Genomic DNA, 72089 nt, shown 5'->3' with positions numbered 1-72089 from the left:
TTCAGGAGTTTGAAATGAGTTGGAGCAAGTCCGACCATTTCGTGGCAGTAAATTGAAAATATTAGTGCAATAACTTAGAATCTGTTGAACAAACTTGTCCACTTGTTAGGCATTTCCAACAATTTACATGAATTGTTGTAACAAGCTTGCTACTTGCTAAGATCTTTCAAATAAGTAATCTGACTTGTTGCAACAATTACTGTATTACTTATTGGGACGTTTAGAACAGTTTGGGGACCTAGTGTAATAACTTGTTGCAACAGATTCTTTACCAAACATAGAATATATTGAACACAGATCCACTAAATATAGCAAATATAGACATAATAGAAATATAAATTGTTTAACAAAAACATAAACATAAACATAAATTGTTCAAATGTTTCATCAACCCAACTTAGGGCGCTCCAATTCTTTATCATCTGCGTGCTTCTTTGGAGTATTAGTTGTCTTCTCTTTGACATGCCCAACTGCCCTTCGAAATTTGTTGTGCTTTCCTCTTTATAAAGCTAGGAATGAAAGGAGATGATATCTACGAAGATAGCCAGATACCTCTTTTAGATATGAACTTTTTAATCAAGGCCTCTTAGCTTTCTGATGCCTTCACCAAAGAGAGAAAACACTTTTGGTCAAAGGGTCAATTTTCTCTGTCAACTTCTTCATATTCTCTTTGCACTTGTGACATTCACAAGAACAAGATGGCACCTTGGAAGTACCACCCCAATAGATGAACACCCAGCCAACTGGAAAGGAGTTTCTGCTGCGTGTCCACCAACTCCAAATGGAGTATCTCCACTGAAATCACTACCATCACCACCATAACTTCTTACAACATTGTGTTCATCGTTATTTTTCGTTTAACCAGCAACAACACTTGCCACAATATCATCAATTGCTTTATAAACATTATCACCATCGTTCCTCCTAGCATCACTCTCAAGAGCCCTAGACCAATTCCTATTGATGTTTTGTGGCTCCAGTCAAATCACTTTTTTAATTCAATAAGTTCGTCGTTTCAAGATTCCAAGGGCACAAAATTGATAATATTTTCCATCTTGAACACTTTTTTTTTTTAGGAACTAAAACAGGGTGCACAATCTACATGCCAAAAATAAATATATTAAAATGACGCTGACTCATCAAAATCAACAATTTATTAGAACAGTTATTGCAACAAATTCAGAAACTGTTGTTCAATATATTACATAGTTGTTGCAACTTCATGAATTTATGGGGTATTCTCAACATGTTTAGAATTTATTAACAACTTTATTGGATTTTCAAACTAATTCAACAACATAAGTCTAAAGAAGCATGCAAGGGACTAAACTGTAACACAAGCCATCACTACAACAAATTTAGAGGTTATGGCAGCAGTTCACCATATATTATTTGTCATAATAGATTGCAACACATAGAGGAATGATTGCAACAACTACAATAGTTGTTAGGATAATTTTAACAAATAACTTGATTTATTGCAACAACTTAGTAATATGTTGGATAATGTCCAACGAGTATAATAGTTATAACAAAAGATTAAAAGTTTGTTCCAAAATATTCAAAGGGGTAGAAATTAAGTTACTTTATGCACATGTGTTGTAAGGCTTACCGCGTCCTAGGGGGTTGAAACAGATCAACATCAGGATTGTTGGATCTCGCGGCCAGCCATCTAAGGATCCGTGGACAAGACACGTCCTCTGAGAAGTCCTTAACTTGATGGCGGAGGTGAAGAATGGCTTCAAATGCTCAAGCACAGATAAAATGATGTCAGAGACGATCATAATAATAATTGAACTCAAAATCAATAAAAACAAAAAACATTGAAAAAAGTTTACCATGAAAGACCATGGAAAACCATAGAGGTTGATGGTCTTTATTACCCTTGGCTTCATCTCTCTCGGGAGATACTCAATAGTGAGCTTAAAGCTTTCTCTACCCCATGGAAATGCATTGAAATGCCTCTTTGTTGGCTGACAGTATAACCCAATCCTTTTCAACATTCTTGTTAACATCTCTTGCACAAAGAATATTGTGCACAAACCAAACTAAGCAGAGTGACTTCTTGTAATCTCTTGAGATGAGACTGATTCAGAAGTCAATAAGGTTAGCAAACTTTTTACTTAAAGCTCTTCCCCACAAAGTCTACCAACTCTTTACCCTCATTTTTTAGACTTCTCCAACTCTAATAGTGACAGGAAGAGGATGACATCTCAATCCAGTTACCAAGACAAACTCCTTCATGCCAAAACAAACCAGCATGCCACAATAGTTTACCCAGACCTCCTCTTTTTTCTTACAAATCACCCTGCGAAGCAGAAGATTACTCACCACAGTCATTTGAAATCGTGCAACAATATTATCAGGCAGGTTTAGAAAGTGACCCGAACAACTTGACCGAAAGAATTTCTCCAACTTTTGTTCCCTAAGTATCTTCCTAAACTCATTCCATGACTTCCCCATACCTGATTTCACAATAACCTCAACACACAGATTTTTGTGTTCATCCAACGGCATCTTCACGTCGTACTTCTTAATACTAATGCTTCTAACGACAGTATTGATGCAAGGTCTATTGGGATCACTGTCAGTACCAGACGATTCGGCAGTAGAAGACTCCGCATCCTGATCATGTGCATGTTTGTTTCTTTGTTCAAAGGCAGTCGTTGACTTTTCAACTGATGTGGTGTTATCATTATGATGTTGATACGCATCAATGGTTCCTTCTCGGGTAGATTTGTTTTTAGAATATGTATCATGATCATGATCTCTATCTTCGGTTCTTTCTTGGGTTTCTCATTAGAATACATATCATTTCCATCTTGACCATATCCAAATCTTGTTTCTACTATTTTTTCTACCTGATATGCTTGAGCCCTCGTTCCTGTCATTAGACTCTGTTTCCTGCTGACTTTGAGTTGCAGATTCATTTTCGACTCATATTCTCCCTTGTTCAGCAGGTCATCTAGGGAAGTCTTGGATTGTTATTTTGCTAGGTGTTAGTGTCCTAGCTCTTTTGATTTTACTAGCATCAGCGGGAGTTGATCTCCGATTTCTTCTTTTTTGTGGGAGTCAATTTATCTACACAGATAAACAGAAACCATCAATTACTTGATGAAATATTTTGTGCATCATTCAAAATAAACAGAAACAAAAAAATACAGCAGCTTATCAAACAAGTACAACAACTGTTGAATTGAGTTTAACAGTCTTTTCTCTCCTCTCATCTATAATTTTTCACAAAGTGAACAAGAAATGTCATCCTCTTGGTAAGGCTGCATGATTAGGTACCAAGAACAGCCCATGTTACATCAGTATTCAAGTTACTCCAAGGTTTCCTGGTTTGTGTATAAGTAATCCCTCTGTTACAATGTATTTGGGATATCTGACTGAGAAAGAAGTTCAAGAAAGAATGAATGACTTATCGGACTTGTGATCTTCAACGTGCCATGAGATTTCTGTATTACTAAAGGCAATGTCATTAAAGGTGAAATACAAATTTTATAAGTTAAATTGTTTCCAAAAATAGAAAAATTACTAGTAAGGAAATAGTGCCACATACAATGAAATAGAAGGAGTAAGATTAACGACATTGCACAAATCAAAAGTCAAACTTTAATACATTTGATTATCTATACAACTAACATATTATTTACACAATGACGCAAGTTCAAACTTAGGTATATTGGTTCGGAAGATGACTACAAGATTGACTCGGTTATCATACGAGAAATCTCAAACATGTGCTTAGCAGGTAAATAATCAATATCAAAATGCTTGCTAGTTAGTGTTATGCTCTTATGGCCCTTCCTATTGGAAGATGACTTCAAGATTGACTTGGTTATATCTCAAACACGTTTTAAACAGGTCAATAATCATTATCAAATAGCTTGTTAGTTAGCTTTGTATACTTTTAGAGTCCTTGTTTTCTAATTATGGCTATGACCTCCTCAAATCACTAAAATGCATAGAGTTAGTTAACGCCTATGATATAACCTGGGAGGTCTACATCAGAGTGTAGATAAGACTTGAGGATCTGAAAAAGCTTATTTCAAGTTGTCTCTGAAGGTTTTTTCTTCCAAGCTCAAAAAAAGTTTCAAGAGAATTATAAGAACAGTGTGTTCTTCCTTAAGTACAAAAGGGAAGTTAAAGTACTAGCTACAGTTTGACTAGAGATATTTGAGAAACAGCATCAGGAAAACAAAGGAACTCCAGTATCAGTAGTTCATGTGGATTTAGAGTAAACAATCAACTAGGTAAGAAAATCTTTGTAAAACATGTTGGGATTGCGTGTAACTCCGCACTAGTATGATATTGTCCGCTTTGGGCCAAGCCCTCACGGATTTGTTTTTGGACACCTCCCAAAAGGCCTCATATTAGTAGAGTTGGGTGACACTTTAAATATTGGACATGTTCCCTCTATTTTTCAGATGTGGGATTGTGTTTGCTTCTTAACAAAACATAGTCAGCTAAGTAAACTCACCTCCGGCTGAAGGAACCAACTTTCCATCTTTTTCAAAAAAGTAATGTATTGACACATGACCCTAGAGATAGAAGGCTAGTGCCAGTTTGGGTCGTTGGGGTACGGCATTACTTGGTAGGTGTATTATTATTGTTAGGCTAACTTGTTGCAGGCTTTATTACGAATTTCTTTAATATTCCCTGTTTATTTTTCCTTGGGGGTGGCGTATTTATATCTTGTCATCTTGTCCCATGCTTTATTACGGATTTGTTTATTATTCCTTGTCTTGAGCTGGGGGTCTATCGGAAACAGTCTTTCTACTTCTCCGGAGGTAGTGGTATGGACTGCGTACATCTTACCCTCCCCAAACCCCACTGCGTGAGAATACACTGGGTTTGTTGTTGTTGTTGTTGTTGTCATGTATTGACACAAAGGGCTTCCCTTGAATGTCAACAGTCCCCACACTACTCTTGTCTGACAGCTACACAATAGCAATGAGCAAACTTAGGGACAAAATAGAACATATACATGTCTATTAAGTTCTAAAACATTTTAAATCCTTTCTGTTATAGGGAAAAGGAAGTCACTCGTCTGGGGTCAGTCATACAAGCTACAGTTAGGTCAGGAAATAACACAAAAATGCAAAATGGCAAAGCAGAATGCACATATTGTATCTGTGTTTAAGAACTATCGGGATATGTCACAACTATTTCAACCACATACAATACATCTAGCATATTGTTTGCTCGTTCTTTATTCTTTTTCATTTGTTGTCCCTTTATTTGACCAGATATGTATCTTTTCACATGCAAACAGATAATAAGGTAGCTAAAGGTGAGAACGTGTATGCAATGATCATGACTTGCCACATGAATTGCTGCAACTACAACCAGCAAATGATACAGGGTTCTGCATTTTTATTCGGGCTTCATAGTCCACTTGTGGAATGCGATGGCAACAAGCAAAGACGTAATATATGCTTTAGATAATGGTTATCAGAAAGTGTTATGCATATGCTTTATATAATGTGCTCGAAATAACCTCCATTAATTTGTTTCCAGTGGCGTGGATTAGTAGTAAATGAAGTAGGAGGTGTTAGGTTGTGGAGCCTGATTAATATGTGACGTACTGTTATTTATTAATGTTCACGCGGTTCAACCCAAATTTTAGGCTGTACCTTTTATTCTTATTCTCTGAGTAATTGTACATACTCCAAGTCATTAATATAAATAGCCTGTCCGCCGTGGAGGTTACCCACGGGTGTTACCACGAAATTACCTCTCTCTCTCCTCAAGAACTCTCTCTAGTTTTCTTCATCCTCTACATAGATTTAGTGTGTGTGAACTGCTAATCGATCCTAACAGGAGGAGAACCACGAGGTCTCAGATTTCAAGTATCCGACAAAAAAAGGTAATTTCTTCCTATCCGTCTTGTTGAGATTAGGCTTTACAGATGATGGTCAGTTAGTTAGTCTATGTGATCAATTACAGGTAGAATGTACAGCTGACAAGGAATGTACAGCTGTCAAGGTAGTTAGTTATGGTCTACAGCTGGAAAGAAGTTAGTAGAGTTAGTATTTAGTGTGTGTATATAATGTTGTGTACAGAAACAGAGAATTCATTCTTCCTTTCATCAAATAACAAAATATCTTCTCCAATATTTCTCTCTCTAGATTGATCTCCATTGATGAACTTATGGAAACATTCATGAAGCTCTTCGCCTAGATTTCTACACGTCTAACCCTTGGTGAGTAGAGGGGCCCGATACTTATGCCGGTTGAGGTAATCGGTGAAATAATCAAGGTGTGAGCAAGTTGACCCGAACACCACCGTCTTAAAGAAAAATAATCACGCTAAGTTTCTTCTTGGGTGGACAACAATCTCAGCTTTCTCATTGCATTTTTTAAGAAGAAAAACAGAACTTCTCTTGCTAGAGAAATCCCATACGCATATTAATACCCTTTTCTCTTCCAATAATTTTTTATATCATTCAATAAATCAACTAGCTCTAAATCCTAATACGGGTTGGGTAAATCTAATCTCTATATCGATTTCATTCTATTCGAGCCAATTAGGGATTCTCTTCTTTTATTCCAATAGATTTTTTCCATTAGGATCAATTGACAACTGTATTGCAGGTGGCCTTGTTGCACTAAAGCTCTTGCGGCGGAAGGGCCTTGCCATATATTTATGAGAGGCTGTTTACACGACTTGAACCCGCACAGCAACTTTACAAGTTAGTCAAGGCTGCAATGGCCTAGACATCATAGTCATGAAATTTTTTATTTTTTTTAAAAAGAGTAATTTTTACTAACCTCACAAATAACTGGACCATTATTCTCATTGGAATCAACAAAACTCCCATCTGCAGTTTGAAGTATATCTAAGAATGCTTGGCGGATTTTTCAGCGGTTGGGTTCTGAAAGCTGTAGGTCCATAACCATTGTTGTGTACAAATAATGTGCACAGTGTGAAGTGAAGGAAGTAAAACTGGATTAATAAAATGATTAGGGATTAGGATTAATGGCGGATGCCGGATGGAACTAGACTAATGAGCTGATTAGGATTACTCCCTCATTAACAGAAACCAAAAAAAGGATCCACCGAGGTTTGAACTCGGGTTACTGGATTCAGAGTCCAATGTCCTGACCACTAGCATAAATATTATACTAAACGTGATTTATGATTTGGCTTAATTTTAACATGTTTAGATGTGGTTTGATGAGGGGTGTCAAATCGGTGGGTTAGATTAAAATTGGAGATATTAAGGGCTGTTTGGCCATAATTTTTTTTTTCTTTTTTTTTTTGAATTTTTTTTCCATTTTTTTTCACTTTTCTGAAAATTGTGGTGTTTGGCCATGAAAATTCAAAAAATTATTTCGGAGTGGATTTCAAAAAGTGAAAACAACTTTTTGTTGTTTTCACAATTTTTCACTTTCATTTTCAACTTTCATTATTATTACATATAACTCCAATCTTTAAATTTTTACACAAACCCCTCTTATAACTACAACCAACCACCAAAAAAAAAAAAATTATTATTTGTTTTCTATGGTACAACATCATTTTTAATTGTTACAGATATTCTAATTTTTTTTTCTTTTAACTAAAATTTACTAACGTGAAATAAAAAATAATAAATGACAATCTATGGCGGAAATATATCAAATTTTATTTTGAATGAACTATATTATAGAAATATAAGGCCTAGTACATTATGTTATTTAAAAATAAGAAATTTAATATTTTTTTCTTGTCATTCTAATTTTTTGTATATGTCATATAATGGATATAATGATTTTAATAAATTATTAAAAAGTTGTCAATAAAATCGCATATCAAACATAATGTAACGATCCATATTGACAATTAACTTATTTTGGTTTTATGGATTTTCAACAGATATGAGTGTGGTAATTAGCTTAACAAAAGTTTGTTCTCTTTACCAAAAAAAAAAATATATATTCAAGGAAAATCAATATCATCAATAAAGAAAAAGAAAAAAATTAGCACTAATCTATTCAGAAATAATATATCCGTAATTTTTTTTAAAAAGATCAAATTCAATAAAATAATTAATTCAAGTGAAAGTAATTAAGAATTTTCATCAACAAATTTAAGAATATATAAAATATATTTATATCCATCAATCATATCCATCAAAATATATTTTCTCTATTCAATCGATTATGGTTAGATAAACTTATTTAACTCGTGCGTGTGATATTTTTATTCAAATTTTAGAAGAATAACAATCATAATAATTAGTTTGTCGTTAATTATTTTATCAATTGAAGACATAAATTATTTTCTCAACATTTGGTTGTATGTTAGTAGGTAAATTAGTAGTTGAGTGATTTTGATCATTTTTAAAAGTTGAGGGCATAAAATCATATTTAAAAAAGATTTTTCAGAAGTCTTAGAAAAAATTTCAAAAAGACATGGTCAAACACAACTCCAACTTCAACTTCATCTTCAACTCCTACTCCAATTTAAAAAAAAAGTAGTTTTTATGGCCAAACGGCTACTAAAACTGGGGTAACTTACATAAATCCCTAAATCTTTAAGTGATATTACATAAAATCTCGACTATTTTGTTAATTATATTTTATCCTGATTTTTTGAAATGATAATACATATGTTCTATGGTGATACATATAAAAAATTGATACATTTTAATTATTCATTGTACTCTTTTATTTAAGGAAGGATATCTCTTTTTTTTTTTTAAGATTTAATTTTGGTTTTTTTATTTTTTTTTTTTTTTTTTTTTTTTTTGTCTTTAATTATGAAAGATATGTTTTTTTTTGGTCTTTTTCTTTTCTTTTTTTCGTCTTTAATTTTAGTCTATATTTTTAGATTTAATTTTAGTTATGTTTCAATTCTGCTTTTAGTCTTTTTATTTTAAATATTATTACTTTTGTTTCTTACATTGACTACACCATTATCTTTCATTAATAACATATGAATCACCAAATAATTGAAATAAATAATTGTATCTACCATATGAATCACCATAATACCATAGATATCACCCATTAATATCATATGAATCACCCAATAATTGAAATAAATAATTGTATCTACCATATGAATCACCATAATACCATATATATCACCCATTAATATCAGACGAATCACTCAATAATTGAAATAAATAATTATATCTATCATATGAATCACCATAATACAATATGTATCATCCATTAATATCATATGTATCACCCGTTAAAATCATACAAAATGTATCTATTGTATGAATCACCATAATACCCATATAATGATATCATATTTATCATTCATATGAATCACCATTAAAAGAATAAACATGTATGAATAACTAAATAAATTTATATATGTATCAATAGATTTTTTTTATAAAAAAATGGGAGAGATTTTAGTAGAGGAAAAAAAAAGTTGCATGCATTAATGGAAGAGAAAAAATCAGGAAAGAAGATGATTTAAGCATTAATGGAAGAGCAAAAACCAGGAAGGAAGTTGATTTAGTTGTTGATAATTAGGGAGATATTTTAGGGAAGAAAATCTTGAATGAGTTAATGGTGGAGTAAAAATAGGATGTGGGGTTTTCTTGATATGTATCAAGAGTAAAGTTGAAAAATGAGATTTTACGTAAATTTTTAAAAAGTAAGGGATATTAGGTAATATAGTATCTTAAGTATGAGATTTGTGTAATTTATCCTTAAATTAATTCAATTAAAAATTGCATCGGGTCATGATCAACCCAAATTTACTATGGGTTGGCTAAAAACTAGGTAGGGTCTTGACCGACCTAATTTGATCCATTTAATCTAAAAAATATTAACATATTGATATGAAGAAAAAATTAAAATATACATTCTTTGATTATATACTGCAAGTCATAGCAATACTTCTTAAATTATAACTAATAGCAGCTTTTAAAAATAAATAAATTAATTAATAACATATTTAAAACAAAAAAAAAAATAAGGAGAAATGTGTTTTTATATATTTGTTAAAAAAAATCTTCCATTTTAAAAGGAGTTAGTTATTATGTGGGCTAAAATTATGAAACTTATTAATGAGCATGTCTTTTTTGATATTTATTCAATTATATTTATATTTAGTTTTTTAAAAGGAAAACAAATATTCTCCTTCTCTCTTCATAATTCCCTCTTACTCAACCTGTTTATAATTATGGATTATAGTATAATATCTTTAATTTTTATTTCATTGATTTTGAATTTGTAATAATATTGATGGTAGAATTACCGTATGGAAATTGATGCCAATAATTATTACATGTTAATAATTTATTTTTAATCGATGAAAATTGTATACAATCTAGTATTCGTGTATTGTTTTGAACGATTAAGTTGAAATCAGATTATATATAACAAAGTCATATTTTAAATGATTTTCAATTTTTGGGGTTTCAATTTATGAAATTGGTATATAAGATTTTACATACAAATGATGTAATCTTATAACTGTTTTTAGCGTATGAAAATGGTACATAATATGATATCCATGAATTAGTATAATAAATTTCGTTGAAGTCAATTTATATACTCACTTCATACTTAAATAATTTATTTTATTGAGTTCTCAATGTATGAAATTGATATTAAAATTAGTATCGATGAAGTTTCGTGTACATCACATTTGTATGAAATAAGTTTTATGAATGTGACAATTAACAAGAAAAAAGGTGTTATATGTTACATAGCCTTTTTAGTGTATGTAATGAATATTGAATGAAAAATTATCACCATACATACTGAAAATAAACTAACTGATAATTGTTTGATATTAAATTATTTTTTATTACAATAAAAAAGGTAGAATTAGCTATGGTTGATATTGGTGTTGATTCACGATGTTAATTTTGCTTTCTGGTCGAAGAAGATGAAGTGAATTCCGAATATAGAAGGAATATAAGTGGAGAATTTTTTATACCATAATTTACTCTTACATAGTCATAGACGAGAGATAATGGATTTACACAACTATTTAGGAGAGAGATAAATATATATACTTTATCTAATTTTAATTTTAAAACAAATTATTTCTATATTTTAATAAAATTGCTACAGCTTGCAATTAATTTCATAGTTCAATAATTATACAAAAGTATAGTTAACGCTTGCAAGAAATAATCTAAAATTTGTTAATATTTTGATAATATATAAGTTATTCATGTGACTATATACTTCTATATGGTATTCAATATTTTGATGTCATTTATAAATATATACCAAAAAATTTAAAATGAATATCACATTCCATACCAAAATGACGATATCAAATATTTCGATTTAGTATGGTAATTCGGAATATACATATCATAGCCTCACCTATACCAAATCACAGGGGTGTCGAAGTGAGCCCAAATTAAGTGAATCCATCCAACCCAATTTGATTTCGATATTTATGTGTTGGGCTCAAAATAATTTACAGTTGGGTTCAATCTCACCCCATTAAGCATCAACCCATTTCAAAAGGATCTTTAACTAAGCCACTTTAATTTTCACTTTTACCTATTTAATAAGAAAAAGAGAAAATTATCCCATATACAATTATTAGATTGAAAATTATAAATTTTAGCAACACTTTTAGATAATTACATTAATAACTTTTTTATTGCAAGTTATAGCAACTTTTTAAAATATATATTATTTTTATTTTATTTCCAAAGTTTGAAATTTAATTTTATACATTAAAATTAGTTCTATATTTATAGGATTTTATTCAATCTTCTCCTTAAATAGTGTATTGATAATGATGGTAAGAATATATTATGATATTTTATTTCAGAAGGTTGCACACTTTTCTGAAACAACTTTATTAAAAGAAAACTTTTTATTTTCTGAAACGACTTTTATTAAAATAAGATTTTTATTTTGACTTAATACTTTTTCATTCTCAAAGTACGTTTCTTGTCAACTGACATATTCTAGCTATTTCTTGGAAAAAAGAATTGGGTTCTCAGTTCAATTTTTTTTCCAGATTCGTGCAAAATCCAAAAAGGGCACTTTGGATTTTTTTCAAGCCTATAAAACCGTGCAAACACCAAATCAAAGCCAATTACAAGCATCCTATAAGGTTTTTCTCAAGTTTTCTCTCATAAAAAACCCTAAGTATGAGATTATTCTAAAAGTAGAATTTTATGAGATGAGCGCAGATAATCTAAAAGGAGTAGTATTTAGCACTGAGCGAGTAAGTTACTACGATTTCTACCCCAAAACTATGTGCCACCGTAGGTTGGGCCTGAGGTCGAGTTTATGATGATTATGATTGGGACCGAGGCTGAGTTTTATTTAGTGATCACTAGACCTAGGTTATACTCCCTAGCAAGAGTATGATGCTGCTCCCCAACGTGGGGTCTCTTCCTTAGGAGGACAAAATGTTGGACTCCATGTAGCTTGCATGGTTTATGTCGGTTACGAGAACCTCCTTTGCCCTTAAAACTTCGAGATCAAATCCTTATTTTCCTTTCCTATAGTCTACTTTCCTAAATGGTTAAAATTCAAAGATGTTCCCAAACTAAGGTATTTTCTTGATGAGAGTTATTTTCCTAAATGAAAGCATCTTCCCTTGTTATGGTACTTTTCATAAAGCTTTGAGATAATTTATTTTCTTAAGCTAGAATACTTTTCCATTTGAGATAGCATGATTTTACCTAAAGCTTGAAATGAGATAATTTCCTAAAGTGAATGAAATACCTTTAGGTATGTTTTCTGAGTCATATGATTCCAATTTCCAAGTATACGAATTCTAAATGGTTATGAAATACTGAGCCTTGAGAAGGTTTTACTCTCCATGAGACATATGTATGAGTTGAAGTTATTATTTATAGTTCCTTACTTGATGGGCATTGAGAATAAGAGAAGATTTCTGATTTTTAAAGATTAAACAATGATGACTCCCGAGATTTGTGTTATATGCTCCATCCTACATGACTTATGAACTTTATATTTTATACTTGTTCAAGCCATGTGAGTCATCTCATACTGCATACATGATTTGATTGAAAAAGATCGACACTATTTTATACATGTGCATTCACTCCCGCACACTCAGTACATTCCAAGTATTGATTCACATATATGTCTATGTGCTACATTGTGTCATAATGTAGGTTCAGGTGCTCAGTCCCAGCCTCTCTCGTGATTCTCTGAGTGCCTTGCCTACATTTTTGACAGTGGTGAGTCCTCATGGTTTGAGGGACGATCTTCAAATATTTACTGTACTTGAGAGACTATGTTTTATCTTCAGTTCATTTTGAGTCAGTTGGGGACCTTTCCCAACGACTCTCTAGATTTTGATTTGTAAAGTCTTGTCAGACTAGTAGCAGACTTATGATATGTTGAGGGTTCAGTATTGTAGTTTTGCTGAGATTTTTCTACATTGTGGTCATATGAACCGAGTATTTTTTTTTCATATTTCCTTTTATGTGAGACGACTATGGGAGTGTTTGAGTCTATCCTTATTGTGAATTCAGTGTCATTGATAGAAACTGACTCTAAGGGTTAGCTTGGGGCTACTCGTAGCCTTAAGCACCGTGTGATGTCCCGGGAGGTAATTTCGGGTCGTTACAAACTTGGTATCAGAGCCTAAGGTTTTTAAGGAGTCCTAGGGAGTTTGAAAAGCTGCGTTGAGTAGAGTTTTGATCATCGGTGTGTAGTGCGCCACATCTATGAGCAAGAGGCTACGAGACATTCTAGGAAAAATTGTTTCTTCTTTCAGATTCTATCATGCCTACAGTTGTCCCTCTTATCTAATGATCTGTGCTCTTCTATTTTCAAAAAATGCCTCCTCGAAGAGGAATGTCCACGAAAATAATGATGAGCAACCCCCACCTATTGATCCTTTAAATAAGATGGTGTCTCATGCTGAGTTTAGGGCGGCCTTTCAGGTGTTAGCTTAAGCAGTCACCTTAAATGTTTAGGCTAATAACCAGGCCCTAGTTGCCAATCGAAAGGGTGGTGATGTAGCCGCGGCTAGATTTCATGACTTTATGCAAATGAATCCTCCTGAGTTCTATGGGTCCAAGGCGGACAAGGACCCCTACTTGTACTTGGAGAAGGTGAGGAAGATCACTGATGCGATGTAGGTTTTGAAAAAAAAAAGTGTTGTGTTGGCATCCTATAGAATGAAGGACATTGCTTATGATTGGGTTGTATTGTGGAAGAAGGGTAGAGGTGAGAATGCCACTCCTATGACTTGGCAAGTGTTCCAAGATACTTTCTTGGACCAGTTCTTTCCGCTTGAGATGAAGGAGACAAAGATTGAGGATTTCATGAACTTTAGGTAGGGCTCCATGACTGTTAAGGAGTACTACTTGAAGTTCAATTAGTTGGCCAAGTACGCTCCTGATTTGATTTCTGCCACCCAGGCTAGTATGAGTAAGTTTGTGATCGGTGTTTCTGGGATGGTACTGAAAAAGTGTAGGACTGCGATGTTGTATAAGGATATAGATCTGGCTAGGTTGATAACACATGCCCAACAGATAGAGGTGGATAAGCTTAGAGAGAGAAAAAGAATGAGGAGTAGCAAAAGGGCTAGATCTGAGCAGCATGAGTATAGTCGGCCTAGGTTCCATGGAGGGAGCCGCTCTCAATTTCAGAGACGTCGTTGGTTCCAGTTCCTTCATCAACTAGTGCTCCCGCGCCCAGAGGCAGGCAGGAGCAAGAGAGTAGGCCTTTCATGTCTGGGTCACTGAACAGTGTTGGCAACATGCCCCGTTATCCTTCTTGTGCTAAATGTGGTAGGAATCATCTTGGGGAGTATTTCAGATATTTGAAGGGTTGCTTTAGTTATGGAAATCAAGGCCACAGACTTAGAGATTGCCCCCATGCTAGACAGGGGAACAGAGATGCCCGACCTCAGGCACAGGCTGCTAGTGCACCAGCTCCGGTACTTTGTCCCACCCCTGCTCTGGGCACTTCTTCTAGCACCGCTGGCAGTCAGCGTCAGAACAGATTCTATGCCTTATCATCCCATCGGGAGTAGGAGGATTCCCCTGATGTTTTTACTGGTATGCTTCATGTTTTTGTGTTGTTAGACCCCGGGTCAAATCTCTCTTATGTGATCCCATTTGTGGCTGTGAATTTTAAAATGAGTCCCAAAAAGATTTTCGAGCCTTTCTTAGTTTCTACACCAGTAGGGGATTCTGTTATTGCTAAACAAGTGTATAGAAATTGCCCTGTTACTGTGCTTCATAGAGTCATACTTGAGAATTTGATAAAGTTATACATTGTGGATTTTGACCTTATTATGGGTATAGATTATCTTCATTCTTGTTATGCATCTATAGATTGTCATTCCTATGTGGTCAAGTTTCAATTCCCTGGTGAACCAGTGTTTGAGTGGTCCGGGAGTTCGGTGTCTTCCAAAGGTCGTTTTATCTCCTATATCAAAGACAGGAAGCTAATATCCAAAGGTTGCATCTATCACCTAGTTATAATGGAGGACACTAAGTCTGAGACTCTAACCATCCAGTCGGTAGCTATTGTAAATGAGTTCCCTGATGTCTTTCTGAAAGATCTCCTAGGGGTACCTCCCGATAGAGAGATAGAGTTCAGAATTGACCTTTTCCCCGACACTCTGCCTATTTTTATTCTGCCATACCGTATGGCACCTGCAGAGCTTAAGAAGTTGAAGGAACAACTTAAAGATATCTTAGACAAAGATTTCATTAGACCCAGTATTTCTCCTTGGGGGGCACACGTTTTATTCGCGCGAAAGAAAGATGGAGCTTTGCATAAGTGCATTGACTACCACCAACTGGAAAAGGTCACAGTCAAAAATAAGTATCCTCTTCCAAGAATTGATGACCTATTATGATCAGTTGCAAGGTGCAAGTTATTTTTCCAAGATAGACCTTAGATCCGGCTATCATCAACTTATAGTGAAGGAATGCAATATTCCAAAGACATCCTTCCAAACCCGCTATGGTTACTTTGAGTTTCTAGTCATGTATTTCAGGCTAACCAATGCCCCAACAGCCTTCATGGACCTCATGAATTGAGTGTTCAAGCAGTACCTTGATACGTTTGTCAATGTCTTCATAGATGACATCCTTGTGTATTCCCATGATAAGAATGACCATACAACTTATCTTAGAATTATCTTGCAAACTCTTATAGATCACCAGTTGTTTGCCAAATTCAGTAAGTGTGAATTTTGACTAAGGTCTGTAGCCTTTCTGGGTCATGTTGTTTCAACTGAGGGTATTAAAGTTGATCCCTAAAAGACAGAAGCTGTTAGAAATTGGCCTACACCTATCTCTCTATCTGACATTAGAAGTTTCTTGGGTCTAGCGGGCTATTACCATTGTTTTGTTAAAGATTTCTCTTCCATTGCGTCTCCTATGACCCTGTTGACAAAAAAAAAGGTTAAATTCCAATGGTCCGATTCCTGTGAAAAGAGTTTTCAGGAGTTGAAGACTCGACTCACTTCAGCCCCTGTGTTGACTTTGCTGGATGGTACTGATGGTTTTGTGGTGTATTGTGATGCTTCTAGAGTTGGTTTAGGTTGTGTGTTGATGCAAAGAGGTAAGGTTATAACCTATGCCTCTAGATAGTTGAAGCCGCATGAAAAGAACTACCCGACCCATAATTGTTAGTTAGCTGCTGTGGTCTTTGCTTTGAAAATTTGGAGACACTATCTTTATGGTGTCCATGTTGATGTGTTTACCAATCATAAGAGCTTGCAGTATGTGTTTACCCAGAAGGAGTTGAATCTTAGGCAGAGGAGGTGGTTAAAATTGTTGAAAGATTATGATATGAGTGTGTTCTATCACCCGGGCAAGGCCAATGTATTGGCAGATGCCCTTAGCAGATTGTCCATGGGTAGCGTTGCGCATATTGAGAAAAGGTAGAGAGAGTTAACTCATGATGTGCATTGTCTGGATAGGTTGGGTATTAGATTGCTTGATTCAGCTGAAAGGAGTACGTTGGTGTAGAGTAGTTCTGAATCCTTTTTAGTTTCTGAAGTGAAGGAGAAGTAAGATAGGGATCCTAGTTTGGTCAAATTAAAGAGTCAGTTAAGGACCAAAAGGTAGAGGTTTTCTCCCAAGGGGGAGATGATATGCTGAGATTGCATGATAGGTTGTATATCCTGTATGTTGATGACTTGTGGTAGAGAATTATGGGTGAAGCGCATGGCGCACGGTATTCCATTCATCCCGGCACTACCAAGATGTACCGCTACTTGCGGGAAATCTATGGTGGAACGGTATAAAGAAGGACATAGCCGAGTTTGTAGCAAAGTGTGCAACGTGTCAACAAGTTAAGGTAGAGCACCAAAGACCGGCTGGTGTGATGCAAGAGTTTAGTATACCCACTTGGAAGTGAGAGATGGTGAATATGGACTTCATTACCGGGTTGCCTCTTTCGCGTCGTCATCATCATTCCATTTGGGTTGTTATGGATAAGTTGACTAAGTCCGCATATTTTTTGCCCGTGCACAGATCTTATACGGCTGAGGATTATGCTAGATTGTATATCTGAGAGTTAGTCAGGTTGCATGGAGTTTCCTTGTCTATCATTTCGGATAGGGGTACTCAATTTACTTCTCAGTTCTGGAGGGCATTTCAGCAGGGCCTTGGGACCCAAGTTCTTTTAAGCTCAGCTTTTTACCCACAGACATATGGTCAGACTGAAAGGACCATTCAGACCCTAGAGGATATGTTGAGGGCATGCGCTCTTGATTTCAAAGGTAGTTAGGATGAGTATTTTCCATTGATGGAGTTTTCTTATAATAATAGTTTCCATGCTATCATTGAGATGGCACCGTTTAAGGCCTTATATAGTAGGAGGTGTGGATCACCTATAGGTTGGTTTAAAGTGGATGAAGCTATCGCGTGTGAGCCTAATGCAGTATTTGAAGCTATGGAGAAAGTTAAGTTGATTAGAGAAAGGTTGAAGACCGCTCAGAGTCGTCAAAAGTCTTATGCAAATGTGAGGAGAAGAGATCTTGAGTTTGGGGTGGGTGATTTGGTGTACTTGAAGATTTCATCCATGAAAGGGATGAAGAGGTTTGGTAAGAAGGGAAAGCTTAGTCCCCGTTATGTTGGCCCGTATTGAGTCTTGATCCGTGTTGGTAAAGTTGCCTACGAGGTTGAGTTGCCCTCGGAGTTGTCCTCCGTTCATCCTATCTTTTATGTCTCCATGATTAAGAGGCATATCGGTGATTCTGTTGTGGTTGATCCTTCAGAAAGTGTTGATATTTAGGATATCCTTTCCTTCGATGAGATTCCCGTGGAGATCCTAGATTTTTAGATTCGTAGACTAAGGAACAAAGAAGTTCCCTTGGTCAAAGTGTTGTGGCGGAACCAGTCTGTTGAGGGTGCTACTTGGGAGGCAGAAGCAGACATGCGAGCCAAATACTCGTACCTCTTTTTTGCGAGTTTAGATCAATCTGAAGGGACTATTCTTTCTTGATTCAGCTCTTCTAATCTAAAGTTCAGCTATGCATCTATCCTTGTACGAGTTCTTGCATTGTCCGGAGTATTCATGAGTTTAGAAAGGTCTTGAGCCGTTTAGAAATTGTTTCAGCTATGTGTGCTCTATTTTTCCTATGTCCTTTGTCTAACTAGCGACATTCGAGGATGAATGTTTCCAAGGGGGAGATATTGTAAGGTCCCAAAAAGTTCCCTCATAGTTTGAGCCTTAAAGTGTGTCGAGTGAGGCGTGATTCCGACACTAAAAGATTGAGAAGTGGATTCCTAAGTGAGTATCATGTTAACCATATATAATTTCCCTTATTTCGACTTTCTATCACGTGGAAAATATGATATGCTTTCCATTGATGTAAGATTTGCCCAAATCCGATACCCGGGTAAAAAGTTATGGCTAATTTAAGCCTTAGTCATAAAACTACATCATTTAAGTGATTGGCGCATCGTGGAGAGGGTTTATTTGGGAATTGTTGATTTCCAGTGGGACTCCGCGATAGTGGCGCGTCACGGAAGAGCCTAATTTCTCAATAGTCAATTTCTAGTGGAACCCCGCGATAGTCGTACATCGTGGAGGAGTTCCAGGTCCCAACCAGCGGGACAACGCAATGGCTCTGCATCGAGGGGAATCCCAATTTCCCAATTGTCATTTCCAGTGAGCCACCGCGATAAGTGGCGCATCGCGGTGGCCTATGAAATCGGGTTCCCAGTTCATTTTTTTTCCAGATTTGTGCAAAATCCAAAAGGGAACTTTGGACTTTTTCCAATCCTATAAAACCGTGTAAACACCAAATCAAAGCCAATTACAACATCCTATAAGGTTTTTCTCAAATTTTCTCTCATAAAAAACCCTAAGTATCCAAAACCTCTTCCAAGAATCTCAAGAATCCACCATGGATTTTCTAAATTGAGTCAAGATTTAAGGTTCCCAAGGCAAGGGCCTCAAGAACCCCCATTCAAGAGTACAAATAGAGTTCCAAAAGTGAGAGTTCATCCAAAGCTTCTAATTCAAGGTATGTGGGGTTTGGAACAAGGGTAACCCTTTCACCCTTGTGCCTAAAAAACTTATTTACATCATGATTTTGCTGAAATCTATGGGGTTTCTACATGAATTTGAATTGGGGGTTTTCACCCATTATTATTGAATGCATCACCTTGATATTTCCCATAAATTGAGAGTTAAATGACATGATTACTACATGTTTTCTTGAGTGTTTACAGCTAGGTATAAACCCCATGATTTTACTCCTTGATAAGCTAATATTTGCAATGTTTGAGGTGGTGAAACATATGACTAAATTGAGATTTTGAGATATATTGCTTAAATTCCCAGATTTTTACATGATTTATGAATCTATATGTTTTATATATTATGCTTTTGATAAGCTTTAACTTGAGATAGAACTATGGGTTAATAAGCCCTATTTGAGACTTGTGAAATTATGAACTCTTGTGCTATAAGAACCTATGTTTTGAGTATTTTGAGATGATTGAGAAATGAATTGACCTAATGGTCCAAAAGCTTTGAAATCCACTTCATCATATGAGATTATCGATTTGATTATAAGGTTCGTGGTGAACCATGCGATTATTCTAAAAGTGGATTTTTATGAGATGAGCGCAGATAATCTAAAGGAAGTAGTATTTAGCACTGAGCGGGTAAGTTACTATGATTTTTACCCCAAAAATACGTGCCACCATAGGTTGGGCCTGAAGCCGAGTTTATGATGATTATGATTGGGTCTGAGGTCGAGTTTTTTTTAGTGATCACTAGACCTAGGTTATACTTCCTTGTAAGAGTATGGCGCTGCTCCCCAACGTGGGGTCTCTTCCTTAGGAGGACAAAACATTGGACTCCATGTAGCTCGCATGGTTTATGTCGGTTATGAGAACCTCCCTTGCCCTTTAAAACTTCGAGATCAAATACTTATTTTCCTTTCCTATAGTTTACTTTCCTAAATGGTTGAAATGCAAAAATGTTCCCAAACCAAGGTATTTTCTTGATGAGAGCCATTTTCCTAAATGAAAGCATCTTCCCTTGTTATGGTACTTTTCATAAAGCTTTGATATAAGTTATTTCCTTAGGCTAAAATACTTTTCCATTTGAGATAGCATGATTTTACCTAAAGCTTGAAATGAGATAATTTCCTAAAATGAATGAAATGCCTTCAGGTATGTTTTTTGAGTCATATGATTCCAATTTCCAAGTATACAAGTTCTAAGTGGTTATGAAATATTGAGCCTTGAGAAGGTTTTACTCTTCATGAGACATATGCATGAGTTGGCGTTATTGTTTAAAGTTCCTTACTTGATAGGCATTGAGATTAAGAGAAGATTTTTGATTTTTAAATATTAAACAATGTTGACTCACGAGATTTGTGTTACATGTTCCATCCTACATGACTTATGAGCTTTATATTTTATACTTGTTTAAGCCATGTGAGTCATCTCATACTGCATACATAATTTGATTGAAGAAGATAGACACTATTTTATACATGTGCATTCACCCCTGCATACTTAGTACATTCCAAGTACTGATTCACATATATGTCTATATACTACATTGTGTCATAATGTAGGTTCAGGTGCTCAGTCCCAGTCTCTCCCGTGATTCTCTGAGTGCCTTGCCTATATTTTTGACAGTGGTGAGTCCTCATGATTCGAGGGACGATCTTCATATATTTACTATACCTGAGAGACTATGTTTTATCTTCAGTTCATTTTGAGTCAGTTGGGGACCTGTCCCAACGGCTCTCTAGATTTTGATTTGTAAAGTCTTGTCAGACTAGTATCAGACTTGTGATGTGTCGAGGGTTCAGTCTTTTGGTTTTGTTAGGATTTCTCTACATTATGGTCATATGGACCAAGTACCTTTTTCCATATTTCCTTTCATGTGAGCCAACTATGCGAGTGTTTGAGTCTATCCTTATCATGAATTGAGTGTCTTTTGTAGAAACCGGCTTTAAGGGTTAGCTTGGGGATACTCGTAGCCTTAAGCACCGTGTGACGTCCCAGGAGGTGATTTTGGATCGTTACAAAACCTCAAAAATAGTTTTTCTTTGATTTAAACCTATTTTTTGACTCGATTTAACTTGGGTTTTCTGCTGTAGGTTCCTAAAAATATGGGTTTTCACCCTTATCTTAGTAATTTCTTGATTAATTTCTCAAAATCCTATAAATCTTAGGGATTAATTTTAAACCTCATTTTCACTCCTTATCACTTGAGTAATGCTTTTATCTTATAATTTCTAGTTTTTTTTTTTATCAATTTAACCTTCAAAATAACTTGAATTCTTTATTTTAACCACGATTTCAAAGATTTTACACGATAAACCTCAAAAATAGTTTTTCTTCGATTTAAATCTTTTTTTGACTCGATTTAACTTGGGTTTTCAGCTGTAGGTTCCTAAAAATTTGGGGAACATGTTTTTAAAATAAAGTTTTAATTTTGCCCTTTTTTTCAGAAACCCATTCCGTAGGTCTGTTTTAACCCGAACCAAAAGTAGTCAATATGGATGCTGTTGGTTTTATTTTGATGTGTAGATTCCATATTTGATGTTTTTATAGGAGTTAGGGATAGTTCATGGAAAGTAAGGTCATGGGTTCGAAGTATAGCAGACTGATTTTCGATTTTGAGGTAGGTTATGGCTTAACTCTTTCAGACTAGGTTGGGTAGTAAATGATGATACAAAATGCATATTAAGGGTGGGAACTAATCATGAAAAAGGGTTATTTATTTTTTTTACGCGAGTGAGGGCCTATATGTGATGTAATTGTCAAAATAAGATATTTTGTAACGTGTGTGACTGTGTGAAGTTCTATGCAATGTTGATAATCCTAAATACATATGAATAATTGTATTGTGTTGTTGAAATTCCTAATGTGGTACCATTGGTGTATTGTGATATATTCATACTTGTTGTTATATGAGACATGTGAAAATTCATAGATGAAACAAAAATAACGAGTGGATATTGATTCACATGGTTATGAAAATGTATCGTTGTGGTTAATTATGGAAATACTCATTGTAATTGGTTGTGAGCATTACATCCTCATATCATATTCATTCATGAAACATTGGTACCACCATAGCAACACCTGAGTAACACTGGCAATACCTTTTTAAAACCTTCCTCAAGAGATGTGTCGGGAAGAAGATATTGTAACATCTTACAAAACCCTTATGCTAGAAAGGAGATATGAGATATGTTGATTGTATATGGGTTGACGAACCACTGTAATACCCCGCATTTCGGGCTAGAATAAAAACCGTCATTTCTATGCATAGATGATCCAAAAGCAATAAATCCTATGCAAATATGGCATGTTAATTATTTTAGTAGTATGGGGAATTGAATGAGTTTTTCGTCGACATAAGATTCATCCAAAACGGATACTCGGTGAAGGATTTATGGCTAATTTAAGTCCTAGTCGTAAAACACCATCATTCCTGTCCTTGGCGCGTCACAGAGAGGGTTTAAATGACGATGGTCAATTTCCAGTGAGACTCTGCGATGGTGGCACATCGCGGAGTGGGCCAAATTTCCATTCGTCAATTTTCAGTGAGCCACCGCGATAATGGTGCGTTGCAGTGGCCCATAAGATTGGGTTCCTAGTTTAAATTTTTCTAATTTCGTTCAGAAGTTAACAAGGGTAGTTTGGACTTTTTTCCAAGTCTCTTAAAACGTCTAAACAGGAGTTTTAGACCTCTACAAGCATAATATAGTGGCCCATAAGATTGGGTTCCCAGTTAAAATTTTTCTAATTTCGTTCAGAAGTTAACAAGGGTAGTTTGGACTTTTTTCCAAGTCTCTTAAAATGTCCAAAAAGGAGTTTTAGACCTCTACAAGCATAATATACGACATTCTCAAGATTTTCCTCAAAATAAAAACCCTAGTTCATATACTTCTCCTCCAAGAAACTAAAAATTCAACTGTAGGTTTTCGAAATTGATTGAAGATTTGGAATCCCCAAACCGTAGGCTTCAAGTATCAGTCATTAATCATTATAATCGAGGTATATGGGGGTTTTTTCCTAAAATCTCATGGGTATATAAATCATGATTTTAAGAAAAGGGTTTTTGAATTTATGAATACATTCATGTTTTAGAAGCTTCGATAATATTATTTTGGTCTTTAGGCCTTCCCCCAAGTTGATTTGAATTGTATATATGTACGTATGCATTGAAAACCATGAATTGTGAATCGAGAGCATGAAATATATAATCTCCCTCTCCCATTACTTTATTATTTGATTTACAAGTTATGAATCCTTAAATTTCATGTTCACAGAATGATTCAAGATACTATTTGTCTTATGTGAAATTCATGGTGATTAAGAATGGGAGAGAAGAATGCTTTAATGATTTTAAATGTTGAGATTGATACACAAAGAAACTTTAGGAATGTTTTTGAGAAGTTGGCCACTACTTATTGAAATTGTTGAATGAATGAAAAGCTTTGCATGATTTTTGACTTATGATTTGAGATATGACTCTTCTTACACTATATGCATGATCAAGTGGCCTGAACATTATTTTAGAATGAAATAATCATATATGACTCAGAATAATGACTTGCAAGTCTTGGTATGACGCTACTAACTCAGACAATGCCATAACAGAGACAGACTAATACAGAAATAATACTTTCATGTTTTAGAATTTCAGAATGATGCATGTTCAGAAAAGGATAAAATAGGGCATAAAGAGATGTTAGGTGGTTCCCTGAAGAGGGCATGAGTTCAGATAACTCATTTCCCAAAACTATGATTTGCCGATCCGGGTATATTATATTACACTAGCCTAGTGCCGTGTGGCGTATCAGAATTAGAGAGTCCAACCTTTGCGGCATCCTTGGGTTGGAGGCTTCCCCGCCGATTCAATGGAGGATTCCATATAGCTTGTGGAATATCAAAGTTGTAGGGGAGTGCCACCTAACTCAGAACTAACACAAAAAACAGGCAGTGCATTGACAAAAATGTCTTATGATTTTCAAAAAGTGCCCATGTGTTTTGAGAACTTTTTATGCATGATGTTTTAACAAATTTTTCTCCACTATTTTACTTATATAAAAGTTTTATTTTGGATTACTTTGCGTACCAGTACATCTGTATTGACCCCCTTCCTCTCTCCAGGTTCTGAGGCTTAGTCTAGGTGTCTAGAAAAATAATAGATTTTATCAGACAGAGTTATAGTGTCCATTTGGTGAGCCTTCTTTATTCCAAAAGGCCTTTTTACTTTCAGACAACTATTATTAGATATGGTTTTAGTCTACTGGGGGCCTTGTCCGAGTTTTCAGAATAGTTTTGAGATATAGTAGAGATTTTGCAGACTGAGTCAGATCTTATTCAGATGTTTTGAATTGCGGTTTTTCTTTCTTATGTCTTGAAACCCAGAGTTAATGATCATGTTTCCGTATTAGATTTTATTTTTGTATTTTTTAATGATATGAATGTTGTGCATGTTTACCAGATCAGATAGAGAAGGACGTCCAGGCCTTCATGGTTCGAGATGTCCATCACAGCCAGGCCCTAGTTCGGGTCGTGACAACCCCCACGGGTCCTACTTTAGGAAACTTTAGCTCCGTAGGTATATACAGGGATTGTGCAACTATTCTAAAGGTTGTGCGACGACCTCGTGCATCATCATCATCATTATATACATTGCACTTACTTTATTGTGTTTATATTATGTTGTATTACCGTATTGACTTACCATCTATGTAATTGTCTTATCTTCTTTTGCTTGTATATGATGATCTTGTCTATGCATGTTTCCCTTTGTTCTACTTATATGTGATACAATGCATACTTGTGTTCTATCTTGGTGTGTATGAGATATATTAGGACTGATAGTGCAAGTGGTGTGGAACATTTTCTGATTGCAGGTGACATGCCCTTAGTGTATATTTTGTATGCCTTATTTACTACTTTGCTTGGTCGAACTATGATATCTATTGAGTATAAATAAACCGTACTCATGCCTACTACATCCTTTTGTTGTAGGTCCTAGCTTGAGTGCACCTCAGTTTGTTCGACTCGGGCGATTGTTGGAGCTTTCAAGGTAGCGATTGGACATTTATACGTTCGGAGTTCACCTCTATATTTCTATAATAGTTATGTCTCTATTAGTATTTAGAGACAGATATTATTCCCTTGTGGTTATTTTTCTAATGTATTTGACTCCTAAATTATATTAGTAGTTCTTACACTATTGACACCTAGTTTTGGGCATGATTGGAATTTTGGATAAGTTCTTTATACATTGTTATGATTACTTATATGGTTCGGCTTCATTCTAGAAGCCTTACCTTGGGATATTTCTATCGTTTTCCTTTTTTGAATCAGTTTAGGTGATAGGCTTACTTGTCAAGGTACGTCGCGACAAGTGCCATCATAACCCATATTTTTTGGGTTGTGACAAATTGGTACCAGAGCAACCAAGTTTCATTGGTCTCAATGGTGTAAGAACAAGATGTTTAATAAAGTCTTGCGGATCGGCACAAAGATGTTTGTATTTATCTTTGAAAGGCTATAGGACGTCTTTATGATACTTTTCTCATTTTATTTCGTATCGTGCAAAGTTCTTTAATACCTTGTGTTTTGAGTTGTATTTCTCTCTTTTTTGTGTGCTTGGTGTTGCTTATACGACCTATCTTTACTATTTTTGTATGTTTGGTGTTGCTTATACTACCTATCAGTTGAGAGATGGTGCTAAAAATTAGTGGAGGTTATTTGTGAGCTATAGACTTTGTGATTCTCTTAAGATGACTTGGGATCAGTTTGCTGATGCCTTTTTGGAGAGATTTATGCCTTTCAATTTGAGAGATACTATAAGCAACGAGTTTGATCATTTGGAGCAGGGATCCATAATAGTTATGGAATATAAGGCACATTTAGATTCCCTACCCAGATATTTCTATGATAGCATTTCCATCGAGTATGAGAAGGTTCAAAAGTTCATGAAAGGTTTGGAGTTTTTTACTTTAGTTGGCTATGTCTCAAATGGCTATGTTTCGGGATTCTTTCCAGAGTATTATGGATAATGCTAAGATGAAAAAGGATATTCTTAGTGCTTCTCAAGGAGGCGCCAAGAAGGCACGAAATTTTGTTGAGTTTAGGAGTCAAACCTATCGAGGTAGAGATTTTAAAGGTTTTTGTGGATACCATGGTAGGCTAGTGCAGATAACTTTATAGATTTTAGGTGGTGGATCTTCTAGTTCAGCAGTTTAGGGTTGTCATTCAAGCCCAGTTGTACCTTTTTCTGTTGAGACTAGTCATAGAGGTTGCTATATATGTGATGAGATTAGCCATGTGGCCAGGGACTGTCCCCGTTGGGTGATTTAGGATACTCTTATTTTAGTTGTGAGAGGCAGAGGTTCTACTAGAGGTATGATAGGTAAATATGGTGGAGCCCATGGTAGTGGTCGTGGGGCCACCCAGGCAATTGGTGGTCGTGGTCAGTGTTATGCTATACCAGCCATACCTGAGGTAGATGCTTCTGATACTGTGATTACATGTATCCTTCCCATTTGTTTTAGACCCGCATCTGTATTATTTGATCTTAGATCGACTTTCTCTTATGTGTATGTGTATTTTACTTTGGGTTTAATTCTGTTAGTGAGACTCTTCCTATTTTTATTCCTGTATCTATCCCAATAGGTGATTCTTTAGTGATGGATCGGGTGCACTAATCTTGTGTTGTGAATTTTATCGGGTGTGAGACTTTGGTAGACTTGCTTGTGTTAGACATGGTTGACTTTGATGTTATTTTGTGTATGGATTGGTTGGATCCTTGTCATGTTATCTTAGCTTATTTTGATAAGATTATGACTTTAGTTTCCCCGGATATGCTAAGGATAGCTTGAAAGAGTGCACTTCATTTGGGTCCTAAGAGAATTATATATTATGTTTAGGCTTGTAAATTGATTGAGAGGGGATGTTTATCTTACTTGGCCTATATTGTGACACCAGTGTTGTTTTTCCTCCTTTCTTAGATTCTGTCTGTGTCGTCCTTAAGTTTATGGACGTGTTACCTATAGACTTTTCTGGTATGCCTCAAGATTGAGATAGTGATTTGTTATTGATGTTGAGCCAGGCACCAAGCCCATTTCTATTTCTCCTTATAGGATAGCCGCAACAAAGCTGAAGAAATTAAAGGTTCAGTTATAGGAGTTATTGTATAAAGGATTTATCCAACCTAGTGTTTTACCTTGGGGTGTGCCTGTCTTGTTTATGAAGAAAAAGAATGGGTCTATGGGGATGTATATTGATTATCGATAGTTGAATAAGGTGATGGTTAAGAATAAGTATCCTCTTTCTAGCATCGATGATTTGTTTGATCAACTTAAGGGTGTTGTGGTGTTTTCAAAGATTAGTTTAATCTTTGAGGTTCGGTTATCACCAATTAAGGATTAGAGCTTTGGATATTTTGAAGAGACCGCTTTTTGGACTTATGTTCATTATGAGTTCTTGTTCATGTCCTTCAGGTTGACTAATTTTTCTGCCGCATTCATGGAGTTGATGAACTGGGTGTTTTGACCATATCTTAACTCCTTTGTTATTATGTTAATAGATGATATCTTGGTTTATTCCAAGTGTCAGGTTGAGCATGAGGAGCATTTGCGGATTATGCTTCAGAGATTGAGGAATAAGAAGTTATATGCTAAGTTCTCTAAGGGCGAGTTTTAGTTAGAGTCTATTTTTTTAGGTCATGTGGTGACTAAAGAAGGTATTATAGTTGATCCATCCAAAATTTCAGCGGTTCGCGATTAGGTTAGATCTACTTCGTCCACCGAGATTCATAGTTTTGTTGGCTTAGTAGGCTATCATTGGTGTTTTGTCGAGGGTTTTTCATCCATTGCATCTCCATTGACCAAGTTGACCTAGAAGAAGATTTCTTTTCAATGGTTTGATGCTTGTGAGGTAAGCTTTCAAAAGCTTAAGGATTTGTTGATTTTAGCTCCTATCTTGACTTTACTCAAAGAGGGCGTATGTTTTACCGTCTTTTGTGATGCTTCAGGTATTGGGTTAGGTGTTGTGTTTATACATGAGGGCAAGGTGATTGCTTATGCATCTATCAGTTAAAGCCTCATGAGAGGAGTTATCCTACCTATAATTTATAGTTGTGTGCAGTTGTGTTTGCCTTAAAGGTGTGGAGGCACTACTTGTATGGAGACCATTATGAGATCTTCGTAAATCATCTTAGCCTTTAGTAATTCTTCACCCACCGAGATCTTAATATGAGGCAGTGCCGTTGGTTTGAGTTGCTTAAGGATTATAACTTGACTATTCTCTACCATCCAGTTAAGGCTAATATGGTTGCAGATGCCTTAAGCTAAAAGTCGACTAGCAGGGGTAGCTTGACGCATCTTATGACCCAAGAAAGGCCTTTAGCCTTAGAGGTTCAGTCTTTAGCTAATAAGATGGTTAGACTTGATATTTTGACACTTGGGTGTGTTTTGGCTTTTGTGGAGGCTAAATCTTTATTGAGGGAGCAAATTTGATCTCTTTAATTTTCTGAAGTTGGATTAAGGTTGATTTAAGATAAGGTGTTGAGTGGGAAGGCTAAGGAAGCCTCACTTGATTCAAATGGAGTTTTGTCGATTGGAGGTCCAGTTTGTGTGCTGAGAATGGGTGATTTAATTAGGTTGATCTTGGAGGAGGCTCATTGTTCTAAATATTCTATCCATCCAGGTGTGACTAAGTTGTATTATAATTTGAGGCAAAATTATTAATGAGTGGTATAATGTGAGATATGGTAGATTTTATGGCCCATTGTCTATGTTATCAGAGGTGAAGGTTGAGCATATGATACTTGGTAGATTACTTCAGAGGTTACCTATTCTCTAGTTGAAGTGGGAAGGGATCACTATGGACTTTGTGACTGGTTTACCTTGTACATCTCATAGTTCTGACAGTATTTGGGTCATCATGGATCGATTGACTAAGTCAACTTATTTTCTTTTGGTTGAGGTCTTATTTAGTGTTGAGAGGTTGGTCTGTATCTACATTTATGAGATTATGCATTTTCATGGTATGCCGGTGTCCAGTATTTCAGATAAGGTCCTGTGTTCACATCTTACTTTTGAAAGACTTTTCAGGATGTGTTGGGCACTTGAGTGGATCTCAGTATAACATTTCACCCCTAGACTGATGATCAGTCAGAGCGGACTATCCAGGTTTTGGAGGATATGCTCCACGCATGTATGATGAATTTTAGTGTACAGTGGGAGCAGCATTTGACTTTAGAAGAGTTTGCATATAATAATAACCACTATTCTAGTATTGATATGGCTCTTTTTGAGGTGTTGTATGGTCGGCATTCTCGGTCCCCAATAGATTGGTTTAATGTTTCAGAGGTGAGATCTCGAGGTACGGATTTTCTTTGTGAATCTTTAGATAGAGTCTAGGTCATTCAGGATAGACTTAGAGCAGCTCAGAGTAGACAGAAGTGTTATGCTGATCGTAGACTTCGTTCCTTGAGATTTGGTATTGGTGATCGTATTTTTCTTCGAGTTTCACCAATGAAGGGTATGATGAGGTTTGCGAAGAAGGGCAAGCTTAGACCTAGGTATATCGACCTATCTGAGATTCTTCGAACTATTGGTGATGTGGCTTATGAGTTGGCTTTTCCCCCTGATCTATCAGTTGTTCATCTAGTTTTTCATGTTTCTATGCTTCATCACTATATTCTTGATAAGTCTCATGCCATTCATTCAGAGTCAGTTCTGTTAGAAGAGCGGTTGTACTTTGTGGAGGAGCCGATCTCCATTTTGGCTAGGGATGCTAGGCAGTTGCATTCGAGAGTTATCCCTGTGGTAAAGGTTCAATGGCGATATCGACCTATAGATGAGACTACTTGGGAGGTTGAGTATGATATGTGTAGTTCTTATCCTCACCTCTTCATTGATTCAAGTATTTCTTTGCCTTAGTTCGAGGAAAAACTAATTTTTAGTTGTGGATGATGTAACGATCTAAAAATTTGATGAAATATGTGAAATCTGTGTTTTTGTGTGATTTGACTATTTTACCCCACCCCATAGTTACATTATGGTATTTCTGGGGTGTGGGAGTGATTGGCATGATTTTTGATGCATTTTGGATGCGATATTGTAGTTTCTTATGGCTTCGAGAGCCTTATTTTAAACTTATAGGGATATCTTTTGATCCATGCGTTGGATGGCTGATATGTCAGCAGCTCTGGAATATTGATTTTAGGATAGGTAGACCTTTAGTTCGCGTATTGGTGTACCCGAACTCATTTTGACCTATTGATCGGAAAGTTAAAAAATTAAAAATATGGGTGGGGGACCCACATTTGATCGAAAAAACCTCGGATGGGAAATTTGAGTTTGCTAGCAGATCGAAAATGTCGATTTTAGGGTGTTAGCATATTTGGTATGATTTTACGGCTTTTAAATCTAATTTTGATCTTCGATTTGGAAAATTGCAATTTCGGGTTTCGAGATTCAACTTTTTAAAAATGATGTTTTTTCGAAAATTTGACTTCGTCAACGCATTCGTAACGTCAAATTTAGTGTGTTTGCATAGTTCGTTTGTATATATTGGACACTGAATGAATTTCGGGCACCCTATCAAAGTTCAAATTGGGCTTTTAAAAACAGAAACTGCTACTGTAGAAGATTTTCTGTTATATATAGCAAATTTCTCCTATTTTTGGTCTATTTTGCTCATTTTTTATTTTTCTTTTTGAGAGTTAAATCCTGAAATAGTGTGAGAGCTTAAAAGTGAAACTTGTGGGAGCTTGGGAAGCGAGATTAACATCTATTTCTTGATTTTATTACAGATTTAAGGTAAGAATTCACTCTTTTCTTAGTAATTTCTTGATTAATTTCTCAAAATTCCAAAAATCTTAGGGCTTGATTTTAAACCTCATTTTTACTTGAGTAATATTTTTATCTTATAATTACTAGTTTTTCGTCAATTTAACCTTCAAAACAACTCCGATTCTTTATTTTAACCCGAATTTTAATGATTTTATCCGATAAAGCTCAAAAATAATTTTTTGTTGATTTGAACCTCTTTTTTGACTCGATTTAACGTGAGTTGTAGGTTCCTAAAAATATGGGGAACATATTTTTAAAATAAAGTTTCAATTTTATCTCTTTTTTTTAGAAACCCGTTCTGGGGCTCCATTTTGACCTCGAATCAAAAGTAGTCAATATGGGTGTCGTTGGTTTTATTTTGATACGTAGATTCCATATTTGATGTTTTTATAAGAGTTAGAGATCGTTCTTGGAAAGTAAGGTCGTGGGTTTGAAGTATAGCGGACCGATTTCAGATTTTGAGGTAGGTTATGACTTAACTCTTTCAGAATGAGTTGGGTAGTAAATGATGATACAAAATGCATATTAAGGGTGGGAAATAATCATGAAAATTGGTTATCTATGTGTTTTACCCGTGTGGGAGCCTATATGTGATGTAATTGTTGAATTGAGATATTCTGTAATGTGTGTGACTGTGTGAAGTCCTATGTAATGTTGATAATCCTAAATACATGTGAATAATTGTATTGTTTTTTTGAAATGCCTAATGTAGTGCCATTTGTGTATTGTGATATATTCATACTTGTTGGTATATGAGACATGTGAAAATTCATAGATAAAACGGAAATAATGAGTGGATATTGATTCACATGGTTATGAAAATGTATCATTGTGGTTGATTGTGGAAATATTCATTGTGATTGGTTGTGAGCATTACATCCTTATATATACTCATTCATGAAACATTGGTACCACCATGGCAACACCTGAGTAACACTGGCAACACTTTTTTAAAACCCTCCCCAAGGGATGTGCCGAGGAGGAGATATTGTAACATCTTATAAAACCATTTTTGAAGGATGTGCCAAAAAGGAGATACAAGATATGCATATTGTATACGGGTTGACAAACCCCCCATGGGTCCTACATCAGGAAGCTTTAGCTCCGTAGGTGTATACAGGAATTGTGCGACGATTCCAGAGGTTGTGCGACGATCCCAGAGGTTGTGCGACGAACTCGTGCATTATCATTATCATCATCATCATCATCATATACATTGCACTTACTTTATTGTGTTTATATTGTGTTGAATTTTCGTATTGACTTGTTATCTATGTAATTGTCTTATCTTCTTTTACTTGTATTTGATGATCTTATAGATGCATGTTTCCCCTTGTTCTATTTATATGTGATACAATTCATACTTGTGTTCTATCTTGGTGTGTATGTGATATATTAGAAATGTTAGTGCAAGCGGTGTGAGCTACCATTGTGGGGGACATTTTCTGATTGCAGGTGGCATGCCCTTAGTGTATATTTTGTATGCTTTATTTACTACTTTGCTTGGTCAGCCTATGATACCATTTGAGTACAAGTAGATCGTACTCATTCCTATTGCACCCTTTTGGTGCAGGTCCTACCTCGAGTATGCCTCAGTTTACTTGACCCGGGCGATTGTTGGAGCTTCCAAGGTAGCGGTTGGACATTTATGCATCCGGAGTTCACCTCTATCTTTCTATAATAGTTATGTCTCTATTAGTATTTGGAGACAAATATTATTCTTTTGTGGTTATTTTTCTGATTTATTTGACTCCTGAATTGTATTAGTAGTTCTTACACTATTAACACCTGATTTTGGGCATGATTAGTATTTTGGATAAGTTCTTTCTGCATTGTTATGATTACTTATATAGTTCTCCTTCGTTCTAAAAACCTTGGGATATTTTTGTCCTTTTTCTCTTTTTGAATCAATTTGTGTGATAGGCTTACTTGTTAAGGTACATCGCGATAAGTGCCATTACGACCCTCATTTTTTAGGTCGTGACATAGTATTCTTTTTAATGAAGAATTTATCTGTCCTAAATTGCGACCTTAGTTGTTAGAATTGTTTTCAAGATCTTCTAGAATATTGTAGAAATCTCTTTTGCTCCCTATTAGATAAAAATCCTAGATTACACTTGGTCCAAAAAAAATTCTTTGTGCTCTTTCTAATCTCCCCATTATAAATAGCACCTTGCCTTCTCTTATCCATCATCAACAAGTCATCATACAAATCAAAAGTCCAATTCAAGCCTTGTGACATCCTCGGTAAAGTTCTTTTTTAGAGAAGAAGTGGAAAAAATGTCTTTGATTCCAAGCTTCTTTGATGGTCGAAGGAGCAATAGCTTCAACCCAATTTCCCTTGACTTATGGGATCCATTTGAGGGCTTCTCAATTGTTCAAACACGTGAAATATCTACTTTTGCAAATGCAAGAATCGATTGGAAAGAAATGTTGAATTTCAATATATACACAGAGTTAATGTGCAATGAAAAAATAAATAGGAACATACATTCATCCATCATTGTCCAAGTGTGCGAAAGAAGAAAATTTGTGAGAGAAGCTGTAACAAGTTTATGAGTATTCTAGTATATACCCATCAAAGGGCATGTTAGACCAATAGAGTCACATGCATATTTATAGGTAGGCTAGGGACTCTTAGGCAAAAAATTTTAACCCTAGGAACTTTCGTATTTATTTCTTGACGTCAAAGAAATACCATATATGCATAACTAAAAGAAAAGTAATTGACTAATTTATTACTTTACTTGAGAGACAAGGTAAAGTTGTTACAAAAAATATGTGGGTCGTTAATACATAATATTATATATAATATTCTTTCATTCTCCAACTGATCCACATATCAAAATCAGAATCCTTTATGAGTGAAAATAAATAATATGACCATAAACACATATTTACTCAATAGTTATGTGAAAATCACTTTTATCAAGAATATATTAATACAAGAATCATGACGGTTATACTCTTAATCAAATACTCCCTTCCATGTATTACAATAGATAATATGTTCTAAATAAAGTGTCCAACAATTTAAAATGAGCTTAATATAAGTCATTCAGAGTCCAATTTTATTGGATCCAATGATCACTTTATAATACATTAAAATCATAATGTGCACGTTCATATAGAACAAAATGATAATGTCTAGACAAACTATTAGAAAATATAACAAGACTACAATGAGTTACTAAGTATTATGCGGGTCACATGATCCTTAAAAACATTAGCTGGTAAAACTTTTGTCATAGGATCAACAATCATCAAAGTAGTACTAGCATGTTCAAAACTCACATCTTGCTTCTTGACATGATCTGTAACCTTCAAATATGTTATGTCGATGTGCTTACTTTGGTTCTCACTCTTATTATTCTTTGAAAATAATACAATAGCTGAATTATCACAAAATAATCTTAATGGTCTCGTAATAGAATTGACAACTATAAGCCCTGAAGTAAAGTTCTTCAACCATAACGCATGTGATGTAGCTTCATAATGTGCTATAAATTTAGATTTCATTGTGGATGTTGCATCAATTATTTTCTTAACACTTCTCCAAGACACAACACCTCCAGCAAGAAGAAAAATGTATTCAGAAGTAGATTTACTACTATCTTTGTATCTACTGAAATCGAAGTCTGAATACCCAATGACTTTCAATGAGTCAGAATATATGTATGTGAGCTTAAGATCAACCCTTTCATCAGCTTTCCAATGATTAAGATCAAGATTATTTTCATATCTGTCAAGCATTACAAAGGCAATATCAGGTCTAGTGCAGACCTTTGCATTCATAAGGCTCCCAACAAGTAATCATATGGAATGTCTTTCATTTACTCTTGATCCAATTTATTTTGTGGACATTGACTCAATGAGAATTTATCGTCTTTAATGATATATGTTGTTATAGGTGAACAATTTTTCATTTCGTATCTTTTTAAAATTCTTTCACTATAGGATCTTTGAGATAGTCCAAGCAATCATTGAGATCTATCTCTGTGAATCTCTATGCCAATGACATATGAGACTTCACCTATATTCTTCATTTCAAAATTTTGAATAAGAAATTATTTCATTTCATGCAACAACATCAAATCACTACTAGCAAGAAAAATATCATCCACATATAGGATTAGAAAAATATATTTTTTCTCACTTATTTTATGGTATATACATTGATCAATGATGTTCTCCGTAAATCTGAATGAAGAAATAACATTATGAAATTTAATATACCATTGACGAGAAGTTTGTTTTAGTCCATAAATAGATTTATTTAACTTTCTAATAAGGTGACTTTCATCTTTATTATTAAATCCTCCGGGTTGATGCATGTATACCTCATTTTCAAGATCTCCATTCAGAAAAGTCATTTTCACATTCATTTGATGTAGCTATAAATCAAAGTGAGCTATTAATTTCATCATTTTTCTAAATAAATCATTCTTTAATACAGGAGAGAAGGTTTCATGGTAATTACTATGTTTCTTTTTAGTGAAATCATTGGATACAAGTCCAGTTTTGTATCGTTCAACATTACCAAACTACGAGTGTAACACCCTGCATTTTTGGGCTAGTCTATGAACCGCCATTCCTACATATGTAAGCTCTAATACAAATTATCCCCATGTGGATACAAGTTTTATGATCTTTATAATAGTGTGTGAGATGCTCATGAGGTTAAAAATGTTCATAGAAATCATTAAGAGCCAAGTTGAGCTAAGATCCTTTGATTCGCCCAGAGTTTGATATTTGATTCTACAAGGGTTTACGTTAAATGAACTTTATATATACATGGAATTTTTCATATTAAGACCCACCAAATTGTAGATAATCGAATTAGCTTTCTAACTATAACAATTTATCTAAAATCCAATACCCGAGTGAAAAGTTATGGCATTTTTTGTGTGAGGTAGTGAGCTCATGCGATAAGCCCGCGACACGAGATTTATTCCCGTTTTTGAAAGTCGCAACACGAGATTTATTACCATTTTTGGGAGTCAGCCATGATGGTCAGTTACACGGGAAAGAGAGGCCAAGGGGTAGTATAGTTATTTTCCCCACCCTTATTCACCCATAAGCACGAAATTCAACCCTAATTCACCAAAATATATTCACTTTCTCTCAAACTATCTCAAGAAAAAGCCTTAGGGTTTTCCATTCAAGATTCAAATCTCAAGAATTTGACCATCAATCTTCTCTAAAATCAAGCATAAATGTATGTTAGATGTTCATTTATGAATCCTTACCTTCCATGGAGCCCAAGAATCCCTTTTCAAAATACAAGATTTATGGTTTATGATTTTCATGTTTGAATTAGATTGAATTTATGTTCATGATGTTGTTTGAGTTTTAATTCATGCTTAAGATTTCAAGTTCTAAGAATTGATTTTAGTATGTGTTAAATTACATGGTATTCATGATAAACCCTTCAATTTGCAAGTTGATTATTATAACCATGTTAATTCTAGGTGTTTATGATTTAATGAACCAAGTATGTTTCTTATGTGTTTGATAAATGGTCTATGAGAATGAAATAGTGCCTTTATAGCATGCTAATATGTTTTCCCCATTCATGTACAAGTTTATGCATTACAAGTATTTGATGAAATGCCTCTATGAATGAATTATGACCAAGTAACCATTGTTATGTTATTCAAGATAATGCTTTTCCTTACTTTTCGTGCTATCGAGTCCTGGGGGTATTTACTGCCTGACAACTTAGCTGTTTATCTAGAGCAAGTGTCAATTATGAATAGTATTAGTCATGTCACAATTATTCCTCCTCTCAGTTAGTTACAAAACTCAGTAGAACTCAGTCAGCCACCGAACATAGGAAAACTCAGTAAATCTTAGTATCATCCCAATCCAGTTCAGTACACTCAGTCAGTGTTATTCAGTTGGGAGTAAGAACTAGCACCGAGCGAGTGTAGAGGTGACGACTTCTCTCATCAGGCAGGCAAAGTCGTTATTAGCAGTATCACACTACAGAACTACGTAGCTAGCATAGGATATGAGGATTCACCCATCACATTAAGGCTTGGCTACCTTCTAGGGGTCACCCATCAGATTAGGCTTGAATTCCTGTTCAGGGTTACCCGTTAGATAGGCTTGACCACAACAGTTGTCTTTACCCGTGGCACGGTACTGGCACTCTTCCAACTGGGGTTACAGGTTGGACCCCACTCAGTTTACTCAGGGCATGTTGGTTAAGTGAGAACTCCCACAATTTCAGTTTCAGTCTCATTCTTCAGAATAAAACTTAGTTCAGTGCTACAGAATCAGGACTGCCAGCTATAGTCACTCAGTTATCAATAATTCAAATTATCAGTGATCTCAGATCATCAGTATATTCAGTTATCAGTTATCAAATTTAGTTTTAGTACACTCAGTTATAGTATGCACAATATGTTTAATAGTTACAGATCCTTCATGTATGTTAATCCAGCTCTTGCATATCATTCAATTAGTTATTGTTTATGTATATAAGCCCATGCATTCAGCCTTACCTAATTTAGTGTACTAGTAGATTCCCACGTACTGATCGCATACCCATTTCTTGCGCTATGATGTTTCATATCATAGGTTCGGACGCTCAGGTTCCTGATCGCGCTTAGCTAGATTCAGCTAGCAGAAGCAGATTTAGTAGTGAGTCCTCATCATTTGAGGATATTCTATTATTTCATATTTATAGTAGATACAATAGTTCAGTAGATGGAGTTAGTTAGGGGATTGTCCCATCAACTCCACTATCAGATAGTCAGATTAGAGGCTTTCCAAACTAGATTTTTCAAATAGTATTTTAGATTTCAGATGTTATATTTTATTAGTATTTTAGATGTATTGAACTTTATGGCACTTCAGCCTATTATTCCACATTTATTTCAGCATCATTACTTAGTGCTCGTAGTAGATATCAATCATGGGTTAGCTTGTGGTCCTTCAGGATCATATGCACCGTGTAGCGTCCGGGGTGCAGACTCGGGGCTTTACAACGAGTCTCTTTTAGTTTTATAAATCCATTTGATTCTATAGTAGAGACTTCCTTTGATAATCAAATGAGATTTCAGACTTTAATTTTAGCCATAGATTCCACCTCTTCTTTCATGGAATCATACCAAAGTGTGTAATTTCTCCACTTATGACTTGTGAAAAGAAACATGTATCATCTTTTAGTCCATTATCATAATCAGACTCTTAAAGATATACACCATAGTCACTAAAAATTGGTCTACAAACTCTTGAGGATTTCTTTACATTCACTTGTTCAAGTACTCCTTCAAGAATGAATTTAGGTAAAACAAGTTGTTCTTCAAGTGCCTCATTAAGTGGTTGTTCTTCAAGTGCCTCATAAAGTGGCGGTGGCTCTTGAACTTGTTTCTCTCCAGATAATTCTTGAGAATTTAACTAATTTACATCTAAGTTTTCAGTAAATAAAGGTACCATAATGATACACGAACAATGTAAGGAATCGAAAACTAAACTACTATACAAATAAAAAGCTAAAGATAGATAGAGAAGAAATAAGATAGACACAATACAAGGAATTGAAAGTAAATAAAGGGATTATCAAACCTTAAACCCTCAATCAATTAAATCGAACAAAACACCTAAATCTTACGTAGACCTCAAGGGAATCGATTCCCAGCAACCCACGTTTCTAAACAAAAGATCAACACAAGATAATCCACACTTGCCTCACACTCTCACAAGTGTTCAAATTCATAATTCAACATAAAATACTTACTAAAATGAAAAGAAGTCCTATTTATAGTCTAGGCTAGGTTATTACATCATATGGGCCCAAAAGTGACCTATTTAGGAAAGACAAACACATAGAAGCCCATAAGGAAGTTGCTTGAGCATATGGAGCACACATGGCATATTCCAAGGGTATACTGGGCTGTTTTGACCCACTCTAGTGGATCTAGAGCTGGTTGGGTGCACCTCCAAAGCGAATGGGGCACATCTCCTCTTCCGGGGGACTTTCTAGCCTCGTTTAGTCTTCCATTGGCCTCTCTAATGTCCTTTAAGTCTCCTTGGTCATCATAACCATCCAATGGATGCCTTTAGATAGACCTCAAGAAGTCTTCAAGTGTCATTTAACCCATAAGCATTCTCTCCATCAACCCAAAGGCAATTTGGCTTGTATCACCCTCCTCTTCTTGCAATACCAAGGGAAGACAAACAAACACAATATCCTCATAGCATGAGGGTTAGAATTAGAACATCTAATCATACCATCATGCTAAGGTTTCACATGTTTAAGATACAACCTAGCATCAAAATGATTAACAAAGGGTGTATAACCCCACAAAGTAAGAGCTACTTGTTCATTCAAGAGATTTGGATCAAGAGGTATGCTCGAGGAACCATGGTAATCATTAAATCGCTCATCAAGGCTCATATGGATTCCAAGTCTTAATAAGCTCATAATCCCACTATAGCATTTATCTTTGTTGGAGATCCTTCTCTTACACAACTTTGGCCTCTCAATTCGAATAAAAATCTCCAGGAAAGACTTTCCGTCAAAGGGATGAGTTCCAACACCCTCACCCATGGTTGTCTTGTCTTCTTGTCCAAGCACCAAGTGGCGTGGAGAAGAACCTCCATATTTTAAATAGTCACCGGGATCAAATGGGTAGAGTGTACATGGACATGGGTTTAGAAAACACTTTTTTCCCCTAAAATTACCACCAATACAATTATTTGTACCCTCTATACTAGCATGATTATCAACAAAGGCAATTAAAGGATCATTCCCATTCAATAGACCAACAATCTCAACATCACCATTCAATTGAGGTCCTTTAAACACTTCACAAACATTCCCAAGTGATGGTCTAGGTTCATACAAAAGTCGGACCTCATGAATTTCACAAAACAATGTACGATCACTTATCTCAATGGCTTCAACACTAGGTGAACCCAAATCGCTCTTACTAGAAGAGTCAATTTTGTCATCATAAGGATCAACTAGTGTTTACACACTTTCAAGTTGTACATTATCATCATGAAGTAAGGAGACATTAGGCTCACTTAAAGATAAACTATATTTCACACTTAGTTGGCTACTAGCCTCATTTACTAGAGTGAAAGAGTTAGTTTGATTACCTTGAAGTTCGTTTGGAGCATGTCCACTCAAAGAAGCTCGAGAATTTGGTGAATTGGATAGGAAGGAGTTAGGGGAGTTTAGGCGATCTATTATTTTATCCATCCTTCTTGAGAGTGAAATTTCCATGCTTTCCATTCTTTGATTTACATCTTGTTTCACACTCATTATGGCTTCCATTAAAGTTTTTATGTTTATCTTTCCCGAAGCTCTTGGGCTACCTTTTCCCGATGCTATGGTACCTAAATAAAAGGAATACTAAACAAAACAAAAACAACAAACAAGTTATAGTTAAGGAAATCAACCTCACAAGATCTCAAATTTTCCACCTTTAGTTCATCTCTTAATTAGCGTCGCAAGCATTGATAGATCCGTTTATACTCCAATGAGAAAGATTGGTACCAATTGTGGCTTGAGGTTGGAATAGATCCTTATTTGAAATGACTCAAAGAAAATATGTACGGACTTGAGTCAAGAAATAACAATGAATTCAAAAGATAAAAACTTGAAAGAAAAGTAGGACGATGAAACAAAAGGACTCAAGAACTATCACTCAACTTAGTAGATAAGTTACTAGTTGATGAGTAATTAAGAATCAAAGAAGAGATTTAAGAATCAGGAAATGAAAACTAAGAATCAAACCTCAAGGAATGGAGTTTTAAGCATGTTGAGATGTGTTTTAATACTTGACTTGATGTTGGAAAGTGCTGATAAACTTGGATTGGTGTTGTTGAAGTTGATTTACGTCAAAAGGAGGTGATTTACGTTGAGTATGGGTGATCTGCATTAGGCAAACTGCTCCAGCAGTTGGGAAACAGGTCAGGGGCACCTTGGGAGAATCTTGGGACCTTTGATACTGCCTTGAGGTTCTGTTACAAGTCAAGGACAGACTAGGCGCACCTTGGGAGCAGATGTAAGACAGATTGACCGCCTTTCCCTTTGTGTTTGACAAAAATTGCCCTCCAAATGGGCTCCTCTTTGTACTCTCTTATAGAATCTTATTTTATGCTTTTGTACAAACACTTATTCAACAATTTTCTTCCTTATTTTTGAATCAAAAACCACCTTTTGCTAAGAATTCAAGATGAAGATATGAATCTTCCTCAAGAACACTCAAGAACACCAAAACATCAAAATGCTCTAACTCTTGAACCAATGATCGGAATGCAATGAAATTTTGACCCGAGGCTCTTTTCAACCTTATAAACACATTCCACATGTCATTTTTTTTTCAAATTCACAACCAATTTTTTCAAATTTTTGTTTCTCTTCATTTTCTTCAAGTTCAAGCTCTCAACAGTGGTATCTCACTCAAATGAACTCGGATTAAGCTCAAATTTGAACCCTAGACTCCTATAGTGCTAGGGAACACAAATCTAACACTAGAAATAGAATAAAAATACAAAATTTAAAACTAAAATTTTGTCCTAGGACTAAAATGTGAATAATACTTTTTAGGGATTTTTGATTTTTGACTCTTTTTTGTTAATTTTTGAGATAGAAAAATCCAAGAATAGAATCTTGGGAATAATTCTAAGCTCGAATTTAATACCAAATGATACATGAATAAAGTACGGAATCAAAAACTAAACTACGATACGAATACAAAAGCTAAAGATAGATAGAGAAACAATAAGATAGACACAATACAAGGAATTGAAAGCAAATAAAGGGTGTATCAAACCCTGAACCCTCAATAAATTAAACGGAACAAATTCATAAATCTTACATAGACCTCAAGGGATTTGATTCCCAAGAAACCCACGTTTCTAAACAAAAGATCAACACAAATGAATCCACGCTTGCCTCACACTCTCACAAGTATTAAAATTCATAATTCAACATAAACTACTTACTAAAATGAAAAGAAGTCCTATTTATAGTCTAGGCTAGGTTATTATATCATATGGACCCAAAAGTGACCTATTTAGGAAAGACAAACACATAGAATCCCATAAGGCATTTGCTTGAGGATATGGGGTGAACATGGGCATATTTCAAAGGTTTAGGGGGCTGTTTTGACCCACTCTAGCGGATCTAGAGTGGGTTGGGCGCACCTCCAAAGCGAATGGGGTACATCTGCTCTTTCGGGGGCTTTCTAGCCCCGTTTGGTTTTCCATTATCCTTTCTAACATCCCTTGAGTCTCCTTGGTCATCATAATCATCCAATGGATTCCTTTTGACAGACCTCAAGAAGTATTCAAGTGTCATTTGACCTGTAAGTATTCTCTCTAGCAACTCGAAGGCCATTTGTCTTGTATCACATAAGTGGTTCTCTTATCTCTTTTATTCCACTACTTGAGTTGAACCAATCCCACTTACTTTATGTTCCTAAAAAAATTTAACATGTCTAGTCTCAATAATTTTAGGAGAATGATAAGGACAATAAAATCTAAATCTTTTAGATTTAACCACATAGCTATAACGAAACCATTTATTATTCATTCATTCAATTTTTTAAAATATGAATTATAAATCCTCACTTCAGTTGGACATCCCCAAATATGTAAATGGCTTAAACTAGGTTTTCATTCTTTAAATAATTCAAAAGGTGTCTTAGGGACAATCTTGGATGGAATACTATTCAAAAAATACACTACATTTTTTAAGAAATCACTCCATATGGATAAAGATAAACTTGATCTGCTAATTATGCTTCTTACCATGTTCATTAATGTCCAGATTCTTCTTTCTGATACACCATTTTATTGTGGTGTTTCTAGCATGGTATATTGTGCAATTATACCTTTTTTTTCCAAGAAACTCAGTATACAAACCTTTAAATTGTCCCCTTTTTATGTACCTACCATGATATTATCCACTCCCATCAGATCTTATAATTTTTATCTGAGCTCCGATTTATTTCTCTACTTTTATTTTAAAATTTTTAAAGCTTCAAGTGCTTCTGATTTATTTAACAAAAGATAGAGATACATATATCTTGAATAGTCATCAATAAATGAGATAAAATATCTCTCACCATTCAAGTAAGGAGTAGGAAAAGATCCACAAATATCCATATGTATGATCTCAAGAAATTGAAAACTTCTTTTGGCATCTTTAGTGGATCTGTTGGTTTGCTTACTCTTAATGCACCACACAAGTCTCAAAGTCAAAAAAATCAATAGATTCAAGAACTCCATCATTAACTAACCTTTTGATTCTTTCAATAGATATGTTTTAATTTCTTGTTCCATAGACTTGATGAGTTCTCATTGAAAATACATCGCTTAGTGTCAATTTCTTTATCACACAGAGTTATGACATTACATACAATCGTGGAGGCTAGCTCAAATTTAAAAAACTTTCCATACAAATTTCTAAAATTAATAACTTTATTGTCTTTTAAAAGTTTCATTGTAGATAAATGAAAATTAAAATCATAACTAGCTATTGATAGTCTAGAAAAAGAAATTAAATTCTTAGAATATGATGGAACATAAAAGGTGTTTTCTGAATCTAATTAAAAATCATCTTTTAAAATAAGCCTATAAATCTCCACACCTTCCACATGTGATGTCGTCCTATTATTAGAATAAACATTTTATTCACTTTCCATCAGCTTTCTTAGAGTTTGAAACCCCCGCATGGTTTTGACAATATGAGTTGTGGAATCAAAATTGATCCATCATGTATTATCAGAAACTTCAATGAAATTATATTCATACATACAAAGATAAAATTACCTTTTTCTTGAAGCCACTTCTTATATTTTAGGCAATCTTTCTTCTAATGTCCCTTCGTTCTGCAAAAATGACAAGTGTCTTTGTTAAGACTGTCCTTCTTCTTCATAGAAACACTTTTTTCCTTCATTGAATCTTTCTTATCACGAGTCACCAAATTAGCATTTTTGGATATATCATGCTTCAACATCTCCTCTTTCTGCACACACATGGTCAAAAGTTCATTGATTGATTGTTTATTTTCTTGTGTTTGTAAGATATCTTGAACGGAGCATATTCCTTAGGAAGAGAGTTGAGAATAAGATGCATAAGAAATGATGCAGACATATCAACCTCAAAGGACTTATATTTTCCAGCAATATCTCTTATCTCTATAATGTGCTCACACATTGTACGACTTCTGTCAAATGTCATACTTGAGAGCCTCTTCATGGTGTTGGCCAATGCCTTGTCAGAGTTTACAAATTGTTCATCAATTGCCTTCATGTAAGCTTTGACATTATTGTTGTTAGGGATGGAACTCTAATGCTTTGACTTATGTGAGCTTGTATGAGCATTAAGCTCAGGCGATTTGATCGTTCCCGCCGATCATAAGAGTCTTAGTCTATGGCGTACTTGATTTTGTGGGCTTGGGTGGTTCTTTCACATGGAGTGCCAGTTTCAGAGAACATCCTAAAGTGAGAAGGATTTTCTCCTTTTATTTAGTAAAGTTGTCACCTGACAACATTGAAATTCAAGCATTTTTGTTAAATAGAGTAGTAGAAAAAGTTCTTTTAACTGTAAAACAAGAATACACATACATAAGCTATGAAATAATAACCATCAAAATGAATCGCATAAATATTTATTCTTAAGTAAATTCTAAACCTTCCTGTAGGTAGAGGTTTTAACCCATGCATAAAATTACTTAACTTCAGTAGTCTATTAAACCAAATAAAACTAGCAAATAATTCATACCCATGGGCATGGGATAATTTTTAAACATAAAGGTTTACTATCTATTCCAATTAATCTAACCAAACTAGTTACCTCCCTGTGTGGTAAGGTTACTATTTTGATAAGATAATAGAACTTTATTAGATGCCATTATTATATCTTCAGCACTAACTTTATGTGACTACAGAACTTGTTTTTTATATCATACACTTGGGATGTTGTAGCTAATCCAAACATATGATAAAAGAAATTCAAAAATGACATCTTACAATAGATAATTAACTTAAACTTGATGTTAATTATCAAAACGCTAAAACAGATTGAATAGGTAGAGTTTACATCATAGCAATCTATTGTATAAAGTATCTCAAAGTATTTAACTTTAATAATTAACTAACTATATAGTTAATAAATCACAATGCTAAAACTGAATTGAATAGGCATAGCATATATCAAAGCAATTCAGTGTATAAATCATCTCATGTTAATCGAAAAAAAATCATACAATAAAAAAATTGAGCCTACATATCCTTCGTTAAAGTAGTAGTTCCTTAGTCACAGTGAGAATAGGTTGCATACGACAAGTGAATAGGCAGAGCCTACATATCTTCCATTCATATTTCTTATAATTTTTACAAGAACAATTTTAATAATTCTTAAATTGACATATTATTTATCACTTCAACAATGGCAAAACTTAATGAACATAAGAAGCACAATAAATAAATCTTGAATCAAATTATATGAAGACCAAAACCAAAAGTTTTAGAATAAAAAGTATCCATCATTAAAAAACTTTTGGTCCATAATTAATCTCAAAAAGGTTTAACCAATATTCCAAAATCAAAGTTTAAAAGATTTCATTATTTTAACAATTGCAATTTAAAGGTCACTGATTCGTTGGGTATTCGTCCAAACTTAGTTAGCGCATCATGAACACAATCTTGATAGTGAACAATATTACAAAGGTAGGTTCTGATACCATATTTTGAATTTCAATACATACACAGAGCCAATACGTAGTGGAAAAGTAAATAGGAACATACCTTCAATTATCATTGTCCAAGTGTAAGATGGAAGGAAATTTTGAGAGAGAATTTGGTAACAAGTTTAGGAGTCTTCTATGTCTATCAAAAGATATACCAAGACAAGCGTATTTATATGTACGCTAGGGAGTCTTAGGCAAGTAACTTTAATGCTATTGAATTTCATAGTTATTTCTTGATATCAAAGAAATACTATATATGCATAACTTGGACTAAAAATAATTAACTGATTTATTACTTTACTTGTGAGATAAGGTAAATTTATTATAAAAAATATGTGGGTCATTAATAATAATATTCTTACAAGAAACACCAAAAGCTCTATATTAAAAATAGAAGTTCCAGAGATCAAGAAAGCGATAGTGAAAGTTGAAATTAAAGAAGGAAGAATTTTACAAATAAATAGTGAGCGGAGCAGAGAGCAAGAGGAGAAGAACGATCAATGGCATCGTATGGAGACTAGTAGTGGCAAGTTTATAAGGAGATTTAGATTTCCAAAGAATATTTAAATGCGAGAAATTAAGGCTACAATGGAGAATGGAGTGGTTATTGTGACTGTTCCAAAAGAAGAAGAGAAGAAGCCCGAGGTGAAGGCTATTGACATTCTCGTTAAAGAAAAGCATATTGATTAAGTGTTGGTTGAAAGTCCTTGTTAATAATGTCTCTTTTCCTTCAGATTTTAATCTAAATTATGTGTCTGTGTAAATGTATTATGTGGTTGCGGGTCTTTCTACTTGCAGTTGTAATAAAAAGGATGTTGTGAAAGTTTGATTACTGAATTTATTTCCTTAACATATATGTAATGGGGTGTTGTTGCTTCTCTTTTTCACTCTGTTATATTTATTGTTTATTAAAGAAATGATCCTTTATATCTTTTTAAACAAAATGAAACTTATATTAGCTCAAGTGAACAAGGGAGTACTAAAGACATGCTTTGATGGATAGAGTTATTACTTCCTTAATTACAAATTTCAGATGTGAATCCTAGATATGAAAAAACAAACTTGTCTAGGAACATTTTTTTTGAATGCATTTTATTCGGTGTGAATTTAGATTACTCGGAGTCCATCAGATGAAAAATTAAAATATAAAAGAAATTAACTATAGTAGCTATCCGATTCTCTGAGCTAGAAGGACCCTAAATAGTAATGCTAGCTACTGAGTTGTTGTTACCAAATGATGGCAAAATTTCACATATAGCCAACTTAGAGCGTCATGATTCCAAAATCGATAGGACATGATGGCACTTGTCGCGGTGAACCTTGACAAGTAAGTCTCTAACTCAAACTGATACACACGGAGAAAAAACAGAAATGCCCCCAAGGTAAGGCTTCTAGAATGAAGCCGAACCACATAGATATAATAAAAGCGAAAAGAATAAAATCAACACATGCAACCATAATCCTAAAACCTGATGTCAAAGGTGTAAGAACTACTAATACTATCCACGGGTCAAATACATCAGTAAAATAACCACGAAGGAATAATATATTTCTCTGAATACTAATAAAGACTTAACTAATACTCCATCCGTTTAAAAAAGAATGACCTACTTTGACTTGTCATAAAGTTTAAGAAAATAAAGAAGACTTTTGAATTTTGTGGTCTTAAATTAAAGTTATGTCAAATGTACCAAAATGCCCTTTAATCTTGTGGTCCTAAACATGCCATGTGGAAAGTTGAAATTAAAGTATTGCCAAAAAATGAAAGGGATCATTCTTTTTGAAACGGACTAAAAAGGAAAGTAGGTCATTCTTTTTTAAATGGAGGGAGTACAGAAAGATAGAGGTGAACTTCGAACGTATGAATGTCCAATCGTTACTTTGAGTAATCTGAAGGCGCTCGAAATCAATCAGTCTGAGGCAAACCAAAACCTGAAGTTGCACCGAAAAGGTGAAGTAGGAGTGAGTACGGTCCACTTATACTTAGTAGGTATCATATTCCGACCGAGCAAAGTAGAAAATAAAGTATACAAAATACACGCTAAGGGAACGTCACCTGTAATAAAAAAATATCCCACAATGGTAGCCCACACCGCTTGCACTACCAGTTCTAATATATAACATAAATTACAACATCACACCATGATAGGACACAAGTACGTATTATATCACATATAAGTAGAACATGCATATATATGATCATCAAATACAAGTAAAGGAAGATAAAATAAATACATAGATGACAAGTCAATATGACAATACAACACAATGTAACACAATAAAGTAAGTGCAATGTATATGATGATGATGATGATGATGATGCAAGAGGTCGTCGCACAACTTTCGAGATCATCGTACAATACCCATATACACCTACGGAGCTAAATTTTCCCAACGTAAGACCCATGGGGGTTCATCAACCCGTATACAATCCACATATCTCATATCTCATATCTCATTTTTGGCATATTCCTCAGAAAGAGTTTTTTTATAAGGTGTTACAATATATCCTCCCCAATACATCCCTCGAGGAGGGTTTTAAAAAGGTGTTGTCAGTATTTCTCAAATGTTGTCACGGTGGTACCAATGTTTCATGAATGAGTATGATATGAGGATGCAATGCTCACAACTAATCACAATGAGTATTTTCATAACCAATCATATGATGTATTTCCACAACCAACCACATGATATATTTCCAAAACCAACCACAATGATAAATTTTCACAACCACGTGAGCCAATATTCACTTATTATTTCAGTTTCATCCACGAATTTTCACATGTCTCATATGCCAATAAAGTATGAATATAATCAAAATACACCAATGCTACCATATTAAGCATCTTAACAACACAATATAATTATTTACATGTATTTAAGGTTATCAATATCACATAGGACCCCACACGATCACACATATCACATAATAACTCAATTTCGACAATTACATCACATATAGGCCCTACACAGACACAATACATAAATAGCCATATTTCATGATTAGTTCCCACCTTTAACATGCATTTTGTACCATTATTTACTACTCAATCCAGTATAAAAGAGTTAAGCCATAACCTACCTCGAATGCCGAAATCGGTCTGCTACACTTTGAACTCATGACCTTAATTTTCATGAAAGATCCTGAACTTCACTAAAGCATCAAATATGAAATCTACGCGTCAAAATTAAACCAGCAATACCCATATTGACTACTCTTGATTCGGGGTCAAAATAGACCCCCAAAATAGATTTTCGAAAAAAGAAGGGAAAAATCATAACTTTACTTTAAAAAATTATTTCTCATATTTTTAGAAACCTACAGTTGAAAACCTAAGTAAAAAATGAGATTCAAATAAAAAAAAATTATTTTTAAGCTTTACCAGGTAAAATCTTTGAAATCCGGGTTAAAATCAAGAATTGGAGTTGTTTTGAAAGTTAAATTAATGAAAAACTAGTAATTATATGATAAAAATATTATTAAAGTGAAAAGAAGTGAAATTGGAGTTTAAAATCAAGCCCTGAGATTTTGGGGTTTTTGAGAAATTAATCAAGAAATTACTTGAAAAGTGTGAATTCTTACCTTAAATTCGTAATAGAATTAAGAAATAGATGTTAATCTAGCTTCCTAAGCTCCCACAAGTTTCACTTTTAAACTCCCACAATTGTCAAGAGGAAAAATAAAAAATGAGCAAAATGGGTCAAAAAAGAAAAAAAACCTGTTATATAGCAGAAAATCTGATATATATAGTGCAGATTTTTTCTCAAGTACAAACGGACTTCGACGGGGTGCCCGATATTCGTTTGGAGTCTGATATATAAAAGTAAACTATATAGCCACACTAAATTTGACGTTACGAATGCATTGGCAAAGTCAAATTTTTGAAAAAATAGCGTTTTCACAAAGTTGACCCCCGAAATTTGAAATCACAATTTTCCAAACCGAGGTCAAAATGAGATTTAAAAGTAGTAAAATCACACCAAATATGTTACCACCCTAAATCGATGTTTCAGATCTTCTGGCAAAGTTGAATTTTCCATCTAAGTGCAGGTCCCACACCCATATTTCTAATTTTCTAACTTTTTGATCAATAGGTCGAGATGAGCTCGGGTGCATCGAGACCCGAACCAAAGGTATACCAAGCCTAAAATTGATATTCCAGAGCTACTGATGTAGTCAGTTCAGTCATTCGTCGTACGGATCAAAAGATATTCACATAAGTAAAAAATAAGGCTCTCGAAGCCATCAAAAACTACAATATTGCATAAATGATACCAAAAAACATCTGAAACCATATCAATCACCCCACACCCTAGAAATATCATAATACAACTACAGAGAGGGATAAAATAGTCAAATCACACAGAAACACATAATTCACATATTTCATCTAAAAAAGTTGGTCGTTACATAGAGGTTGTTTGGATGAGCTTTTAAAAAGTAGCTTATAAGTTAGAAGTTAAAAGTCATAAGTAGGGGAGACCATACTTTTGGCTTATTTTTGTACCTTTTTCATCTAAAAGAGAGTGCGTAAAAGCACTTTTTAGTTATGTCAAACACAAGTAAAACTAAAAAAAAAAATGCTTAAAAATAAAAAAACGCTTAAAAATAAGTCAATCCGTACACCTCCTTATACTCATCTTAATTAACTTCTTTGTTTAAGTTTTGATAATTACATTTTCTAGATTTTTGTTAGTGATTAAATGTATTTAGAACTCTAATATATAAATATAAACTAACAAATTTTACGGCTATTTCTTTTATGTTTAGAGATAAAAAAGGAAAGGAAAGTGATTCACTTTTTTTACTCTCTCCGATATATATTTTTCAAATCTTTTGTTTCTTCTTTTTCTGTACGGACTGTTATAGCTTAACTTTTAATTTTCAAAGTATAGAAATAGAATTCAAACTAAAATTTCTTTGATTTCTTAGTATGGCTTCAGAATTTAAAATATAATTTTAATGTATTTATCTATGAAATTTAGCTACGCATAGAAATACAAATATTGAATTGATACAAATGAAAATCAGCTCTAAATTTAACATTCAAATACAAATACAAACGCTTACAACTCATATCTTCAAGATAAATACAAATTGATTCAAATTCAAATGTATAAAAAGGATATAAAATTCAGATTATATGTATAAATATATAAATTCAAATGTATAAATGTATGTGAAAGAAATATAACAAAATAAATACAGAAATATAAACACACTAATGAAAATATACAAACAAATTCACTTTAAGATTAAATATACAAACACATGATGGTCGTATACCTATGTGTAATGTATAACATATAAACCAATATATTTTATACAAACTAAAAACTGATTATACAACTTATATGTATATTTTATATATGTATATACAAACATATGACAATTGTATAATTATATATAACGATTACATATATGTATATATATACACACACACATTAAAAGATTGATATAGTATACATGCCTGTGTGTAACTAACAAAAAAAAAAGATATATAGACATATATGTATTTATTGTATATACATTCATCCGAATATGCATTCAGGTATATACAAAATACCTTAGATGCATTCACATCCGTTGGTCCCTCCTTTCAAGTAAGAACCTTGAAACTTTTTTCTTTTCCTTTAGTTTATACAAAATGCCAATAACAAATTATACAAACTGAGATATACCTAATGTCTAATAGAGGAAGATACATAGTTTATACATACCAATTTAAAAAATATACAATATAATTATATACAAACACGTGATAGTTTTATACCTATATGTAATGTATAAAATATGAGTCAACATATTTTATACAAATCAAAAATTGATATACAATATATATATATATATATATATATATAACATGTAATGGATATATTATAAGAAAAATGTACAAATATATAGATACAAAAATAATTAAAAAGAAGTAATACAGATTTTTGTAAAATATATATACTACACAACAATATGACCAAGATTATAAAAAGAAAAAATATAAAAAGGCATATAAAAAAGACTATCGCCCTAGGAAGAAATATTACTTAAGAAGATCAAACGCAAGAAAGCCATACCTAGATAAGAATAAACATGTAAGAAAATATAACACTAGTAGAACCTACAAAAATAAATTAGAATGTTTTACCTATGGGAGTATAGTACACTTAGCAAATACTTGTCCAAAAAGAAACAATAGTAATCTAGAAATGTACAATTAATAGAAGAAGTAAATGAAAATTTGATAAATGTAGATGAATATATGTCAGATAATGAAAGTATATACTCTATTAGGAGTATGGAAGTTTTTGAAGAAGAAAAAGACAAATCTGATTCTTCAGATTCTGGAGAAGAGGAATTTATAAATGAAATAGGATTAGAAAAGACGAACTCAGACTATCATAATTTAGTAAATTTGATAGAAGAATGTGAACATGAATTTGAAGAAGGAAAAGGATTAGACAGTTACCAGTGTTGTTTCTGTAAATGGTTTTCAGGTAAAAACAAAAGGGCAAAATGTAGGAAATGCTATAAGGAAAGATGCATAAAATGTATAGGAAGAACCTCAGAAACCCTAGAAATTCCAAAATCAACAAATAATTTAAATAATTTCTACATGAAGGAACCAATAACCAGAACAGCAGAAGACAGAATATTGGAGTTAGAAGAAAGACTAAAAAGATTAGAGATAAGAGTATACAGTAAAAAGATAATTAAAGAAGAAGATTTAATAGAGGTAGAATTATTAAATACATCTGTTGAAAATAATAAAGATAAATAGAAAAAATCAATGAAGATATCATTTGAAGGAATGGTTTGTAATGAAGAAAAGAAAATTAGTACAGTTAAAGTTTTAGCAAGAATAAAAATTCAAGACTATGAGTTCGAGACATTAGCTATAGTTAATTCAGGATGTACAAAAAGCATTTTAAAAAGTAGAATTTTACCATAAAAATTAATTAAAAATTTTCAAAACCTCAACAATCCATGCAAATGGACAGAACCCATAATACCTATACAGACTATATACCAAAAGCAAAGGTAATTTTTATTAATACTTGTGAAAAATTCTACCAACCATCATATAAACTCACTGGAATACTAGTTAGAGATTTAAACATAAAAGCAGACTTTGTCTTAGGACTAGATTTTATGATGTAAAATAATGGCGGATGTTTTTTTTTACAAAAAATTGGGTAATATTCGCTAGCAATATCACTCACACACCAGTATAGACGCAACCCCTACTAACTAAATCTTGTTTCCTTAAAGATAAGACAGAAGAAAGAATCTAATGCTCTAATGATCAAACAAAATCGAAAAAACTTGTAGAATGTGATAAAAGAGAAAATTATACTTGTAATGATAATAAAAAGGTAACAATGTATGAGGAATTACAAGATCTATTAACAATCAAAGACATAGAAAAATATTACACTTTAATAGAAATAGATACAAAATTATACAATTTTAGGAAAGGTATAAAACAGATAGGGGTAATCAAAGATCAAAAAGACCTAGATAAAATAATACAAATCCTATACAAACTAGAGATAATTGGAGAAAAACCCTTGAAACATTGGGACTCCAATCAAATTACCTGCAAATTAGAAATAATTAATCTAGAATATACTATAAAAACCGCATCTATAGAAGCTACAAATGAAGACCTTAAAGACTTTGAAATACAAATAAAAGAGCTACTAGAATTATAGATAATTAGAAGATCCAAATCAATACATAGATCAACAACTTTCGTAGTAAGAAATCATAGTAAATAGTAAGAGGAAAAGCTAGAATGGTAATAAATTACAAAAGATTAAATGATATTACTGTAATATATGGGTATAAGTTACCAGACAAAGCCGAATTAATAAATAGAATACAAGGAAGAAAACTATTTAGTAAATTTGATTGTAAATCCGGATATTGGCAAATTCAGATGCATGAAGATAGTATAGAATGGACAACCTTTACATGTCCAGAAGGACATTTTGAGTGGCTGGTTATGCCATTCGGACTAAAGACAGCTCCTCTAATTTTCAAAAAAAAAAAGTGGATTGTATTTTGGAGACTATAAAAACTTTATATTGGTTTATGTAGATGATATTCTAGTCTTTAGTAATAATATGAGAGAACATTTAGGACATTGACAATAAGTTTTTAAATTATTTATAGATAATGGAATAATAATAAGTACAAAGAAAATAAAATTATGTAAAAACAGTATTAAATTTTTAGTAGTAGTTATTGGAGATGGACGAATAATACTACAACCGCACATAGCTAAAAAAGTCTTAGAAATGCCAGCTAGATTACATAAAACCAAAGATTTACAAAAAATTTTAGGAATACTAAACTATATTAGAGCTTTTATTAAAGACTTAGGAAAAGTAGCAGGATCGTTATATTCTAAAATAGGATCAACAAGAAAAAAGACCTTTAATACTGAAGACATAAAATTAGACCAACAACTTAAGCTCATGATCCAAGATATCCCAGACTTAACGCTACCCTTAGAAACAGATTATCTAATAGTAGAGACAGATGGAAGCCTTCGTGGATGGGGAGCAATATTAAAGGAAAAACCCAATAAATATAGTGACAAGAAGGATGAAAAAATTTATGCTTATTCAAGTGGAAAATATAAAGAAAAAGTCAATTTAAATAGCATAGACGCAGAAAAAATTGCAGTAATTTATGGTTTAAATTGTTTTAAACTTTATATATTAAATAATCCTGAAATATTAGTAAAAATAGATTGTGAGGCTATAGTAAAATTCTATCAGAAAATAAAAAAAAAGAATAGTAGTAAAAAGAGGTGGTTAAATTTTCTTGATGCCACTTTCATTTATAATATTGTTTATAACATATTAAAGGAAAAGATAATAACCTACAAAATCAACTAAGTAGACTAATAAAAGAAGATAACTAACAATTTTTGTTTCAGGATGTATACAGGCAAAGACAAAGAAAAGGCAGATGCCTCATCCTCTCAAGACTATTTAAAAAAACTCTAAGCAACACACATTACAGACCACTAAGAATGTTGGAACATCCGAAATTAGAAAGACTGATCTTCTATAAGACCCCGCAAAGCTCCCTCGTATTCTAAGCCTTTAGAGCATGTCAAGTGAAGCCTAATTTCTCCTTTAAAAGATTAAGAAATGGCTTCCAAAGTGATTAGTGTTTAAACCATATTTAATTTTCCTAACTTTGACTTTTTACCGCATGAAAAATTGAATTATTTTTCCAACGATACCCATTTCATAAAAATACGATGTCGGAGTAGAAAGTTATTACCGAATTACAGAAAGTAGTTTGAACCGCCCAGGTGCGAAGGAGAGGGTCGACGGACCGTTGAGCTAACGACGGACCGTCTCCCAAACCGTCGTAGCGAAGGTAGTGAGTCCACCTTTTGGCCAGGCGCGATGGAATAGCCGACGGTCCGTTGAGCTAGTGACGGACCATCGCTGTAATGCCCCGAGATCCTTTCCCGAGAAGTCACATGGTGCTTATGGACCTGAAGGAACACAAGCTAACCCTTTACTAATATCTGTACCTGTACACTGCATAATATCTGAAATAAATGCGAAAACTGGCCATAAGGTTTAATACATCTGCACATACTCAAAACTAAAAATTGAATACTAATACATTAACATCCGTCTGAAAAGCCTCTAAACTGTCTAAACTATGGAGTTGATGGGACATGTACCCAAATAACTCTATTAACTAAAATTATAAATAAAATCTGATGTAATAATAGTAAATTAAGATTTGTTCTCGAAAGAAGAGGGCTCACTGTTACTGCTGCTGATTGGGACTGAACTGATGGGGATACTCTAGATCCTATGCCTCTGAACCTATGGTGTTAAATAAAACACCATAGCGCAAATGCGTCAGTATAAAAATGTACCGAGTATGTAAATGAGGTAAGGCTAAATGCAAGGGCTTATACATGAACATAACTTATCTAAATAATATACAAGAGCTGGATTAACATACATAAAGAATCTGTAATTACTGAACATATGCGCATACTGTCATTGAGCATACTCGGAATAACTCTGGTAACTGATATTGAGTATACTGAAACTTTTGGACATACTGAGACTACGAGTATCTAAAGCTTCTGAAACTGAGCAACCTTATCTAACAGGTTATCTCCGAATCTGCTAATAATAAGAATTATTAACTGAAACTGAGATCAACCATATCTAGCAGGTAGTCTCTGAATCTGTGGATAATAATACTAATTGATAACTAATTTTGAGATCTGATAACTGATTTTGAGATCGTCCTATCTAGTAGTGGATCTTCGAATTTGCAAATAATCATACTTGATGGCCTATATCTAACAACATTGCATTCTGTACCCTAGACTTAGCTCTTTTTTTATGTCTGAGACTGATTCTGAAATTGAGACTGTGGGAAGTAGTCTTCTAATCAACATGCCCCACCTAGCTAAGTCGGGGTCCAACCTGTGCCCCAGTTGGAATGGTGTCAGTACCGCACCACCGGTAAAGACAACTTTATGTGACCCTCATCTATCAGGTACTCAAACAAGAATGGTGGAGCCCTCATCTAACAGGTCAAGCCACTTCATCTACCCTCAACTAACAGGTATGATGTCTAAACCTATGCTGGCTACGTAGTTCAGGAGTGCAAGGATTGCTTCAAAGAATCACACCCTCTACTAGTAGGTGAGTTCCCATCCTTAAGCTCACTTGGTGCTGAATCTTACTCCCAACTGAAAGACACTGATCTAATTCTTAACTAAACTTAGACTGAGCTGAATCTGATACTGATCATCATGTTTCTCAAGAGATCTGACTGAGTTATGCTGAGATTACTTAGTTCCGTATCTGACGGAAAAAGGTATCGAATCATGGTATCTGACTGACGATACAGAGCTTGAATAGATTACTCAAATCACTTTTGAGATTAGAATTAAATCATTTGAATAATATTAGATCTGAGCTAATTTACAGGACTGGGGCTAGATTACTAGCAATACACTGATTACAGAGATTTCTGAGATAAATGAGTTTTCTCATGTTCTGCACTTGTTTGAGGATACAGAGTTCTGTAGTTCACTGAGTTCTGAGAATTGTGGCTCAATTGGAATTATTGGAAAACTAACACGGGCTCTAGATAATAGCTCTATTGTCAGTTATAAATACCCCTAGGACTTGATAACATAAAAGTAAAACATAATCATTCTTGCATCATTACGATCATCCATTCATCATCACAATCATTCATTCATCAACACAAGCATTCATTCATCATCATAATCATTCATGTATCATTGCAATCATTCATGTATTATCGCAATCATTCATTCATCGTCACCATCATTAATGCATCATCACAATTATTAAAGCATTTCTCCAAGTAATTAGAAATCATAACATACTTCCCCTCCTCAAAATCCTTAAGGCATCGCATCAAACATTTAGGAAACATAGACCTCTATTCATCATCACAATTACCAAAGGGTCGCTTTAAGCATCTCGGAATAATAATCATATAATAACATAGGGAAAATATGCTATTAGATCGTACTCCATTCAACAAGGTTTTTACCTTAACTATTTCATACCTATATCAGTCTTGACATATGTTTGGGTATCACATAGCTTAGGGAAACTTCATACTATCATGTCAGAACTTACTTGCTAACCACTTGGCATGTATTAAAAACTTAGCATATGTCAAAGGGCACATAATTGAAGAATTTACTACTATGACATCTCCACTTGTTCACTAAGGTCCTTCAACAAACACTAGACATGCATACGTTCACACATATTTGAGGATTTCACACTATCATGGTACAATTCATTAACTAGGGCATTTCATGACACTTATAGTTCTCAAAGTCTTATACATAGAGGGGAGTGCATATAACAACATGCCATACGTCCATCGACCTAGCTTCACGAACATTTCATCAACAACTATAACACATAACAATATCTTAGAAGTTATTATTTTCATAAGGTTGTAGCATGCATTTGTCATTAGATCACAATTTAACTACAATGCTTGATTTCTAGTCTCTTAGACATTTTATCGAACACCTCACATGCACAATTTAGGCATAAGTATAATAACCCAACTACTCATCATGAGCAACCAAATTTACATGTTTCCAACTCATATTATCATAGATTCATAAAAACCACATAAATATTCTATCTTGGAGATCATTCAACATCAACAACAAGTACATAATCCATTTACCACACAAATACCACATACTAAGGCCAAGACTTGATTCTTGTAGACAAACATGAATCACAACTCACAAGAATCATTAAAAAATCATAAACATAAATCTTGGAGATTTAGAAAAGGGTAATTGAGCTTCTTGGATGAAAGGGACCCAAGAATCAACATCTACATACCTTGGGAAAACTTCTTTCCTAAAGGTTCTTGGAGAGATTCTTGATTTTTCTTGAAGAAGAAAGAAGGGTTTTGATCTTGAAAATAAACTGTAATTTGATGTTTTGAATGAAGGAGAAGTTATGAGCTTTGATTTGGGGTGGTTGGGTATTAAATAGGGTGAAAAATGACCCAAAAATCCCTTTAAAATAGTGCTTCAACGCTATCTTGGACAATTCTAACGGTCAGAGTGACGGACCGTCACTCCCACCGTCACTTTTGGTCCAAAAAAGGCCCTCACTACTTCAGTTCTGATGGAAAAAGTAGCAGGCCGTCACTAACTTGATGGTCCATCAGCTTGTCCGTCACTCCTGGACAGCTCTGACAACTCTCAGTAAAATGACCATAACTTCTTACTTCGATATCAAATTTTGGCAAAATTGGTATCACTGGAAATATAATTCAATTATCTATCTGTTGGTAGGTCATGAGATCAAAATTCTTTGTATAATAGGATATATTATCGTTTGAATTTGACTATGGCAATGTCCTTATCAAGAATTCAATCAGTAAGGGATATTTTGATTCGTCTAATAGATAGGACATATTTAAAGCCTTAATAAACATCAAACTTCATCATAAAATTACCAAATCACTAAGATTTATTTAACATGAGCTTGAATCATGGTTCTAGTATCGGTTGGGATTCTTGGGGTATTACAATCGCCCAGGCCATCATAACTAAGACAGTAAGTCCCATTCTGGCCCAAGTACGATGGTTCAGCCGACAGACCGTAGACCAAGTGATGGACCATCATACAAGCCATCGCAGATCCCGTTCAGTATTTTTAAGTCATTTTTTAAAAGGTATTTTTGGTCTTTTTCCACCCTTTTAACAACTAGACATATCCAAAACAAAGAAAATAACTTCAGATTCATCAAAAACATCAAGAGATAGGGTTTTATCCCTCAAGAACAAACCCAATTCCTTATCCAAGAACTTAAAGATCCCACCATAGTTTCCACAATTGAGTTAAGATTCAAGGTTCCTAAGTCAAAACCTTCAAGAACCCTCCCTCAAGAGTACAAAAAAAGAGTCTCAAGCAAGCTTGTTCATCTATAAGTCATAATCTAAGGTATATGGGCTTTGAACAAGGGTAACCTTTCATCCTTGTTCCCAAAGGTTTACTTTAAATTAAAAAATTTTAGAAATTTATGAGATTTCCATGAAATTAAGTTAGGGTTCATACCCACTTTCATTATTTGTATGATTGTGAGATTTTCTATGGATTAAAAGTTGAATTACATGATTTTATTTATATTTCCATGCCTATTGATGAAATTTATAGATTTTAAGATACTTTATGAGTAATAGCATTACCAAGCATGAATTTTGAAATATCCGACTTGAGATTTCTGTTTGGGTCAATAGACCACCTTTAAAGATTATTGTTCAAGATTGATTCGGTCATAAGTACCCTATAGCTAAGCTATTTTCAGATTTTAGTTAAAGATTTGACCTTTTAGGTCTAAGCTAAGATAGGGATCCACATTAATTATGGCTTAAAGTCAAGAGAAGTATTTTTGGTCTTTATTAGAGACCCTTGAATTATTTTAATATAGATTTCATAAGAGTTTTGAGCTTAAGTATGGGAGTAGTATTTAGCATCGAGTTGGGTATGATTCTAAGGTATCATGCCCCAAAACTATGTGCCCTCCTAGTTCTCTAATTTACCCCAAGTAGGTTAAGATAGTTATCACTAAAGTTAAGGTTCTATACCGATGTCAAGGGTAGAGCAGCTCTGCCTAACGTGGGGAAGACGTTGGACTTCATGTTGCTCACATGGTTTATGTCGGTTAGAAAAAATTCCAAAGCAGTCCCCTACTCTACATAAAATAAAACTTTATATGCTGGAAGTTTGATTTTAAGATTCCCAAAGTCCTAAAATCTCTAAGTTTTAAAGAAGCCCCTTATTCTCCATTAGGTAAAAGTATAAGTTTTGAAAGATATTGTTTCTTTAAGATGTCCCTTGCTTACAACTTTTGAGAATAAGATGGAGATTATAGATTTTAGAACTAAGTGTAATGACTCACTAGATTTGTACTATATGCTTCATTATACATGATTTATGAGATTCAGATTTCAATTTTTTTCTCAAGCTATGTGAGTCATTCATATCAGCATGCATGTTTTATAAAAAATGATAACATTATTTACTTAAATACATACACCCCTATATAATTAGTACTTTCTCAAAGTACTGATCCACATATAAGTCTGTGTGCTACATTGTCTCATAATGTATGTTCATGTGCTCAGTCTCAGCAGTGACCGTGATTCCCGAGTACCTTTGTCTATATTCCACAGTTGGTGAGTCCTTATGGTTTGAGAACCTATTTCTCAAAGTTTCAATTGTTATTGCTTTCAGTTTAGTCGAGTTAGTTCTGGGTTTGTCCCAATGACTCTCTAGTTCTTAGTAAGTAGAGGTTTGTAAAACTATCAGTTGAAATTTTGTTCTAGATTATGAGTATTTTGTCATCCAGACATTGTTTCTAGTTATTTCAGTTCATATTGGTTGTAATAAAGTATTATTGTTTGGCTTATTTATTCTAAAGTAAGTTCTAAACTTAGTAGCAGGCTCAAAAAGGTTAGCTTGGGGCTACTTATTGTCCTAAGCACTGTATGACATCTCGGGATAAGATTTTCAAGCATTAAAAAATTGGTATCAAAGCCTAGTTTAAAGAGTTCTAGGGCGTCTGACAAGACGTGTTACATAGAGTATTGATCATCGGTGTGAAGCGCACCACATCTATGAGCAAGGGGCTACGGAAGGTTTTAGGAAAAAGTCATCTCGTTCTTTAAGAGTCTATCATGCCTACTACTATCTCTATCTGCTATTGACTCGTGATCTCTTATGACAAAAAAATGACTTCCTAAAGAGATAATCTTATAGGAATGTTGATTATCCACCTCAACCGGCCGATCCTCTGAATAAAAATGTGTCTCACATTGAGTTTTAGGCTGTCTTTCAAGCGTTATCCCAAGCAGTCACCACGAATGTCCAAGACAATAACTAGGCTATAGTTCCATATTAGCAAAGGGGTGATTCAGCTATAGCCAGGATTCGGGATTTCATGAGGATGAATACGCCAGAGTTCTATGGGTCTAAGGCAGGTGAAGATCCACAGTTATATCTTGAGGAGGTGAAGAAATCACCCAAGTATTGCATATTTCTGAAGAAGAGAGTGTAGAGCCGGCATCTTATAGGTTGAAAGATATTACTTATGATTGGGTTGTGGCGTAGAGGAAGAATTGAGAGGAGAATACTGCTTCTATGAGTTGGCAGGTGTTTCAGGATGCATTCCTGGATAAGTTCTTACCACTTGAGATGAGGGAAGCAAATATAGAGGAGTTTATGAACCTAAGGCAAGGATTTATGACTGTAAAGGGGTATTGCCTTAAGTTTAACCATTTAGCCAAGTATGCTCCTGACTTGGTAGCTGACACCTAATCTAGTATGAGTAAGTTTGTGACCGACATATCTAGTTTGGTGCTGAAAGAGTGTAGAACTACTATGTTCAATAGGGATAATGATCTGTCCAGATTTATGATACATGCTCAGCAAATTGAGGCTGATAAGATAAGGAAGAAAGATAGACTAAGGGGAAATAAGAAGGCTAGATTAGAGATGTTTGAGCATGGTCAGACTAGATCCCATGGAGGGAACCAACCCCAATTTCAGAATCATTCATCTATGTCAGCGCCTTCATCAGCTAGTGCTCCCGTGCCCAGAAATAAAAAAGAGCAGGGGAATAGGCCTTCTATGTCCAGATCCCAGAATAGTGTAAGTAACAAGCCCATTTATCCATCTTATGCAAAATATGGTAGGACCCATATCGATGAGTGTTTGTCTGAGCAGAGGGGTTGTTTTGGTTGTGGCAAGTTGCACCACAGACTTAGAGAGTGCCCGCATGCCAGGCAGGGGAATAGAGATATGCAACCTCAGACTCAGGCTACCAGTGTACTAGAATCTTTAGCCCGTCCAGCCCCTCTTCAGAGTGCTTCATCCAGTACTACTAGCGGTCAGTGCCAGAATAGATTCTAAGCTTTGCCATCCCGCCAGGAGCAGGAGGATTCTCCAGATGTTGTTACTGGTATGCTCCATGTCTTTCACTTTGATGTTTATGTATTGTTGGACGTATTGTTAGACCCTGGGTCAAATTTCTCTTATGTGACCCCATTAATTGCTGTGAATTTTGGAATGAGTCTCGAAAAGATCCCTGAGACCTTCCTAATTTCTACTCCAGTAGGTGAGTCAGTTATTGCTTAGCAAGTGTATAAAAATTATCCTGTCATTGTTCTTTATAGAGTCATATTTGCTGATTTGATAGAGTTGGAGATGGTTGACTTTGATATTATTTTGGGTATGGATTGGTTTCATTCCTATTATGCGTCTATCAATTATTGTACCCGTGTGGTTAAGTTTTAGTTTTCTGATGACCCAGTCTTCGAGTGGTTCAGAAGTTCAGTAACTACCAAGAGTCACTTTATATCCTATCTTAAAGACAAAAAAGCTAATATGTAAAGGTTGCATCTACTATCTAATTTGGGTTAAGGATACTAAATCTGAGGCTCTGACTATTCAGTCAGTCAGTAGAGTTAATAAGTTTCCTGATGTCTTTTCGGAAGATCTCCCAGGGTACCTCTCGATAGAGAGATAGAGTTTGGGATTGACCTTTTTCTCGATACACAACCTATTTCTATTCCTCCATACCGTATGGCACCCGTAGAGCTTAAGGAGTTGAAAGAGAAACTCAAAGATCTCCTAGATAAGGGTTTCATAAGGCCCAGTATTTATCCTTGAGGCACACCCATCCTGTTTGTGCTGAAGAAAGATGGTTCTTTGCGTATGTGCATTGATTATTGTCAGCTAAATAAGGTTACAAATAAGAAAAAGTACCCTATTCCTAGAATTGATGAACTATTTGATCAATTGCAAGGTGCAAGTTATTTCTTAAAGATAGACCTTACATCTGTCTATTACCAACTTAAAGTAAGGGAGTGTGATTTCTCAAAGATAGCCTTCCAAACCCTTTATGGTCACTTTGAGTTTCTAGTTATGTCTTTTGGGCTAACCAATGCTCCAACGGCTTTTATGGACCTCATGAATCGAGTGTTCAGACAATATCATGATATGTTTGTCAAAGTGTTCATACATGATATCCTTGTGTACTCCCATACTTAAAATGACCATACGCATCATCTTAGAATTGTCTTACAAAATCTTAGAGATCATCAGTTGTTTGACAAATTCAGCAAGTGTGAATTTTGGCTAAGGTTAGTAGCCTTTTTGGGTCATATTATATCGTCCTAAGGCATTAGAGTTGATCCCTAAAGGATAAAAGCTATAAGAAATTGGCCTAGACCCATCTCTCCATCTGACATTAGAAGTTTCTTGGGTCTAACAGGCTATTACAGCCACTTTGTTAAAGGTTTCTCATTTATTGCGTCTCTTATTGATCTAGATTGATCCAAAAGAAAGTTAAGTTCCTATGGTCAAATTCTTGCAAAAATAGTTTTTAGGAGTTGAAAACTCGACTCACTTCAGCCCCAGTGTTGACATTGCCTGATGGTACGGATGATTTTGCAGTGTATTGTATGCCTCTAGAGTTAGTTTGGGTTGTATGTTGATGCAGAGAGGTTAGGTTATAGCCTATGCCTCTAGACAGTTGAAGCCTCATGAGAAGAATTACCTAACCCATTGTTTATAGTTAGCAGTTGTGGTCTTTACTTTAAAAAGCTGGAGAACTATTTGTATGGTGTTCATGTGGATATGTTTACAGATCACAAAAGCCTACAGTATATATTTACTCAGAGGGATTTGAATCTTCATTAGAAGAGATGGTTAGAGTTGCTAAAAGATTATGATATAAGTATGTTATGTCATTCGAGCAAGGCCAATGTAGCGGCAGATGCCCTTAGTAGGTTGTCTATGGGCAGTGTGGCTCATGTAGAAAAGGATAAGAAAGAGTTAGCTCATAAAGTGCATCGTTTGGATGGACTGGGTGTTAGGTTGCTTGACTCAGCTGAAGGTAGTGTTTAGGTTCAGAGTAGTTTCGAATCCTCTCTTATTTCGAAAGTGAAGGAGAAGCAAGACATGGATGCTAGTTTGGTCAAATTGATGGAGTCGATTAAGGAAACTGAAAGGTGTTGAGATTTCATGATAGATTGTGTGTCCCGTGTGTTGGTGATTTGAGGCAGATAATTATGGCTGAGGTACATGGTGCGTGGTATTATATTCATCCCGTTGCTACCAAGATGTACCGTGACTTACGAGAAATTTATTGGTGGAGTGGCATAAAGAAGGATATAGCCGAGTTACTGGCAAAATATGCTACTTATAACAGGTTAAGGTAGAGAACCAAAGACCTGGTGGTAAGTTATAAGAGTTTGGTATCCCACTTGGAAGTAGGAATGGGTGAATATGGATTTCGTGACTGGTCTAACTCTTTCGCGGTATCATCATAATTCTATTTGGGTTGTTGTAGACAGGTTGACTAAGTCAGCATATTTCTTGCCAGTGCATACATTTTATACAGCTGAGGACTATGCTATCTTGTATGTCCGGGAGTTAGGCAGATTGAACGGAGTTCCCTTGTCTATTATTTTGGATAGGGGGTACTCAATTCACTTTTCCGTTTTGGAGGGCTTTTCAGAAGGGTCTTGGTACCCATGTTTTTTTGAGTTTCACTTTTCATCCGCAGATAGATGGTCAGGCTGAGAGGACTATCCAGACTCTGGAAGATATGTAAGGGCATGTGCTCTTGATCTCAAAGGTAGTTGGGATGAGCATTTGATACTGATTGAGTTTGCATATAACTATAGTTATCACTCTAGTATTCAGATGGTCCCATCTAAAGCTTTGTATGAGAGGAGATGTAGATCACCCATAGATTGGTTTGAAGTGGGTGAAGCTACTTTGATTAGGACTGATTCTGTGTTTGAGGCTATGGAAAGAGTTCAGTTGATTAGGGAAAGGTTGAAGACAACCCAGAGTCGTCAGAAGTCATATGCAGATGTGAGAAGAAGAGATCTTGAGTTTGAGATGGGTGACTTGGTGTATATGAAGATCTCACCCATGAAAGGGATGAAGAGGTTTGGTAGAAATGGGAAGCTTAGTCTCTGTTATGTTGGCCCTTATAGAGTTCTGAGACGTGTTGGGAAAGTAGCCTATGAAGTTGAGTTGCCCGTAGATCTGTCAGAAAGATATGAGATCAGATTAGCCATTTGTTGCACCTGTGCACCTTTAGTTCCTTGGTATTTTAGTCTAACTAGTGACATTCAAAGATGAATGTTTCTAATGGGGAGATATTGTAAGACCCCGCAAATCTCCCTTGTAGTCTAAACCTTTAGAGCATATCAAGTAAAGCCTAATTTCGCCTTTAAAAGATTAAGAAATGACTTTCAAAGTGGTTAGAGTTTAAAACATATTGAATTTTCATGATTTTGACTTCTTATCGTATGGGAAATTGAATTATCTTTCCACCGATACCCATTTTGTCAAAATTTGATGTTGGAGTAAAACGTTATGGCCGAATTACAGAAGGCAGCCTAAACCACCCAGGTGAGACGAAGAGGGTTAATGGACCGTTGAGCTAGCGATGGACTGTTTCCCAAACCGTCGTAGCGGAGGTAGTAAGTCTACCTTCTATCCAAGTGCGATGAAATGGCTGATGGACCGTCGAGCTAGTGATGGACCGTCGCCCAAGCCATCACAACAAAGATAGTAAGTCCCTTTTTGGCCCAGGTGCGACGGTCCTGCCTACGGACCATCAACCCAGCGATGGACCGTCGCAGATCCCATTCAGTATTTTTAAGTCATTTTTAAAAAGGGATTTTTGGTCTTTTTTCTCCCGTTTAACACATAGATATATCCAAAACAAAGCAGATAACTTCAGATTCATCAAAAACATCAAGAGCTAGGGTTTTATCCCTCAAGAATAAACCCAATTCCTTTTCTAAGAACTTTTAGATCCCACCAAAGTTTCCACAAATTGAGTTAAGATTCAAGGTTCCCAAGTTAAAAGCTTTAAGAACCCTCCCTTAAGAGTACGAAAAAAGAGTCTCAAGCAAGCTTGTTCATCTACAAGTCATAATCTAAGGTATGTGGGGTTTGAACAAGGGTAACCCTTTCATCCTTATTCCCAAAGGCTTACTTTAGATTACAAAATTTCAGCAATTTATGAGATTTTCCATGAAATTAAGTTAGGGTTCATACCCATTTTCATTATTTGTAAGATTGTGAGATTTCCCATGGATTAAAAGTTGAATTATATGATTTTTCAGCAATTTATGAGATTTTCCATGAAATTAAGTTAGGGTTCATACCCATTTTCATTATTTGTAAGATTGTGAGATTTCCCATGGATTAAAAGTTGAATTATATGATTTTATTTATATTTCCATGCCTATTGATGAAATTCAATAATTTGAAGATACTTTATGAGTAATCGCATTACCAAGCATGAATTTTGAGATATCTGACTTGAGATTTGTATTTGGGTCAATAGATCCTCTTTAAAGACAATTGTTCAAGATTGTTTGGGTCATAAGTACCCTATAGCTAATCTATTTTCAGATTTTAGTTAAAGATTTGACCTTTTGGCTCTAAGCTTAGATTGGGATCCATATTAATTATAGCTTAAAGTCAAGAGAAGTATTTTTAGTCTTTATTATAGACCCTTAAATTATTTTAAGGTAGATTTCCTAAAAGTTCTGAGCTTAAGTATGTGAGTAGTATTTAGCACCGAGTTGGGTATGATTCCAAGGTCTCATGCCCTAGAATTATGTGCCCTCGTAAGTTTCTCATTTACCCCAAGTGGGTTAAGATATGATCACTAAAGTTAAGGTTCTATTTCAATGGTAAGGGTAGAGAAGCTCTCCCCAACGTGGGTAAGTCGTTGGACTCCATGTTGCACACATGGTTTATGTTGATTATAAGAAACTCCCAAAGCAGTCCCCTACTCTACATAAAATAAAAATTTATATGCTAAAAGTTTGATTTTGAGATTCCCAAAGTCCTAAAATCTCCAAGTTTTAAAGAAGCCCCTTATTCTCCATCAGGTAAAAGTATAAGTTTTGAAAGCTATTGTTTCATTAAGATGTCTCTATCTTACAAGTTTTGATAATAACATGGAGATTACAAATTTTAGAACTAAGTGCAATGGCTCTCTAGATTTGTACTATATGCTGCATTATACATGATTTATGAGATTCAGATTTTAGTTTTTTTCTCAAGCTATGTGAGTCATTCATATCAGCATGCATGTTTTATAAAGAATGATAACATTGTTAACTTAAATATATACACCCCCATATACTCAGTACATCCTCAAAGTACTGATCCACATATATGTGTGTGTGCTACATTGTCTCATAATGTAGGTTCATCTGCTCAGTCTCAGCAGTGATCATAATTTCTGAGTACCTTTGTCTATATTCTACAGTTTGTGAGTCCTCATGGTTTGAGGACCTATTCTCAGATTTTCAGTTGTTATTGTTTTAAGTTTAGTCGAGTCAGTTGGGGTTTTGTCCTAATAATTCTCTAGTTCTTAGTAAGTAGAGGCTTGTTAGACTATCTGTTGAAGTTTTGTTCTAGATTATTAGTATTTTTTCATCCAGACATTGTTTCCAGTTATTTCAGTTCATATTTGATGCAATAAAGTATTATTTTTTGGCTTATTTATTCTAAAGAAATTTCTAAACATAGTAGCAGGCTCAAAAGGGTTAGCTTGGGGCTACTTGTATCCCTAAGCACCGTATGACATCTCAGGATAAGATTTTGGGGCGTTTCAAACTTGGTATCAGAGCTTGGTTTAAGGAGTCATAGGGAGTCTAACAAGCCGCGTTACGTAGAGTATTGATCATCGGTGTGAAGTGTGAGACATCTATGAGCAAGGGGCTACGGGATATTTTAGGAAAATTTATGTCTTTCGTTTAGAGTCTATCGTGCCTATGACTGTCTCTATGATGACAGAAAAATGCCTCCCCAAAGATCTAATGCCCGTAGAAATGTTGATCAGCCACCTCAATCGGCTGATTCTCTAACTGAGAACGTGTCTTACGCTGAGTTTTGGGCTGCCTTTCAGGCGTTAACCCAAGTAGTTACCACAAATATTCAGGCCAATAACTAGGCTATAGTTTCGTACCAGTAAGGGGGTGATTCAGTTGTAGCCAGAATTCGAGATTTCATGAGGATGAATCCGCCAGAGTTCTTTAGGTCTAAGGCAGGTGAAGAGCCACAATTTTTGAAAGATCTCCCAGGGGTACCTCCCGGTAGAGAGATAGAGTTTAGGATTGACCATCTTTTTAATACACAACCTATTTCTATTCCTCCATATCGTATGACACTCATAGAGCTTAAGGAGTTGAAAGAGCAACTCAAAGATCTCCTCAATAAGGGTTTCGTAAGGCCCAGTGTTTTTTCTTGGGGCACACCCATCCTGTTCGCGTGGAAAAAAGATGGTTCTTTGCGTATTTGTATTAACTATCATCAGCTAAATAAGGTTACAATTAAGAATAAGTACCCTCTTCCTAGAATTGATGACCTATTTGATCAGTTGTAAGGTGCAAGTTATTTCTCAAAGATAGACCTTAGATCTGGCTATCACCAGCTTCAAGTAAGGGAGTGTGATATCCCAAAGACAGCCTTCCGAACCCATTATGGTCACTTTTAGTTTCAAGTCATGTCATTTGGGCTAACCAATGCTCCAGCGGCTTTCATGGACCTCATCAATCAAGTGTTCAGACAGTATCTTGATATGTTTATCATAGTGTCCATAGATGATATCCTTGTGTACCCCCGTACTGAAAATGACCATGCGGATCATCTTAGAATTGTCTTACAAACTCTTAGAGATCATCAGTTGTTCGCCAAATTAAGTAAGTGTGAATTTTAGCTAAGGTCAGTAGACTTTCTAGGTCATATTATTTTGGCCAAAGGCACTCGAGTTGATCCCTAAAAGACTGAAGCTATATGAAATTGGCCTAGACCCATCTCTCCATCAGACATTAAAGTTTTTTGGGTCTAGCAGGCTATTACCGCCACTTTGTTAAAAGTTTCTCATCTATTGCGTCTCTTATCTCTAGACTGACCCAAAAGAAAGTTAAGTTCCTATGGTCAGATTCTTGCGAAAAGAGTTTTCACGAGTTGAAGAATCGACTCACTTCATCCCTAGTGTTGACATTGCCTGATGGTACGGATGATTTTGTGGTGTATTATGGTGCCTCTAGAGTTGGTTTGGGTTGTGTGTTGATGTAGAGTGGTAAGGTTATAGCCTATGCCTCTAGACAGTTGAAGTCTCATGAGAGAATTACCCAACCCATGATTTAGAGTTAGCTGATGTGGTCTTTGCTTTAAAAATCTGGAGACACTATTTGTATGGTGTTCATGTGGATGTGTTCACGGACCACAAGAGCTTGCAGTATATATTTACTCAGAGAGATTTGAATCTTTGTTAGAGGAGATGGTTCGAGTTTCAAATAGATTATGATATAAGTGTGTTATATTATTCGACCAAGGCCAATGTAATGGCAGATGCCCTTACTAGGTTGTCTATGGGCAGTGTGGCTCATATAGAGAAGGATAAGAAAGAGTTGGCTTATGAAGTGCATCGTTTGGCTAGATTGGGTATTAGGTTGCTTGACTCAGCTGAAGGTAGTGTTTAGGTTCAGAGTAGTTCTGAATCCTCTCTGGTTTCGAAAATGAAGGAGAAGCAAGACATGGATACTAGTTTGGTCAAATTGAAGGAGTCGATTAAGGAAACTGAAGGGTGTTGAGATGTCATGATAGATTATGTGTCCCATGCGTTGGTGATTTGAGGCAGAGAATTATGGCTGAGGTGCATGGTGTACGGTATTTTATTCATCCCAGTGCTACCAAGATGTACCATGACTTACGGGAAATTTGTTGGTAGAGTGGCATGAAAAAGGATATAGCCGAGTTTGTGGCAAAATATGCTACTTGTAACAGGTTAAGGTAGAGCACCAAAGACCTGGTGGTAAGTTGCAAGAGTTTGGTATCCCACTTGGAAGTGGGAAGGGGTGAATATGGATTTTATGACTGGTCTACCTCTTTCGCGTTGTCATTATAATTCTATTTGGGTTGTTGTAGACAGGTTGACTAAGTCAGCGCATTTCTTGCCAGTGCATACATCTTATACAGCTGAAGACTATGCTAAGTTGTATGCCTGGGAGTTAGTCAGATTGAACGGAGTTCCCTTGTTTATCATTTTCAATAGGGTTACTCAATTAACTTCTCAGTTTTGAAGGGCCTTTCAGAAGGTTCTTGGTACCCAGGTTCTTTTGAGTTTCACTTTTCATCTGCAAACAGATGGTCAGGCTAAGATGACCATCCAGACTTTGGAGGATATGTTGAGGGCATGTGCTCTTGATTTCAAAAGTAGTTGGGATGAACATTTTTCACTAATTGAGTTTGCATATAACAATAGTTATCACTCTAGTATTCAGATAGCCCTATTTGAAGCTTTGTATGGGAGGCGATATAAATCACCCATAGGTTGGTTTGAAGTGGGTGAAGCTGCTTTGATTAGGCTTGATTCTAGGTTTGAAGCTATGGAAAAATTTAAGTTGATTAGAGAAAGGATGAAGACAGCCCAGAGTCGTCAGAAGTCATATGCAGATGTAAGAAGAAGGGATCTTGAGTTTGAGGTGGGTGACTTGGTTTATCTGAAGATTTCACCCATGAAAGGGGTGAAGAGGTTTAGCAGAAAGGGGAAGCTTAGTCCCCATTATGTTGGCCCTTATAGAGTTCTGAGACGTGTTGGGAAAGTAGCCTATGAAGTTGATTTTCCCGCAGATCTTTCAGCTATTCATCCCATCTTTCATGTCTCCATTCTTAAGGAGAGCATTGGTGATTCTGTTATTGTAGATCCTTCGGAGAGCTCAGATATTCAGACTAGTCTTTCTTACGAATAGATTCCAGTCAAGATTTTAGACCATCAGACCCATAGTCTAAGGAACAAAGAGATTCCCTTGGTCAAAGTTCTTTGGCTGAACCAGTCAGTTGAGGGTGCTACTTGGGAAGCAGAAGCAGACATGCGAACCAAGTACCCGTACCTCTTCTCCGCGAGTTTAGATCTAGCTGAAGGTATTATTATTCCTTAATTCAGTTCCTTTCCAATCAAAGATTCAGCTATGTGGTTATTGTTGTATAAGTTCTTGCACTTTCCGAAGTATTCAAAGGTTTAGAAAGATATGACATCGGTTTAGCCATTTTTGCACCTATGCACCCTTAGTTCCTTGGTATTATAGTCTAACTAGCAACATTCAAGGATGAATGTTTCCAAGGGGGAGATATTGTAAAACCCCGCAAAGCTCCCTCGTCGTCTAAGACTTTAAAGCATGTCAAGTGAAGCCTAATTTCGCCTTTAAAAAATTAATAAATGACTTCCAAAGTGATTAGTGTTTAAAACATATTGAATTTTCCTATTTTGACTTTTTAATGTGTAGGAAATTGAATTATCTTTCCAACAATACCTATTTTGTCAAAATTTGATGTTGGAGTAGAAAGTTATGGACGAATTACAGAAAGCAGTCTGAACTGCCCAGGTGCGACGGAGAGAGTCAACGGACCATCAATTTAGCGACGGACCATCGCCCAAACCATCGCAGCGGTGGTCGTGAGTCAAACTTCTGTCCAGGTG

General features: G+C 34.9%; 1 long non-coding RNA gene and 1 pseudogene across 2 annotated transcripts; one reads left to right on the top strand and one right to left on the bottom strand.

Moving 5' to 3' along the window:
• Positions 1-267: 267 nt before the first annotated feature.
• Positions 268-7292, bottom strand: LOC107870590. 2 transcript variants are annotated; one of them, XR_007055938.1, is made up of 4 exons: positions 6777-7292; positions 1839-3081; positions 1613-1748; positions 268-1098 (listed from the first exon to the last, which is right to left on the bottom strand). It is a non-coding gene; the product is annotated as an uncharacterized LOC107870590 (long non-coding RNA). The 2 variants fall into 2 exon arrangements; XR_001674200.2 differs by having other exon boundaries at positions 1613-1739; positions 6777-7290.
• Positions 7293-33453: 26161 nt separating this feature from the next.
• LOC107871767 lies at positions 33454-46666 on the top strand (annotated as a pseudogene).
• Positions 46667-72089: the final 25423 nt, after the last annotated feature.

The sequence above is a fragment of the Capsicum annuum genome, chromosome 5, assembly GCF_002878395.1.
Source record: "Capsicum annuum cultivar UCD-10X-F1 chromosome 5, UCD10Xv1.1, whole genome shotgun sequence".
Lineage (NCBI taxonomy): Eukaryota > Viridiplantae > Streptophyta > Magnoliopsida > Solanales > Solanaceae > Capsicum > Capsicum annuum.
The sequence above is the reverse complement of the archived record's forward strand: the minus strand, read 5'-3'. Positions and strand labels throughout refer to the sequence as shown.